The sequence below is a fragment of the Nuphar pumila genome, chromosome 14 (genome assembly GCF_984573655.1).
Source record: "Nuphar pumila chromosome 14, dmNupPumi1.hap1.1, whole genome shotgun sequence".
Classification (NCBI taxonomy): domain Eukaryota; kingdom Viridiplantae; phylum Streptophyta; class Magnoliopsida; order Nymphaeales; family Nymphaeaceae; genus Nuphar; species Nuphar pumila.
The window spans coordinates 79514466-79586554 of NC_143262.1; the positions used below are offsets into that span (position 1 = coordinate 79514466).

Here is a 72089-nt window from a genome sequence, read left to right on the forward strand (position 1 = left end):
AGGTACTAAATTTGTACTATACAATTATTCTAAATCAACATAGTATTGAAATACATGAAATTAATACCATGCAACCTATGTCACAGGCAAACTGGGTGTCGCACCTACATTGATGTGACGCGATGCGGGTGCACGTGCGGCACCCAATGTGGTCAACCTAACTCTAGGTGCGTTGACCGCACCTAGGGTCATTTATGTCCAACTTTTAAACTTTTTATATATATATATATATATATATATTTATACATTTTTGCTGCACCCCCGCACTCAAGTTTTTTGAAAGTGTCGCACCTCCATACTCATACTCGCACCCGCACCCGCACTCATGTGACAGTAAGATGCAACAATAATTTATATTCTACAAATTTAGTTTAGAGATCTTACCTTTGGGGTGCGATGAAAAATGTAGTAAAACTCGAAAACCAAAAAATCCTAAGAAACACGGGCTAGTCATCCTCTCACAGTGGAAAAGTGCTACCCTGCTGGGAACTATGATAGCTTCACAAATGAATGCAAATCCTTTTTGTCCAAATTTGCAGCACTTGAAATAGTGCAAACGATTATTCCATCCAGCTCCTGCATAACTCCATTAATAAATTCACACTCTAGGACGGCATGTTCAGTAGTTGAAATGTCAAAACCAGCTACATATCCAACTTTTTCATATCCATAGCTTTCCACAAGATCCAGGACTTCTGGATATTTAGCTCTCTGATGCTATCTTGTGATGAAACAAGAAATTTTGGGTGCCTTTCAAAAAAGAGAATTAAAGTAGAACTGATAGCCAACGGTACCGCATTATTTGCACTACCCATTGCCTCAGCAAGAGTAACTGCTTCTCTTGTAAGTAGAGCATTAAATTCAACAACAATACAAAGTTTTTTATGGTCATGAAGTGTTCTAATCAAATCCTCTACCTCAGATTGGCGTCTTTTTCCCTCAAAGCTGAAAGGTTTCAAAATGATACCCACAGCTGAACCGTTGAATGACCTCATTGAACTAAAAAGCTGTATTTCAGGGTATATATGAGAGCCATATCCTGCACTAGCCACCTTAATTAAGAAAAGGAACGAATTGTTCAAACAAGAATGAAAAGTCTAGAGCTCGTTCTGGATTTTAGAAAAACTACGACATTAACTGCCACCAAACCTTTTCCAATGTTTTTCTGATGTAATTCCACCATTTCTTTCTCCATATGGATAGTCCGAAGATGAGCTGAAGAATGGAGACTCCAAACAGAAATCAAGGAGAGTGTCCTTTCTGCTTCTGATACTGACCACTTTGACGACAATGGGATCTCCGTCCTTCCCTAATCCCTCGACGACAGCCACAGATTGTTCGCTAGCGAAGATTCTGCTCTTCCTTGAGCGGCACCATGATTCGGTCAGAATGGAAAAGAAAATATAGTGGAGGGTGGGGTTTTTCCAGCGAATTTTTCTCCAGAGGAGCAAGTCTCCTCCACGGGAGGCCGAGGGAGGAAGAAGGGCTGAGAAAGGAGGCGATGGAGAGGCGCGGGCGGGGCCATTCGGTAGGAGGAGGTGGAGCTGCATCGGGTCCAGCCGGTTAGGGCAGAGGTGTGGCCATCTACGGTGGCTCCTGAGACGTCGCTCGCTGGAAAGGTGACGACAACGAAGTGAGGGAGAGAAAGAGAGATCGACAAAAAGGGATGTCGACTGGGTTGGGAAAAGAAAAGGAGGAGCTGAGAATGGGTTCGAGAAGAGGGGTCGAGGGCGTGTTGGGTGCCCTAGTGGGCCCCACACCTTCTCAATAGTCATCAACTCCCGTGGGTCATACTTGAATGTATTTTGGGTCCAAACAAGCCCAAACCCTAATTAATTCCAAAAAGTTTTAAAACAAAAACTTTGGTTAAATAAAATTTATTATTTTATTATAATTATTTTCTAGAGTTCAACTTTGTCTTAGTTATTATTTTATTTTATTTTATGATTCAAAGATCCATAAAATTCTAGGTTTGGATTGATGCATTTGGGTCCAACCCGTATAGAGTTCGGGTCCATTATAAAATCTTCAATTTTTTCAAAATAGTTTCTTACATTTATTTGCATTAATTAATCATACTAATTTTAAATAGTTTAAGGTTTTGTTATTTTCTAAAATAGTAATTTATTGATTAGAGTGTTTCTCATAAATTATTTTATGACTAAAATACCTTTTTGATAGAAACTTTTCTGAAACTACCAAAATACATCTGAGTAGGTTCAAAACACTTTGATAACACCTTAATGAGTCATAATTCACAAAAATAAATAGTTTGGATGATAGATTAAATATTTTAAATAGTACTTTTGATTACAATGACCAAAATACTCTTTATTCGAATTTATTTTGAAAACTACCAAATTGTATCTAGTTAAGTTCAAAAGACATTGAAAACACCTAGATGAGGTTGTGACTCCTTAAAAAATTAAATTTTTTCATGATCATTTGAATATTTTAACAATATTTTATCTAAAAAAAATCTTGAAATAACCATTTTATCTTTGTTGGTCAGAAAGATATAATTAAGCGTATAAAATACCCAAAATTGACATTTAAAAAATAGAAACACATTTTTAACTTGAAGATAAGGCTAATTCTTTATTTATTTAATATCTCAAAAATTTACAGGTTTTACAGTAACTGCTCACGTTTACCCCGGGTCCGCTCTTTCTCAAATGTCATAATTCTTACATTCTAGTCATAAAAAAAACTACAATTCAAATCATTTGAGATAAGGTAACTTGGGGGGATAGGTGCAGATGTATTTCCAATCAAATTATAGAGGGTGTTTGGCAGACAAAAGTGATCTAAGGCTGATGGACATTGTAGCTAAGGTCACCATAGAAAATGACAGGCAGGACCTGGTAGCTAAGGTGAAAGGCGCATTGGAAAACAGGGGCAAAGAACGTGAGTTGAGGACGATCGATTTTGTATAGTTTTTGGAGATGTAATGTACATAAAGCTTTTTGTAATTCCAATTCTTTAGCTAGACAACTAGCAAAATTTAGCGTCAGTGGGGATGAAAAAATCTTGGAAAGACCATCCCACATTGATTCCCGTCAAGGGAGGAGATATAATTCTTTTGTAATGTTGCTTGATCTCAATCTAACTGGTAGGGGTTTGCCTAACCCCAGTTTTCCTTTCAAAAAATAAAAAGTGTTCATTATATTTGAATCTGAGATCCAAGGAAATCCTAGGATTAAAACTAGATCTAAAATCGTGTTTTCAGAGAGAGAGATTCATGAATATAAAGCTATTTTTTGCATTATTTGAAACCCATGGCTGCAAGAATCATGGGTTTGGTGCAAGCCCCATTCCAAATACAATCAGAACCAAGGTAAACAAACACACCCTGCCCAATCGGTAATAGAGAAGACATTGATTTTCCAAAGTAACATGTCCACAAATTAAATTGTAAAGATTTGATGGTCCTTGCCACAACTTCGGCCGTCATTTTACATTATATGTGGCCCCTCTTGTAACAATTGGTGGTCACCTTCAAGGTAGTTGTCTAGGATCTTGGACTCATCTACATATCTGGTACTCTGCCCGACTCAGGCCGCGCTTTGAGAGCTCAGCCTGAATATTGTCCGGTCGGGGTCGGGCACAGGGACCAGCCTGAGTGGGCCCTTACTATTGTAAAAAAATATTTTTAACATACAAGAGAGAGATTAAAAAAATATATCTTTAACCCGCCTCTCTCTCTCTCTCTCTCTCTCTCTCTCTCTCTCTCTCTCTATATATATATATATATATATATATATATATATATATATCGCTGGCTGGGGGGGGGGGGGGGAGATTACCCCCTTCGGCAAGCATCTCTCTCATGGGTTTATGGGGTCAAGGGTTTTTCGGGCCAACCCAGTTTATCGGGCCATGGAAGCCCAACCCGATTAGTGTCGGGCCGAACCCGGCCTGATGATAATCAGGGCAGGCTTTTGGCGGCCGTTAGAATCACTCAGGCCTTTACGAGCCCCTTGTCAGGTGATGGCCACCCCTAGTTATACAGGTATCCAAAGTAGGAACGAGATGGGTGTTTGCTATCCTAACCATTTTTGGTAGTACAGATCTTGACAAGGAAGAACCATCTAACAGAAGTCGTCAAAAGAAATTTTTGAGAAATCAATACAGTGAGAAGTTTCATGGATCAACAGAGTTACACTTCAAAGACCTTTGTTAGTGTTGTACAAATTTTAAAAACCACAAAACAGTTGGAAACATCAAACGGAAAATCAAACCAACCATACAAAGCATGCAGACTGTCAACCTTCAAATGTCTGTCTCAAAGACAAAGCAGCAGAACCAACAAACCTGAATTACCCAGAAGCAGTTAGTCATCACCAACCAACTTTACCTCCATGCCTCAACTCGTTCCAAACTTGAATTTATATGGCTTACAATGCTCGTTCCCCTTGATTTCTCGGATGGTAAGGTTGTCTGAACAGTGTCCACATTCTTTGCGTATTTTCTTGCATTTGAACCATTTTTGCTTCTGTGGACACTTCCCTTACTGCCAGTTCTTGAACTAGTTACAACAGTTTTTGTTCCATTAGTAAGAAGTGTGGGCTGAGAAGGCTCCTCCCTTGTGCATTCTTCAACAGAAGCCCTACAACAGACATCAGTTCTTGATTTGTCTTCTTGATCTTCGACACGGCCACCTACATCATCAATCAAAGAACCGTTGTTGGGCTCAGTGGTTTCAAATACATGCTCTTCCTGTTCTTGCTCTCCTTTAGTGCTTGTGCTTAAACAGCACTGTGATGAATTGTGGTGATCATTCTCATCAGAGGGCTCTGACTGGGAAGAGGATGGTGCTGCCTGAAGAATGGCCTCCTGCCTTTCTCTTAACGTCTTTAGAATCAATGTCTTAAGAAAATTCATAACTTGAACTGCGTACATCAATGCACTTAAGGGATCTGCCATCTGCAATTGAGGAACCGTTGATAGAATGTTTCAATAAGAAAAGATAGCTATAAAAATAAGATTCTTAGGAAACAGAAAGAGTAATGGCAACAGGTTAGAACCTGTGTCGTATTTGGTGCAAACACCATAGCAACGTTGCGGGCATTCATCTTGTTTTGCTGCTCCTCTTGAACAACGTCAGCCATCAAATTCACAGCCCAATCCAGCAATGCTGCTTCTGTTGATGGCAAAAGCCCAACAAGTTGGACACAATCCTCTTCCGTATTCGATTGCATCACCTGTTCAGGAGTAATAGAGTCCAGCAGCCCCTTTGGAAGCTCCCTAAACCAAGCCTGAGGAAGCCCCGGAAAGCATAACACAGAAATGGAATTATGAATAACATTATGCCAATTTCAATTTGAAAGATGAGAGAAAACCCTAGAAGAGCAAGAAAACAATGGACTACTACAGGTGGTCTACATGCATGCCATGTGATAAATAACCAGGAGAAAGTCACTGTTTAGGCACCAAGCAAGTTTCACCAGAATATGCTTTAGGAGATCAAGCATTAATCCCACGCTCACCCATCAACAAATAAATTAAGTATTTCTAACAAAAACTATGAAATAATAAAATAAAAGTCATCAATTTTCAAGCCCCACACACTAATATGAAGATAGTTACAAATTGACCGATAAACCAATTTTGGGTTAACAAGATACTAAATAAGTTTGATATCAACTGTACAAGTGGGACAAATATGGCTAAATTGTTTTTACAAAACGATTGGCATGTGTTCACTGCATTCCTTTGTAACTCATCAAAATGTATCTTTTTTCTGTCAAATGACACATATCCCTAAGGGCTTGTTTGGTTCATTCCCATGGAAGGGAGAGCCCTTTCATGGGAAATGGCACGATCTTCTAAAAAATCTTGCCAGCTCAGCTTTCCCTTGAGAAAAGTCCTTTCACATGGGGGGGGGGGGGGGGGGGGAGGGGGGAAGCAAAGGCATTTTCAAGGGAAATAAGTGAGATGCTGGGAACCACATGGGTCAATATGGACTTCCTCTGTGTACCTTTGGGTTTTGTTTCATCCATGGTGGGAAGGTAGTGTCAGCATGGCACTTTCCCAAGAAAATGGCCTGAAACAAACAGGCCCTAAGGGCGCGTCAGGATAACATGTTGACCAGGGAAAGGCAATAGAAATCTCCATTAATAAGGATTTTTAGAAAATAGAGACAACAAGAAAAAATGAGTTTGTGGGCCCAACACATCTTATGCTAAGAACAACCATTGCAACCCAGATAGGTGGCAATAAGTACTCTTCAAAAAGTCTCTTTATTTTATGGGATTGGACAGAATAACAATACCAAGTACATATTAGTAGTGTGTAACAAATGACATAACATGGAATCTATGAACTACTTTTATTAGCATATATGCTGTACATTTTTTTTTATAATAAAAGGAAAAAGTGGCACAGAACATTTTTCAGAATGAAAACCAACAAAAATGATTAAGTTCATGAAGGACAATGAGATTATAAGATGTTCATCTCAAGTAAAGGGTAGGCAAGCTTAAGGAATTTGAGCAAACCCAGCAAAACACGACCAAGACTCGCGAAACCTTGATATAAAACATGCCACATATAGGTAAGTCCATAAGAAGCATATACAGTCAATATGGTAAATAGTACCTTTATCAAACCTGCCAAACAGTGGACATCAATACCATCTGGCACGATGCCCTTGTTCAACTGGTCCCTGACATATTCCTCTTGGCTGTTCTCTGCATTGATTCTAAATATACCCTCAGCCTGCACATTAATTACGATAAGAAAAATCAGGTGAATATTAGGTTTTGAAAATAAAAGCAATACAATCATCAGAATAGAGGAGGGCATACTTGAAGTCCCCCTTGAGCATACAATTTTCTCTGCATCTGCAAAAGTATTGTCGGTATGCTATTGCCTCTAGTGTCATAGGAACATTGCATAGATTCTGTAGAGACCCCAAAAACACTTGTACTGCATAACATATACCCACAGTATGCAGTATGAATTAGAACCAAGAAACTCCAACACATGAATAAAAAAGACCAACAAGTGGAAACACTAGATGAAAGAAAAACATAGAAGCGAAGAGGTTTGCATATTTTCAAACCAATCAGCAAACAGTATAAAATGAAGTTTCTATATCAAACAGTTATATGATTTAAGTAAAGCTCAGGTCAGATCAGGGTCAGCCTGATCCAGATTCAGCTTCAGGTATCATGGCTCAGATATGGGACAATCCAAATCCAAATGGATTTTTTTTCCTATAATAAAAAATCCACTGCCTACCAAATTTGTAAACTGCAATAGGTTGACCCTAACCAACCCTAATGCATCTGAAGGTACAGTTGCTTTATTCCATAGCATTGCTAACAAGTGCAACTGACTATTGGTCACCTAGTGTTCCTCTCATCAAACAGGCCTGTACACATGCACACGCATCACTCATGACAAGGAATAATGGAACACAGGCCCATTAGATGAGAGCAGCACTAGGTGACCAATACAGGTAACCTAACCCGATGTTTTTCTATGCAACCTGTATCCACCTCACACCCAATTGGATTCGCCAAACCTCCTTTTATCTTGATGCCATTTTCCCCTCCCAAACCCAAGAATGGGGATTTATTCAGCCAGGTTTCAGACCGCAAATCTCACCCTTTGACAACCATAGCTTTAACAGCCAAAATGCAGCAGCTAAGCACAATGCAGCCATACAAAAAGAAATAAAGATCTAGTCCAACTTAATGATCAACCCTTACTGATACGAGGAAAAATACACATTGAAAAATACCCACTACTAGACATGACAAATCCAATAAATCTGTAGATGATATTACAAGAGTCGGATGTAGTTTATGTTATGGCACATAAAAAATTATGTACACCAGAAGATCCAATCAGCATGTCTCCCCTTGATAGACCAGCTAGGAATTTGCAGAAATACATGAATATAGCAATCTTATGACTAGGCTACCCAACCAGCTGAGAGTGAGCCTGAGCTTGGGGTCATTAAAGCTTGTTTAAGCTCGTCTAGAACATACATATATAATTATATTGAGCACACTTTTGTTGTACAAGCAAAACACTTGTAGTTTACCATATTTTCCTTCAAAAAGAGATATCATGGGTTCAAAACTTCAAATCCCACATTCATTGTTTAGAAACAAAAAAATTTACAAACATACATACATCAATATATATATATGAGAGAGAGAGAGAGAGATCAGCTCAAGCTCAATCAACCAAGTTTGAAAATAGGTGTTCAAGTTTGCAACCAAGCTCAAGCTCAAGCCGAACTTGAGCCTGGTACCTAAGGCACTGAGCTGAGATCAAGCAGCCCAGGCTCAGACTCAGCTAATCTCATGTGAATCCATAGACATGACAGAACAAGCAACACATTTATTAGTTGTAGTTTGCAAAAATAGAAATCCTTCTTGCAGATGTGATTTGTGCTCCTTGTAATATTATTAAAACTGGTGACAGTTAGTGCAAGGTAACAAACAGAATTTCAAAGGCAATAATCTAGTGAATTTGTTAATATCCATTATTAAATGGCATATCTTGCAGATATATGCAGCTATATTATTCTATCCAACCATAGGATATGAACCATAGAATATGAGCTTTAAGTGAACCATTATTGCTATGTCACACAGACACTCAATTTTACCCTCTGTACCCGTGTCGACAAGCTTGTACCCGTGTCGACACACGTTGACACCTGGACATGCCCTTTTACCCATCGTACACACAAGTTTGTATTCAATTTATAATTTATAATTATATTTTCAGTTTATAACTTTATATTTTCAGTATATAATATATTTTTTAAATATAGCATATATATTTAGATTATATTCAGTTTATTTTGAATTTATTTTGCATTTATGTGATATTTAATATATATATATATATATATAGATAGATAGATAGATAGATAGATAGATAGATAGATAGATAGATAGATAGATAGATAGATAGATAGATAGATAGATAGATACATAGCTGTGTCCCTGTACCCATATTTTTTGGAATTTTCGTGCCGTACCCGTACCCGTACCCGTACCAAGGTGACATCACATTATTGGCTTGAGTAAATTACACTGAAATAATTTCTGTTTAATGCATGAAATCTAAAATTGGTGCATAGGATGCACCAGTTTCTGGACTTAATAAAACAAAATTCCTTGTCATCCTACAATGCTCGTGCTTCATGGGTGTTGAGAACTGTCATATGTTTTACCATTTTGTGAGCTACCCCTTTCCTTATGTACATATCATTATGTATACGGATATTCTTGTATTTTTTCATGGTTTGTTATAGAGTCAACTATTTTTGTCTTGTAGTGCTTTGGAGGGGTTGCCCCCCATTTTATTGTTGTAACTTGTAACCATTCATTTTGTGAAGTAATGAAGTTTCCTTGTGCTTTCCTCTATGCTCTCTCACCCTATTTCCTCTCTTGTTTTGCTTCAATAATGGGCATTCCCAGTCTATCAATATTTCATACAAATTGTCAAGAATCATTGATAATTAGCAAGTTCTATGCACATACATTGTGTGTGCAATGCGCACAGATAAACAAGAAAATTTTACCATCTATTTTACCAACAAGTCCAAAGCATTATCACGTCTGAGGAAGTGAAAATAACATAGTTTGGGAGGCTAAGTGATAAAAAAGCAATATGAAAAACCATGATGAGTGAATGCTGCTAAGTTGCTCAATAGAAAAGAAAAATGAAGATAACTGAACCTTGATACTAAGCAGAGCCGGACCTGTAAAGAGGCCAATGAGGCTTGGGCCTCAGGGCCCCTGGCCCAAAAAAATTTTAGGGGCCCATTTTTAAGACGAATGAGTATTGTCTAGGTAGTTTATATAAATATTTTATATATTTTTATTTAATATAATATAAATATTTGAAATATTATATTTGTTTAACGTGAATGCAAATTTTATTGTTATTTTGATTCGGAGGCACTGCCCCAGAACTCACTATTAATAGGGGGCCCATTTTTTCCCTCCGCCTCAGGCCCCATGAAACACAGGTACGGCTCTGATACTAAGGATAAAGCTTAAAAACAGAGTTATAAAGAAACTTATGGAGAAAAAGGCAGCTCACCAAGTTTAGAAGGCTTATTCTATTATTGGGATTAGGGATACAAATGGTTCAGATCCGGGAACAGATAAATACATGGGGAATCAGATCAGAATAGGATCCAAAACAGCCAAAAATTGCAAAACCTCCTTCCTGGATCTGACCCATTTGCATCCCTAATCGGGATTGACACACTAGCTAAAAGGACTTGTAGCAGAAGAAGATGCAGTTCCTAACAGAATGCCTCTAATAACACGTCCTTGGAGAAGATTCCCTACTGGCAGTGGGGCAAGAACTGACAGTCATCTCAAGGCACATCACAACCTACAGGCAACCGGTCCAGGCTTGGGAAGGCAACTCTGGAAGTCAAAGGGTCCATAGTATCTGCAGCCTTTGTCTGTCACTGCATAGAAATCTTGCCTTTCCACAACCTACCAACCATAACCCCATAGATTATCCATGGAATGTACTACCAATATGACCAGTTTCCTCGCATTAGTGACTCTTTTTGAGTACCAATTTCCAACCACAAATGAGTTCATGGATCAGTTGCTCCAAGCAAAAGCATGAAGAGTTCTCAAAACTAAGAGAAACTGAAAGTATAGAGGTTTTTAAGTGGTCAACGCAAGCAAGAGAGAAGCACAACTGCCATTCTAGAGTAGATCATAGAAGTCTGAGAAGCATAGAGCACTAATCAAGTGAACTTCCAGAAATGTCCTCAAAAAGTGGGCTTCCAGGCCATTAGGGAAGCTTCCATCCACCATAATAATAACCGGGCTATATCTAACCTGCCAAACTAGGGGTTTTATTGCCTATCCAGCAGGTACTAGAAAAATTCAAAAGCTACCTGGAAGGTTAAAAGTTCAACTTAGCCAAACGCTCAGTGTCTCCATTCAGGGGAAAATCTGCTATCACCCTGAACTTAGGCAAATGCTATGTGTCTTCATTCAGGAAGGGTCTGTTGTTAATCTAATTCTCTAGGTGATGCCAACAAACTAGAGAATAAGGCATTACCCTAGCTCCTAGTGATCAATGTTTATCTTACAGCTGATATCGCAAACTAGCTCAGCAGAAAATTGCTGCCCAAAATGAAGAATTTTTAATTTCAATGAGATGATTGAAAGGGTTAAACATATTTTTTTAATAAAACAATTCAAAATTTCTTCATAAGAATAGAGACATAGACCAAAGGGAAATTGGTAAAAAAATATATAAGAAAAAAAAGCAAAAGAGAAACCTGAAGAGAAGCATTTCTTTCAAAAAAAAACAGAGTATGAAATTGTGGCAAAAATGTGATAGATGATGTTAACAAAGAGAAATTTTCTGCAGATTGGAGCTTCATGAACATCATCAATGACTGCCTTGGGTTGTTTAGCTTGCCAGATTTATCTCTATTCTTACATCATTTACTACCATATACCATGAAGAATAAGAATATATATATATATATATATATATATATATATATATATATATATATATATATGAGTAGAGAGTAGCTACCTGCATACACCAATCCGTGCCTACCGCTGCCTGTGGGGCTTTTGAAGGGTTCCTTTTCACGTTCTTCTCGAATCTGACTGTACAGATGTGTTCTATGTGTTTGATTATAGGAATGAACTCTTCGTCATTCGATTCTGACACGTAGGTAGGTTTTTATAAGGTTTGAAAATCGACAGTGCAAAATTTATATAAATATTATAAATATTCAAGGCTTCAAAAATCTTTTTTCTATAGGAAAACACAACCCAAGTGTCATTTCCTAGCAAAGAGACCATGCCGAATGCATCTGCGTGGTCAGATTGGGGAAAAACAACTTGGAAACCCCCTCTTTGGTCATGGTAGGCTGCCATAGGCAGCCACTCTCTCTCTCTCTCTCTTTATATATATATATATATATATATATATACACACACCACAAAACAAAGTAGGACAAGCACAAATCTTACACATACAACATCAACAAAGTCTTCCTCGTCTTATAGGTCATGAAGAACCTTTTAGAAAGCACAATGCATATTCAGCAATACAAAGAAACCAGAATTTACGTGGTTCGGCATTTGCCTACATCCACGGAAGAAAACAATATCATCTTTCTATTACAAGGCAGCACAAATAAATAACAAAACTCGTTCTTTCTGGATAGCTACCAATAAAGTAAAAGAGGTAACTTTCCAAGATAAAGAATCAAGAGTAACCATCGGCTAAGAATAGGGAAGTATATCCTATCCAAAACAAATGCCAACAATCTCCCCCCTCAAGTTGGTAGACAGATATCAATCTATCCCAACTTGCTTATAATATCAAGGTGTTTCTCTTTTCCCAAGGCTTTAGTAAAAACATCGGCAAGTTGATCTTGACTTTTGACATGGGGAGTTTTAATGACTTGAGTCTGGATTTTCTCTCGAATAAAGTGATAGTCGAGATCAATGTGCTTTGTTCTTTCATGAAATACTGGATTAGCTCCAATGTGAATGGCAAATTGATTATCGCATCTTAACTCCATAGGTTCATCAACTTTAATTCCCATATCTGATAACAGAGACTTGATCTAGATGAGTTCACAGGTTCTAAGAGCCATAGAGCGGTATTCCGCTTCAGCACTCGATCGAGCAACAACATTTTGTTTCTTACTACGCCAAGATACTAGATTGCCTCCAACGAACACACAATATCTTGATGTGGATCTCCTATCATTTGGGTCGCCAACCCAATCCACATCAGTATATCCAATAATATTTAAATTATGATTTCTTTTCATCAAGATTCCCTTTCTCGTTGTCCCTTTTAGATACCTGAGGATTTTGTAGGCTGCCTCAAGATGTGATTCTTTGGGTTCATGCATGAACTGACTTATCAGGTTGACTGCATATGTGAGATAAATGAGTTGACCTACAAGTCTTTGGAAGTCATCAACATCTGCCACTGGTTTTCCATCATATTTTCTTAGCTTGCTGCTAGAATCAATCGGAGTGTCTATTGGCTTGGCGCCAAGCATCCCTATATCTTTGAGAAGATCCAAGATATACTTCCTTTGGCAAACGAACACTCCTTTGCTTGAGTGGGCGACCTCTAAACCAAGAAAATATCTTAGCACTCCCAAGTCTTTTATTTCGAATTTGTGATGAAGTCTCTTTTTTACTTGCTTGATCAAGACTTAATCATTTCCTCTCATGATTATGTCATCCACATAAACAAGGATGATAGCAGTTTTGGATCCCTGAATTGAAACAAACATGGAGTGATCAGTAGTGCTTCTTTTAAAACCCATTTCAGTAAGCGTCATACTTAACTTAGCGAACCAAGCTCAAGGAGACTGCTTTAGTCCATAAAGAACCTTTTTTAATCTGCAGGCTACCTTTTCCCGGTCTTGAACCTGATAACCTGGGGGTAATTCCATATATATTTCTTCCTTGCTATGTCACAGGGATTCGGCTAGCGGGGTGCCGCACCCGCGTCGACGTGGGTGCGGGTGTGGCACCGGGTGCGGTCAACCCGACCCTGGGTGTGGTCAACGCACCCAAGTTCATTTTGGTCCAATTCTCGGACTTAAAAAAAAATTGCCAAGAAATTTCTTTTGCCCTATATGTCACAGGGTTTCTCCAACTAGGTGTCGCACCCACACCCGCACTCGATGCGGTCAACCTAACCCTGGGTGCAGTCAACGCACCCAGGGTCATTTATGTCCAACTTTTGGACTTTATATATATATATATATATATATATATATATATATATATATAAGTTTTTATATTTTTGCCGCACCCAGGTTTTTTGAAAGTGCCGCACCCCCGCACCCGCACCCATGTGACATAGCTTCCTTGAGATCTCCGTGAAGAAAAGCATTTTTCACATCGGATTGAAACATTTTTCAATTCTTATTCGCGGCAACTGATAGAAGAATTCTTATAGAATTCATTTTAACTACAGGCGCAAAGGTTTTATTATAGTCAATTCCCTCTATTTGAGTGTAGCCTTCCGCAACCAATCTTGCTTTATACCTTTCAATGGAGCCATTGCTATTATACTTGATCTTGTAAATCCAACGACATCCCATAAGCTTTTTTCTTTCAGTTTCAGGATGATGGACTATTTCCCAAGTACCATTTTTTTTTAGAGCCTGAATTTTCTCTGCCATAGTTTTTCTCCATTTAGGGTCAAGGTTAGGTTCTTGAAAAGTGTTGGGTTCACGGTGAGCATAGACACTAAGGGCATAGGATATGTAAGACGATGAGAGGCCTTTAAGGGAGAAATAATTCTGGATGGGGTGAGACGTGGAATGTGCAGATGAGGAAGAGGCCAAATAGGTGTAGAAATCATTCAGACGTACAGGTAATCTGGAAATGCGACTAGATCTTCTAGTGGGAGCAACATTAGGGGTACTATTGGAATTTGGTTCATCAGCAACATTGTTTTGGTTTGACTCGATTTGGGTGTTTGGAGTCGGATTAGGCGAGTTTTGAAGATCTGTAGCATAAAATCCATCACTGTTTTGAATGTTTGGAAGAGCCAGTTTGATTCCCATTCCAATCTCCCCCTGCGGATGAACCTCATCAAAGGAAGTAACCAGTTCTTGAAAGAAACATTCATGTTCAAAAAAATGAACATCTCTTGAGATATAAATTTTTTTCTGATGTGGATTAAAACATCGGTAGCCCTTTTTTACTGTAGAGTATCCCAAAAAACACATTTTACCGATCAGAGCTCAAGTTTATCGCTGCTTTTGGCTTGCATGTGAACAAACACCTTGCATCCAAAAACCCATAAGTGAGAAATAGATGTGTTTATTATAGACTATTTTCAGAGGTACACGTCCTTCAATAGAGGAACTGGGTAGATGGTTAGAAATATAGAAGGCGGTTCCAATAGCTTCAGACCAATATTCTTTGGGAATGTTTTTTTCAAACATAATTGCTTTGGCAACATTAAGCAACTGCCGATTTTTCCGTTCTGCGACTCTATTGTGTTGTGGAGTCCCAGTGCAAAATTTTTGAGGCAAAATCCCATGTTATTAAAAAAAAATCTCTCATAGTGGCGTTGACAAATTCACCCCCATTATCGGACTGCAAGACCTTGATTTTCTTATCAAACTGGGTGGAGACCAATTGATAAAATTCTGAAAACACTCTTGAAACTTCACCTTTATTTTTAAGAAAATAAATCCAAGTTGCACGTGAGTGATCATCAATGAATGTAACAAAATAGTTATACCCCAAATGTGATGGTACTGGGGCAGGCCTCCAGACATCAGAGCGTATCAACTGAAACATAAATTCATATCTACTATGAGAGTGGGAAAAAGGTAGACGAGTTGCTTTGGCATATTCGCAAGCATCACATGCATTTGAAACCGAGGGTAAATGTGGCAATAACTGGTTTTGAGCCTTTTGTGAGGGATGACCTAGTCTAGCATGCCACAACAAGTTTAATTCCTTGGGATTGTAAGCAACGAGCGCTTTAGCACTATCATAAAAAAAATATAGTCCATCGTGTTGGTGACCGTTACCAATCACAGTCTATGTCTTTTGATCCTGAAAAATCACATTGTCAGCAGAAAATATAGCTAAACAAGCTTGGCTCTTGGTGATGCGACTGACAGATAATAAGCTAGCGGGAAATCTTGGAACATAAAGAACTCTTGAAGCAGCATGTTTATCAAAAAAATGGGTTGTACAGATTCCTTCTACCAGGACTTGACTCCCATCGGCAATGGATACGGATTTCTCTGTAGTGTTTCGAATATCATGAAGTTGAGATACTTGTCTTGTCATGTGCTTGGATGCTCCAGTGTCCACAATCCATTTTTCAGGTAAATTTTTGGAAGAAAAGCAACAAGTAATACCTGTCGTATCTTCATGTGCTGGATCGGTTGATGCAGGAACCGCAAGATGCATTCTAAATTTGCAGCATAGGAGTCTTTTTGGTTAATGGCTTTAGATGGTCTGCCATGTAGACCCCAACATCTATCCTTTGTATGGCCAAACTTCTTATAGTAGCTGCAACGAAATCTAGGCCTTTTTGAATTATCCTTCTGATCAACGATGGCAGCGATGGTGGGATAGTGTAACGCCTTGAATGCCAATTTCTCAGTAGTAGATTTGATGGTTTGAGAGGAGGGATTCATGACATTTCGTCTGGTCTCCTCACGCTGAATAATAGAGCACACACTGTTGAAGGTAGGTAACGGTGTTGTCATGAGGATCTGACTTCTCAGGGATTCAAACTCGGGCTTAAGACCCGCTAACAGTTTGAAAATTTTGTCTTCCTCTATACGTGTTTTAATGATCTCAGGGTCGATAGTGATGGGACGGTATTGAGCCAGTTTGTCTCATAGGCCTCGAAGAGTCCCCAAATAAGTATGAAAGGGTTTTTCTTGCTGAGTGAGGAGAGAAATTTCTTGTTGAATTTGGTAAACACAGGCAAGATTATTTTGCTCTTCATACACATCGTGAATACTTTCCCACATCTCTTGGGCGGTTTCTAAAAAAAGAAAACCCTCAGCAATGCTTGAATCCATGGAATTAAGAAGCCACGACATTACCAAATGATTTGCAGACTCCCATTCGTCATAATGGATGTCATCCTATTGTGGACGAGGGATTTTTCCCGTAACAAGACCCAACTTCCCTTTGCCACTCAGAAACAAGCCGGCTGCCTTAGACCACCTTATATAATTGGTTCCATTTAATGGAACAGTGGTAATCTTAAGGGTGGGATTTGGTTCTTGAACCATTTTAGCATTTACAGAGTTTTGTGAGGATGTATCCATAATGACACACTAGATCAGAGAGATACCTTGAAGAGACGATGTAGGCAACCGAAGAGAAAGATGAAAAACGCCACAACGATCAATCAAAGCTATACGAGATCAGAGAAACAAGGAGCTCTGATACCATGTTAGAAAGCACAATGCATATTCAGCAATACAAAGAAACCAGAATTTACTTGGTTTGGTATTTGCCTACATCCACGGAGGAAAACGATCTCATCTTTCTCATATGTTAATCACATCTTTCTATTACAAGGCAGCACAAATAAATAACAAAACTCAATCTTTCTGGATAGCTACCAATAAAGTAAAAGAGGTAACTTTCCAAGATAAGCATGGTAAGAATCAAGAGTAACCGTCAGCTAAGAATAGGGAAGTATATCCTATCCAAAACAAACGCCAACAGAACCTTCTATGCAGATCAAATAAGATAACTATTTAATTGAAAAAAGTCTCACAAAGTAGGAAAAATCACATCTCACTTTCTCAAAGGTCGTCTTTAAAGGTCAAGAAGGATCATTCTGTCAAAGACAGAAGCATTACATATAACTGCTAAAAAGATGCTAGACAAGATCCACCCACTCATAATAACTAATGCCAGAATCATTTCTATGCTAAGCTATTAAAAATAGCTGCTCAAGAAAACAGATCATTAAGATTAGAAAAACAATGATTTCGCGAATTTGGCAATTGCACAACATAACTGACCGCAGAAACTATATCCAAATATAACATGAAAATTACACCAAATGCAAATTAGCTGTAAGCGTTGAAATGTACTAAATGATATCAGAGCAGCCCATGTACAATAAATCCTAGTTAACAAATCAATGTGAAACTGTAAATCTTCTAAGCAGTTGACTTGGCTTTGAAAAGCAATAGGGTACACCACATCGTGCTTCCCTCTTATGCAAAACAGAGTGCTAATCTATAAAAATAGTGAAAAAGCTTTGAAGCACATAAAACAAACTTTCTGGATACTAAAAGCATTAAATAATTTCAGAAGAGCCCTATTCAACAAAACATAGATAACAAGTCTATGTAAAACCAGAAGATCTAGTAAAGTTCTGCCATGCCTTTGAAAAGCAAAATGCTACATGATATGTTGCTGACCTCCTACACAATACAGAGCCCTCAATCCATATAAAGAGAACAGAAGCTTTTAAGTGAACAAAAACAAACCATCTTTGGGAAGCTATTAGTTGTTGCATCACCAGATTGATTAAAGATGTTATAAAAGACAGCATGTAGAAAATTAGAAGTTTCAATTAACTCGAATAAATTCAACCATTTCCAAGTTGGATCATGGATCAATATTTCAACTCAGTATACGTTCTATATAAAGATAGAGTTGTTAGACCAACTAGTTTGCATTTTATTTACCACACAACACTCAAAAGAACAGATTATGCTTTAACCTACACAAATGAATTCAAAGTGAAATAGGTTCTGGTTTCGTGCTAAAGGAATAAGATTAAAGGGTTATTATAAATTTGCATTAATAATGAGCATGTAAAGCCATTCATGATTGTGAAACTCATTATTCATGTTCCATTGACATTATTTACCACGTAGCAAGATTTTTAGGTTTATAATCACATTTTTTAAGAGTAACTATTATCGTATTGTAATATCTCATTAATTCATTATTGTGAAACCACAACAAAACTCGTGCTGTTTAATTCTGCGTGAAAAAATAAAGTTGAAAAAAGAGTTTAGTACGAGTTTCTATCAAATACTAAACAAGTCTCTGTACATGATTTGAGTTTCTCAAGTATCTGGGACGAGTTTGAAGCTTATATGAGATTAATTTCTTTAGTATATCATACTCATATATATGACTTAAAATATGTTTCACACTGATGCCGAGTACAGGTACTCCTGAAACGCAAAACACAAAGGAACATCGAGTACCGATGCAACTATGTGCAAAAACCTCTTTAAAAAGTTAACTGCCTATCTCATTAAATTTCATAAATAATATTCACTACCAAAAAACCAAAACAAATACAATAAAAAGACACAAGGGGTTTGGCGTAGTGGGATGGGATCTAGACTGTTTGACGGGCAGTCTAGGTTCAAATCCCATGGGCGTCATCCCCTAAGCCTAAGCCTAAGCCTAAGCTTGGCAATTCCCTGGGTCGAGGAGTAAGCTATTGAAGTTTTACGGCAGGCTGAGCCAGAGCAGTTAGGTCTCTGCACCTGGGAAGGTTTCTCCGAGGAAAAAAAAACAAATACAATAAGGATGTCGTCAACCATTTTAGCAACAAAGCGTACCAACCACAGGTATCCAGTAACTCAATAAAAAACGACCACCTCATTAATGTCACAGTGGCTTTGATTGATTTAGACTTTCACCGGCACTCTAATGAGACAATAAGCCTCGGGAACGAGGAGGCAAGCCCCCTCCATCTTCAGTATATCTTGCTCATCCGACATGGCATGAATCACCGGACCTGCACTCGTCGGATACGGACGACCACAGTCCGACCTTACCAGCACCGGAGGTTTATTAATCAAGAACCGAACCCCCGAAACCCACTTTCTTTTCAACCAAAGTAAAAAAAAAAAACTAAATTCTTAGTGCTTTTAATAGTTTTTCATTCGGGATTGAACTTAATTTTCCGCTGTTTTCTTTGATTCTGGGGTGTTAAGGTAAGGTAGGGGTTTCATTGACTCATCAAAATGCAATTCCATTATCACCAATCAGGCAATCACTTCTTTGAGGTAAAAATCCCCTTCCCAAGAAACCAACAAACCATAGAGAGAGAGGGAGATCCAACAGAATGAATTCTGAAAAAATACTAAAAAAAAGCAACACAAACACAAAGCAAGCCGATTCAAGAGACACACAGACCTGGCACTAGGAGCCCTCCTCGGCACCTCAGGCTCAAACTCATCAGGCAACCCCAAGAACCCATTGAACCTATCGAAGGTGACATGGGCAACGTGCCTCGCATCCGTGGGCCACCCGATCTCCATGGAGCTCAGCTCCTCCTCCCTATCCGTATTGCAGGGCATCATGGACTTCCTGAAAGCAGCCACCAACAGAGACAACAAGGAGAGAGTAACCCCCCCACCTTCCTCTACCTCCTCCTCCACCCTCCCCTCCAAATCCTCCCTACCAACCAACAGATTGGCCGGAGAACTCAAGTGTGCATGATGGGTCTGCAACCCCCCACCACCAACATTCTCTGAAGGGTGGAAAGGAGAGCTTGGGGAGGAAGAAAACCGAGGGCTCTGGAGAATCTCAGTCATGGTCGGCACCCAAGAGGAGAAAAGAAAAAAAATTATTAAAAATGGGGTGTTGGGGTCAGGTTTGGAGGGATAGGGGTGAAGAAAGAGCACGGTTGAGCTCTCTTAGTTGCGCGGTTTCCTCTCTCTCTCTCTCTCTCTCTCTCTCTTTCTCTTCCTTCCAATTTGAATCCACTCTTTCTCTCTTCTTTTCTCTCTCTTCTATTTTGATAATAATTTGGTGGGACGTGAGAACCATGAGGGGTCGTCTGTTGTGATTTGCTGCAGCTGGAGGAATTGATGGGTTTGATTTGAAGCAAAGATTTTTTAGGGAAGAATTTAAGGGACGCGTCACAAAATACTTTTTGTTTCGTGTTGTGTTCGCTTCATGTCATGATGAGAGGAGGACCCTCTCCGCTTCTTTATGGTGTTCTTTCCGGATGTGGGTCCTCCGTCTTTCTGGGGGTTGTGTGTCTGGGCTTTTTCGGATGTCAATGAATCTGATTTTATCAGATATCCAACAGAATTTGATTTGGTTTAGCTGCATTTGGTTAGTCAAAATCATATGAGATCATAATCGGATGCTGATATGTCCGGATCTGTTTACATATAAAAAAGCAGATATGGTAAGAGTTTTTCATCATCCAAGTAGGGATGGCAGTGGACCTATAAGAGAGAGATTTTGGCATTGGGCTCAAGAGATTGGAAAGTGAGTCTCTCTAGGTTTACTACGACACATCAAGTGGACCTATGAGAGAGAGAGAGAGAGAGATTTTGGCATTGGGCTCGAGAGCTTGGACAAGTGAAAGTGAGTCTCTCTAAGTTAATAAGACACACAGGCTGGACCTAGGCCTTGACAATGTCTGAAATCATGTTCCTCAGACCTAATACAAGACAAATACCATTTTATTGTTTCTTACGAGGCTGTCTAATGACAACTTAGCAGCTTAAGCATGTTGGTTCTAATTTCATAAATTCAAGCAGCCGAGCTAGACTAGAACAGTCCATCACTCAGTCAGACTCCGCTTGCAAAGCAAGAACAAGATGGAAATTGTGATCATTCACCAAGTACCTTAATGTTGCTTACATATGCTGGGTTCTGTGGCTGGGCCAAGCAAACTGGACTGGGGATGTAAACAGTTTGGATTCGGGTTGAATGTAGCTAATACCAGTTTAGATCGGATATTGACTGATTGGAGATGTATTCAGATGAGAAAAGACTAAAACTGAATCCGATTAACATGCATGTAATCGGATTCGACAACATCAGAGCCGTTGACATCCCTAAACTGGACTGACAAATAGCACCATAAGAAGATCAACCCTGGGTTTGGGTATCAATATGAGCCAAGCAGGCTGGCCAAACCAACAATAAGTATCACTTCTAATTCAATATGGCTATGCGAGTATGCTCTACCATACCCCCTTGGGATGAAACCAGCTGGACCCTAAGCCTAGAGTGTTAGGGGACCATCCCCTCCTCCATGGCCTACTAAAATAACAAGAAAACATAAACTATAATCAACATTTTACAAAGAAACGTGGAGAATGTATGGGCTTTTAAAGCTAATTTTATCATCTTAAAGCTAATCACGGACAACTATGCATAACAGCATCCTTAATCAAATTTATCCAAATTGACTTGGAAAAGTTCAACCCCATGGTTGTAGGATCAAAGCAAACAATGAACCAGGTTTTCGATCGTTGAATTCTTAAATTTATCGTCTCGGAACGATTTTTTATTATGCCATATGAATTAAGACAACTGTAGTTATGGTTAGCATGTTCCTAATTCCAACGAGTTTGGGCAGTCATTTGTAATTAAGCCTGTTTTGCAAAACACTCCAACTGGAATAATACTATTATCTAAAGTACAAGTATGTAAAGCCTAAGGCAATCTGTGGTTGTTAACACATAGTTTCTGATCGATCAACTTGGTCACTTTTTTGGCCTACAAGGGGTCTGCTCATCTGATATGGGCAACTTGTGAATGTCACCGAGTTGACAGGACGTCACAAGCTCGAAACCCATGGATGGCGACAGTTGCCGCAAGGTCGAAGCTGGGTGTAGTCTCAGGTGGCCAGGGGTGCCTCAAGGGTTTTACCAACTGGAGGCCAGCCAATGTGCAGTTGGTGATGGGGTTTTCTATTGAATTATCACTTTTTCATATAATGCAAAGACTCAAACACACAATATGGTCATATTTTTCTCTTTCTTTTTCAAGAATCACTTCTATCAACCAAGCTCTGAATACCATTAATAATGGGACCATTAATGAATTGTGTTCTCTTAGTGTCATTAATCATATGCTATCCATGTCTACAAATATCCAAGTCTACATCATCAATCTCCTGCAAAACTCCTGACAATTGCAATTTGCACCTTATTTCTGCCAAAGTTGAGTATTTCAGACCTGAACCATGTAATAATTATCAATAAATGTAAATTAATCAATAAAATTATAATTAAACTTTTCTTTTATGGATAATTCAAGGAAAAAAACCCCATCACCAACAGCTCATTGACCGGCCCCAGGTTGATAAAACCTTTGAGGTCCTCCTGCCGACCAGGGAGTACACCCAACTTCAACCTGGTGGTAAGGGATATGCCACCCGTGGGTTTCAAACTTGTGAGGTCCCGTCAACTTGGTGATATTCACAAGTCGCCCTACCAGATGAGCAGAACCCTTGTGGGCAATTGCAATTAATCTTAAGTGCCAGAAAAAAGGTAGGGTGTAAATTCAAATTTTGAACACCAATTTGGCCAAGCTGCTTTACTTATTAAAGTTTGAGGTAAAGCAGGATATTAGAAGTGGCATCTCACAAAAACTGAAACTTGAGAAGTTTGCGTTAGAACTAGGAAATACTTGGAAATCGTCCTGCTGTATTTAACTAAATTGCTGTAAGCACAGTCGCAGCAACCTCCCCACCAAAAGCTCACTTTCTACAGTGTAGACAACAGTGCAGTAGTGCACCTCAAAACTCCAAGAGTACATAATTGTTGGCTAGATATCCAAAACCAAATCCGATCCAGTGTCATCCCTATTTAGCATGTCAAAATAAGATTTTTCAAGAAATCACGTGAAAAGTAATTTTATAACATTCAACACACTTAGCATTTATCAATAACCTGTAATTTCTCTACCTTTGTATTTTCAAAGATCCTTTTACATAGAGTATCCTGATTACTTATTAGTGTTTTGGTTTGATTAATGAATGAATACAAAACATGTTTTGCTATTCTCTTGTTTCATTCCTTTTCTTTATTTTTTGGGATAACGAGGAGAAACCAATGTTATCAGTATCGGTGTGTATCAGCAGAATTTTGACATGCCTCACCCTGAATAGGTTATTTTTTAAATACAACAACAACAACTACGCCTTCATCCCAAAACAATTGGGGTCAGCGATATGAACCAACAAAAAAAATAATTCTGGGTCTTCAACATGAATCCTTCTCCTCCAATCATTTCTATCCAATGCCATGTCCTCGGTGAGGTTCAAAGCATTCATATTCTTTCCTATCGTCTCCATCCAAGTCTTCCTAGGCCTACCCCGACCTCTTTTAACTAATATATTTTTCCATTTCTCCATGATTCTCTCTCATCTTATTTTCAATGGGTGCAATGCCTAACTTCTTACGTATCTTTTTTAAATAAATGCCAAAAATACTAAAAAGTAATTTATTATTATTGTTTTAATAGTTTTAACATGTGTTACATTGTGATTGACACAATATTTTTTATTAATTTCTGAACGATACAGAACCATTCAGCTGAGTATCGGTATCCACCGATACAACTGAATTCGGTGGCCAAACAATTCAGGGCCCATACCGATACTGACAACATTGGCAGAAACCATAGTTATGGTTCAAATGTCCCATTACAAATCGAGAGGTGCCATATTGACTGTGACCTTGTTTTGGTGTCTGCAATGGAAAACTCCATGAGTGGTGCCCCCAGCTCATCATGGATAGTTTCCTGTTTTGATGGTTCCATGCTTTCAAAATTACGACACAATATCAGGTCAGAGACACCTTTGACGGTAATCCGTCACAGGTTCCTTGGATGCCGTGATGAACGGCAACTCAAACACCATGCTTTGGACAGTTTGCTTCTCAAATGGGCCCCACAAATTTTCGAGCCATTCATGTCCTAGATGAACAGTATCAAAGAACACAAAATGAACGGTTGAAAAACAAGAAAAAATGGTGGTGTTTGGGATGAGATGAACGGCATCCAAGGCACATCCTCAGATGTGACTCTGATCTGATAAGGTCTCAATTGCAACATCCAATCCAAATAGATAACCATATATATTTTTTTAAAAAGGCAAGCTCGGGTTTGAAAGACCCCTACCAGTTATACAACTATACCATTGGGGTTTGAACCAGCAACGCCCCAGCACAAGGTGACGTGCACTAGCCGCCCCTACCAGACAAGCGGATCCCCCGATACTTTGCCACATAAATGTCCAGACATTAAAGGAGCCAATTAAGACACGGGCAAGTACCTACGTACGGCTCAAAATAAATTAATGCACCACCCCAAGCAATTATTTGCACTCATGATTGTCTCTGAAAAAAGAGAAACATGCACTCACGACCATCAATCTGATCAAAGCACTAATAAATGTAGGATATAAGCACTAATTTCACATCATACGCCGTTCATATTAACACAACCTCGCAAAAAATAACAGACATTTTAGCGATTTACAGCCAAAATATATTATAAAAATCATCAAATATTCATTTAAATCAAAACATCATAAGTTTATCATGATATCTATATTTATAAAAGCTATGTATCAAGAGCTCAAAACCGAAAGCCTTGTTTCATCTTATTTTTTATTTTTATTCATTTTATAATGAGTTTTACCTTTTGATTTATTTTGCTTGCCAATATTTTGCTGATAAAAATGTGAAAGAACTGAAAAACGCACTTATCACAAGAATATGGTCATACAAATTTTGTCGTTTAAAACTTTTTTTTTCACTGGTGATGGGATACCATGTGGCTGAGATCCTAGCACCAGCACAGCTAGACCTTCGTCAGATGGCAACATTAGTCACAGGATGCAAACGTGTCAGATCCAAAACAGCTAAATACATGGGGGAGTCAGATCCAATCAGACCCAGAATGACAACAATGCAAAGCCACCATCCTAGATCCAACCCATTTGCCTTGGTGGTGAAAAACCTATTCAGGCTCATCATGTGTCACAAATCCATCCAGCATCAGGCAAGCCAGAAACACCTGCAGACTATGATGCACAAAACTCATGGTGCTACCCAGTTGAGTCCAACGGGAATATCCTGATTGAAGAAACAAAACAGAACTATATTTTCACCTATAAATCAGAAGGAACAGCCACCAGGCTCAAATTAAGGTTTCAGCCAGCAGGAGACCAGAAACACGGCTCAAATCCAGCAGAAGACAATGCTAATAAAATACCCCAAAGATTCAGGGCATTTCAAGGGATCCCCAGATGCTAGGTTTCAAATCACATGGCCTTTGGAAAATGAGATTTTTAATGTCATTAGTTCAGTACAACCATAGAAAAAATATTAAAAAAAATTTAACTGCTTCATTTAATTTAACTTCCTTCAGTGCAGCTTTCACTACACTAACATAGACTAAGTGGGCAAACATCATACACGTGCAGGCACGCATTGTAAAGGAGATGCTGGAAAGATTTAGTATTAAATTCAACATCATTAAGATAAGTAGTGCACCACTATCAGGCAGAATGTGGAAAAGAACAAAGGAAAAGCGGCATAGCTTCATTTAATTTAACTACTTTAGTGCAGCTTACACTACACTAACATAGACTAAGTGGGCAAACATCATACACGTGCAGGCACGCATAGTAAAGGAGATGCTGGAAAGATTTAGTATTAAATTCAACACCATTAAGATAAGTAGTGCACCACTATCAGGCAGAATGTAGAAAAGATCAAAGGAAAAGCTGCATAACAGTGATGGCAACATCAAGGCCAACCGTATGGCATGAGGCAGTTGAGAGGCAGGAAATTAAAATTCAAAGGTACAGGATTCTTCATTATAACATTAACTAGGGTTAAAGCAGGCTATGACAGGATAAACGATTCTTCATATCGACCGATGTTCAAGTGGAATCTATTAACCCCTGCTAACTGGCTCAAGAGCTTCAATCATCACCACGCTGTTCCCTCTGATTACCTGCATACATGACGTTATCATAGTTTTCAAGCTGCCCGAGCCCAGTTGGGAATCAGGTTGGACTTGCTTAACTCAGTGGCACCGATCAAGGCCCCTTGGGGGTTCCCATTCACTTTGTGAAGGAACATGCATGAACAAATTCAATCAGGTTCCTTGAGTAAGCCAAAGAGGGTCTTGACTGGACTTGGGCTAGACTTGATCAGGTCAAGACATCAAGTTCCAGGCCGATCTAAGTTTAAGTCCACAGCCCAAATCATACTTGAAGCCAAATTTTTAGAAAAGCAGCAGAAGACTCACCACCATCCCTATTTCAGTCTTTTCGTTGCCATTAACCTCCACTGTGTTGTCAATCACTAAATTCATGAACTGATCAAACCCGCGGAGCGTACCAACCACCACACGATTGGCATTCAGTTTTACTGGAACAGAGAAATCCAGTTTAGATTCCAATAGAACCACCATAAAAAAAGTTTGAGCATTTTTTGAGAAATTCTAGCAGCTGTCTCAGATAAACCATGAACATATATTGAAATCATAAAAGATGTTTTTCCTCAGAGATCTCCTTGGTGGAGAAATATATTAAAATTGACATTTTTAAGTGAATTTTTTGAGAAGTATGTAATGTGTATATTCTATCAATGAAATGAAAACCATGCTTACCAGAGATAATACATAAAAGATATAGAAAAAATTCAAGTAACTTTCAAGAACAAATTTTTTTTACTAACAAATCTGCACAACCAGCAACAGGATAAGTACATGGTGGCAACTCTAAAGACCACGCAGAAAAATGGAGCATTTTACCAAGTTTTAAATTTAAATCCAAGATGTGTAAAAGAGTGCTGCTCCAGCAGTGTAATCACCACCTACATGTTAGCATGTTAAGAAGACTTATGTCTAGAGGTGGACATTGGGTCCGGCCAGGACGGACCGATTTGTGATCCACAAGAGCCTGAGAAGCCTGATAATGGCTAGGGCCGCCAAAATCCCGATCCAATTATTATCGGGTCAGGCTAGGCCGGACATTATTTGGGCTCGGGTTTGGGTAGCCTGCCCATGACCAGCCAAAATTGCTGGATCGGAGCTGCGTTGGACAAGAGAGAAACAGCTCCAACTCACGTGAATAATGAAAGATATCCTCCCTATTTATAGTTTGTAGAGAGGGCTCACTTCTATTCTCTGATCGATGTGGGACTAATCCACCTTGCAAAAGAACCTTATTATATACATTTTTAACAGTGAGAATAAACACTGGGCACAGCATTATATAAAAGAGAGAGAGAGAAAATTAAATGACAATTGTTATAAAAAGAAATAGGATTGCCTTTCCCATAAAGCATGAATTAAAGAATCCTCATGATGAGAGGAATAGTCCCATATTGATGAAGTGAAGAGGATGATGAGCTCCCCATTGAATATAAAAGTAAGAACCATTTTTCTTTCTCCCTCATACATGGTGGATTTTTAATAATGAGTCGGGTTTTGGATTTCAGTGTTTATGACTCATTGTGTGGCGCAAAAAAATTTAAACATTTTTAGCTTTTTCTTTTTTCTTTTATAATTTTTGTTGGACACATAAGGGCCCGGCTCGGGCCTAGTCCACTGCCCGAGTCTGACCCGATAACTAATTGAGTCGGGCTTGGCCCCGACTTTTATCGGGCGGTGTTTCCAAATGGCAAACACGGTCAGGTACCCGAAAGCCTGAGGGTTACCTGGCCCAGTGTCCACCCCTAAACTCAATGCATGTACATTCTGAATGAGTAAAATGATCAATTCATTTTTCCTTGTAGCCATCATATTATCAACATTTAAAATAGAATGATCATCCCATTCAACATGGATATGAAAGATAATGTTGAATAATTGCAAAAACTGGCCTAGATGGTTGCTGAATTAAATCTGTCGAACCAAATCCGTGGATCTTGTTTGAGATGATAGACCACGTTTGGAAGGAATAAGAATCAATTAATTAACTGGGTGGATGCTTCATCTACAATTGTACACCGTTCCATGGAGGTCATCACTCAAAAGTGCATTGCTGCATTAACATGATGACCATATGCTAGGTGTTGCCATAATAAGATTAGCTAAACCTGGTTATTCTAGTCACATGGGCAAATAACTGATTACAATTTGGCACATAGTTCTCGCTTCAAAAAGAAAATAGGAAAAAAGAAATCAACATATTTGTGAGCATATCCTTCAGTAGCCAACTAAATCACACATCTCATTTTTTTTTCTTGCGCCATATTGCCTTATATACTAATCATATCAGAAAACTTCACAAAAATCACTATATCCTCGTATCTGCAACAGTTTAAGTGTGATGCCAATCAGGTTCCTATTGACATACAGAATTATGTGAGATGGTTTTATCTTTCTAGCGACAACCAGTTGCATTCTTCTTCAGTGGAACAGGAAGAACATCCCACATGTGGGTGCAGTCAGCTATTGATCTTTCATCAAATATCTACTGATCCCCTTTCTTGCAGTTACTTCCTTATGAGTCTGCATTCTAAAGACAGAACACAGTTTAGCAATAAAGGCTGGCTTTTAAGTTTAAAAGGATTGGATGAGACAAACTGGGTTGTACGTGCAGAATATTTTCAGTGGCATAAAAATTGGCATAGAATCTTTGGATAGGGATACTTGGGGCAGGGAACTCTTAAGATGTTATTTACTGCTTGGTCAGAAGCAGGATAAGTGGTACCTGAGGTATCCAAAGTAAAAGTTCTGTGATACGTGTAAAGAGATGAAGATGCAAAGAATATGGAGATTAATTGAAAATCGGCAATAAATATAATAAGAAAAGAAGAATCTTGCTGATAGTTAAATTGCAGTAAGATACAGAGCCAACTTCTCCATCTGCATATGATTTCATCAACGGTGAAGATGGATAATTATGGGGAAAACAGATGGTAGTTGCTAATGGTGTAGCTCTAGGATTCATGTGATGTGTAACTTCTGAGTTAAGAAGCAAAGTAGGAGAATTGAAGTGTGGTAAACCCGGTATACTGAAAAAGAAAGTATTCAGTGAACCATGTACTCACTGCTAAGCTGGTGTCCAACTAACTTGTCATTGAGAGAGTAGCACTGCTAAGTATATCTAAAGACTTGAGACGCCAAAACAGAAATAGTATCATCAACTTGATAACAACGTATCTAGGTCTTTTAGCATTACTGGTTGAAGTATTAGAAACACTTATAATTTGAGCTTATATTCTACAGGCACTTTTCCTATCTTTCAGCTTAATTAAGTTTCCATAGCAACTAAGAGAGGCACATATCAACCTTCTTCATCTAGGTCAATCGAACATATGTCAGCCTTTAGTTTCACAGTACTTTTGCTATCAAGCAGCAGTTGCTGGTGACTAAACTCCACGGTCCAGAGTCCAGACATTAATGAGGTTTAACCTTAATTTATATTTAGTGATCTTCATTTCCTATTTGATCATCATCAAGCTTTATTCCAAGGAGTCTTGTTTCTACGTTTCTTCTTGTCAAGATCCAGTCACTTCACAATCTTTCATATCCCCTTACAGCTTCCCTTCAAATTTCTTTGGTCTTCTTCTTTTCTTAATTCCTTGTACTTTGCATCATGTCTTTCAAAGCATGGGTATACAAAGAAGAAAGGGAGAGGAGCACAAAGAAGGGAAAAGAAGTAGAATACTTCATTAGATAGAAAACTGAAAAGAAGATACACTATATGGGGTCGACCTCCTTGAGGTCACAAAAAGACAAATTCTGTTGACCCAACAACCACCTGAAAAATTACAACAGTACCCCTAATAAATAATGTTATGTACATAAAAGAGGGGTAGCACAAGAGACTGGTAATACATATGATACACAAACATATTACACTATTCAACACTCCCCCTCAAACTTAAGATGATGCTAAGGGAATTATTCAAAGTTTGGAAAGAAATGACTGAAAGTGTAATGGAGCAAGACTTTTAGTAAAAGTCATTGCAATCCAAGGTTGTAAGTATTGTTATCCGTATCGATCAGGCTCAAAGTTAGATACCTATCGTAGCCTATCGTAAAAGATCATGATTTTTTAATAAAAGTTTTTCAAAAAAAATCAATAAAAATAGAAAAAAAAGTAGAAATTCTAAAAAAAACATAACACATGAAACAATGATGAATTGCACAAAATACAACCATAAAATCACATATGAAGCATTTATGCTTCTATGAACCATAGTTGGCAAACCCAGCGAGTCAACTCGGGAATCGCCTGAGTCGATCTTGATCGGACATGTATTTTATTATTTTAATGCATAATTCTTATATAAAGCCACTTATAAATAATCTAATATTGTTCAACGAAAAAAGTTAATAATAATATATAATTATATATTTTTGTAACTTATCTATTGACATATTAGCTTGAAGTTTAGTTATTTTCATGTCTTAGACATGTGCTTACACTATAAAATATAGAGTCTTGACTCATCCGAGTCACTCAGTCAACCCGCTGACTCGGTGGCCCAGCAGGGATCTGATTCGATCCCAAGTCACAAGTTTGCCAACTATGTATGAACCGCATAAGACATCATCAAACATCAATTAATACAAATAATATTGCATGCATATCTCACAAGAACAATGCAAAATATTAAATATCTTGCAATTAAGAATATGCAACAAGGCTCATACTTTCATATTACATAAACAAAAAAAAAACAACCAAGTTTACGAGCACTTAAGTGCTAAATAACCAAGTTCTTTAAAAATATAACCTCAATCACCATCATCATTATCTTCTTCTTTTTCTAATCTTCCTCCTTTTTCGACATCTATATCATCTCCAATATATGTGGGATCTTCATCATCTACCTCTTGTGCTCCTTCTACATTGATCCAATGAATGTTTTCTTCATTCAAAATGCTTGTTTCTCCAACTCATGCATCCAATTTATCAAAATATTCCAAATTGATGGGATCAAATTGCTTTTCCCACACATTTTTCATTCGCTGCAGAACTTCCTACTTCTTATGTTATGTTAGGGATGTAGGATCAAAATTAAGGAGTTCATCTTCGTCCTCCCAGGGAGGTGCATACCCCATTTCTGTGTCACTCATTTTTTTGTCTTTTTTCTCTCAAACAAACGAGTAATTGTTAGCACTGTCATTTTACGGCATCTAGCAAATCCCTTGACATGCAGGCGGCAACATTATAATGTGTTCCGGCTAAATGATGCTTCAACCAAGAGATACCACCCCAAACCCAAAAATATGATGACAATAGTTGCCCTCGATTTTAAATCAGTTTTCATATGTCACATGGGTACGAATACGAATACGGGTGCGGAGGATACCACTCAGCAATTCCAAAAAATGTGGGTACGGGGACAGGGCGATATATATATATATATATATATATATATATATATATATATATATATATATATATATATATATATATATATATATATATATAATATTAAAATTACATAAATATAAAATAAATTCTAAAAATCAAAATTTATTATTCCAACATGACAACGTAAATTAATTTAACATTTAACAACTAACTTTTAAACAATTATCATTTAACAACCAACTAAACTAGTAACAAAATAGGTTAATAACTTTTATTCAAAGAATCAAAATTCAATAACAAGTAAAGCTAGAACTACAACTAACAAATTAACATTTAAGAAATAATTTATAACAAGCTAATAATAATTTTAAATAAATAGATAATAAACATTAGTACATATGTCACAGGGACTCTCCAACTAGGTGTTGCACCTGTATCGCACCCGCACCCTCACCCGATACGGTCAACCTGACCCTGGGTGCAGTCAATGCACCCAAGCTCATTTATGTCCAACTTTTGAACTTTATATATATATTTTTTTATATTTTTGCCGCACCCCCGCCCCCGCCCCCGCATCCATGTGACATAGATTAGTACCTAACAATTAACACTTAGCAAATTGAACTATAGAAAAGAATTCATAAACATAGTATCTAATAATCTATATTCAGTATGAAAATATCTAGATTATTAGATATATTCAGTAGAAAATATCTAATAATCTATATTCTGTCTGAAAATAGATAATCTATATTCGATCTGAATACGGCTAAATAATCTATATCCAATCTGAAAACTTTCAAATATATATGCTATCGTGAATATAAACTGATAATATAAATTGAATACAAACTGAAAATATGTACAAAATACAAAATGAAAATATAAACTGAATATATGTAAATAAAAACTAAATACAAAATGTAAAATATAAACTGAAAAATACCTTAAAACAAAACAAAACTGAAAACACCCTATATGAGTTGCCGAGAGATGCTCCTACCTCTTTGTCATCCGCCGAAATTCGTTGGACTGCACGAGGTAAGCTCCTTCAGTTGCCGGAGGTTACACAAGAGATAGAGAGAGAAAGGGGGAAATGAGATGGGGAAGATGAGTGCACGAGAGGAGACAAAGAGAGGGAAGACGTGAGAGAGAGAGAGGGAAATCGAGAGGGAGACAGAGATGGAAAACTCTAAGAGAGGGAGATAGAGATGAGAGAGGCGAGTCGAGAGCGAGACAGAGAGAAGGACAGAGATGAGAGAGAGGTGAGTTGAAAGTAGAGGGAGAGAGGTACCTGAGCTGATCAGAGCGAGGCTGCGAGGGGGAGCAAGGCTGCGAGGGGTTAGGAGCAAAGAGAAAGAGGGAGGGTTTTCATCGGCCCAAGTTAAAAAAGACTAGAATTGGGTCTTCGTTGGACCCGACCCAGCATAGTGCAGGGCCCAATCAACAACGTACCCACACTGCGCCCGATGGTGGTACCCATGTCAACACGGGTATAGCACATTTTAAGCTTGTCTATGTTACTTAAGTTTTCACTCACTACTTGAGTGCCACATTGCCATGCCCGATCATTTGGTGCCATCATCCCCAAAAAAAATTCAATGAGAAGCAAAGAATGCAGATTTGTTACCTTAACTCACTCCCTTAAGTGAAAAAAAAATGGAAATGCAATCTTACGTGAGAAATCTACAAAATCACTCTACCTTGCACACAAATTGGTACCCAAATCGCTCTCATGCCTCTTCGATGGGTGGGTTCTCCTCTAAAGGCCTCCACACAAATGAGACAATCAACCCTCAAGAGGTCTTTAAAACCCAAAATGAAAAAAGTTAACTTTCAGCCTTTTTAAAGTGTGTCACACCTATATCGTACGATACAGGGTTGTATCGTACGATAAATTCAATACGAATATGATACACACTCGTATTGCAATACGAGTGTGTATCGTATCGCGTTAGGCCATAGTTACGATACAGTACAATACTTAAAACATTGTTGCAATCTATTCCAAAGATATTACGCCATCTTCATAAGCCTTCTTGGCAAAGTGTTCTTTGCTCACCCAACAACCATCTTATTCAAATGACTTTTGCAGTGACCGGAGTTATTGTTCTATATTCAACTTCTGGAGCAGATAAAGCAAACCCTTTGTTGTTTTTACTTTTCCAATAAACCAAGGAGGTTCCAAGGAAGATACATAAACCTGTTGTGGAGAGTCAGTCACGAGTAGACCCTAAAAAATCTGCATCATAAAAAGGCTTTAAGAGCTCTGGAGGATGATGAAAATAACATCCCATAATGCATAGTATATCTCACAGCCTATGTAACCACAAGAGAGCAAAAGGGTCATCGTACCCGTGTCGACACGAGCACGGGTACGCCACGAGTGGGGTCTCGCATACGTCGCGGTTTCGAGTCTCATGAAACCCTCAATCTCTCTCTGCTCTCCCCGAAACCCACCTTCCCACCCTTGACAACAAGAGGAGAGAAGAAGAAGAAGAATGAGGAGAAAGACGGCTTTGCGTTGAATCGACACGAAAAAAACCTTCTGCTCCTTCGGCACCACCCCGATCAGGAAACCCTAGATCGATGACAATGAGAGAGCGAGAGAGAGGTACCTACCTCCTCTGTCTTCTTCTTCGTCTTTTTCTTCCTCCTTGTTCTCCTTCTTTGTAACCCCAAAGATAGAGTAGAGTTAGAGAGATAGAGGCGATGGGAGGTGTTCTCCCGTATTTCATCTTTTAAAATTTTGGAGCACAACCCCCGCCCCCACCCCTCTTTCATAAAGCCTTTTTTATATGAAACGGGTAAAACTGCTAACCTGCTATGATCCAAATCCTGACCACATTGTGAGTCCATATGGTATATATTAGAATCCACATTAAAATAAAAAAAATGTGCTCAACTATACCCCTAATCTGTGTTAGAATCAGTACCTAAATGTGTTTGAATCAGGGTTACTGGAAGCGCCATAGTACATGGGGACCCGAAGCGTGTTTCGAAAGCACAAAACGTGACCCTTCCGAAATGTGTTGGGAAGCACCAAAAAAATTGGGAAGTGCACTACCCAATTTAAGAAAAGAGCGCTTCCCCTTATTTTTTATTTTTTTGTGCTTTTTTATTTTTCTTTCTTCTTTCTCTTTTTCGCTTCCCCCTCATTTCTGGTTTGCTTCCTAGGTCGCTTCCGAGACGTTTTCTAGGTCGCTTCCGAGATGATTCCTAGGTCGCTTCCGAGACGATTCCCAGTTCGCTTCTGAGTCGCCCTGCGCTTCCCGCTTCCTAAAATTTTAGAAATGCCCCGCTTCCTGCCTTCCCGCTTCCCCTTCCCGAATCACTTCCCGCTTCCTCGACTGGCAACTCGATTTGAATCCAAGTTGAAACCAGGTTTAACACCCATACCTTATAATTTTCTGCTTGAAAATCCTATAGGCCATTTAAGTGGATCCGGTACTGCACAACCTCAATGGTATAGTTGCAGGTTCAAAACCAAATGGTATAGTTATAAACTGGTAGGGATCTACCTAACCCCAGCTTGCCTTTAAAAAAAAGTGCATCAAACATACAAACCCACAAACCATTATATGGATCTTGCTCACACTATATATATATATATATATATATATATATATATATATATATATATATATATATATATATATATTGTCGTGTTCCCGCACCCTCATTTTTTGAAATTGCCGTGTTGTACCCTCCGTACCTGTACCCCTACCCATGTGACATAGCTCACAATGAATTATCCTAAGAACAATAGCAAGATGAACAGATGAGGGTGAGCTCATAAACTGACTGACAACGTGTACATCATACATGATATTTGCCCTGAGAATAGTCAAGTAGATTAGTCTCCCAACCAACTGCATGTACACAACCGAATCTTCTAAAACTTCTCCATGAGTTGACCTCAAATTTTCATTAGCTTCCCGGAGAAGTCATTTTCTTGGCATCCTCTACAAGTCTGGCTTTCACAACAAGCTCAGTTGCATACTTATGTTGTGACAAATACAGCCCCTTCCTAGAATCCTAGAGTATGTGATCTCCAGGCCAAGGAAATACTTCGAGATACCAAGGTCTTTCATCCCGAAAACATTGGTTAACCTCTTCTTGGTGTCATTTACCTTCACATCATCTCCAATGACAAACATATCGGCATATAAAAGTAATATGTACTTGCTTGAGAGGATGATGACAAACAAAGCAAGGTCATGATAATTTTGCTCAAAATCAAGAGATTTGATAGCAGTGCTAAAATTTTCAAGCAATCCACATGGAACTTGTTTAAGCCCATATAAGGCTCGCCTTAGCCTGCACACTTTGTCTTGAGGATTCGAATACCCTCGTGGTAATTACATATAGACTTCCTCATCCAAATCTCCATTTAAGAATGCCTCATTCACATCCAATTGTCTTCCATTGCCTAACTGCAAGCAGAAGTGTTATGGTTGTTGATCATGCATATAATTCAGGGTTTATTAACATTTAAATATGCATGATTTTATAAAATAATGTTTCAAAAACCCAATTTTATGTTAGTTTTCGAGTAAATGTGCTAAAATGATTTAAAAATAGAAAATGCATGAAAAATAGTTTTATTTTACATTTTTATACATATTTTAGTTTTTGTTATATTCATAGTAGTTTAGTGTTAGTTTTCAATTAAAAATAAAATAAAAAATAAAAAATAGAGAAAATAGCTTTTAAAATCATTTTAAATGTTTGCTTTTTTTTTAAAGAAAAAAATTATATATAAATATAAATAGTTAGAATAGTCTTTTAGTTTCTTTACAAATAAGTTTTGATTTTAATTTTTGAACACTTTCTAATGAACTAGTTTACATAGTTTTTGCATTTTTTTTAAAAAACTGAAAAAAAAAATAATAAACAAAACCGGCTTGAACCGGTTTGCATTTTTGTAAAAACTGAAAAAATCAGTTTCAAACCGGTTCCAGCCGGTTTGGGGTTTTTAAAACCCACGAAATGAAAAAATTTCAATTGTCTCCCCTTTTACGCCAAAACCTCCCTTTCCCCCTCTGGTTCTTCTCTTTTCCCATTTCTCCATTGCCGGATTCCCCTTTACCCCTTCTTCTTCCTCTATTTCTTCTTCCTCCTTATCTTCTTCCTCAATCCGGTGGTGGAGATGCTCAGTCCGGCGGCGGCGTGAGTGGTGGAGGCCACTTCTTCCCCTAATCCTTCAGTTACGGTAAGAAATTCTACTTCTTCTTCTTCTTTCATCTTCAGATCTTCTTCTTCTTCTTCCTCTTCTTCTTCTGATTTCTACTTCTTCTTCTTCTTCCTATTCTAATTCTGATCTTCTTCTTCTTTTACAGATTTGCATTTTGTTTAAAAATGAAAATATTCTTTTTCTGGTTCGATTAATGAAGTTAGGAATGTTCTGTATAATGAAAAAATGAAAAAAAAATGAAAAAAAGAAAAGAAAAGAAACTCGATTAGTGTTGTTTCTGATTTTTTTTCTTCTGATGATCTATTTTGTGTTTGATGCTTTTGTAGATGAAAATTGATTTTAAATTTGAGTTACAATTTTTTAATTCCATAGTTCTTGTGTGTAAAAGTTTGTAGTCGGAATCCAATACATTTTTTTCAAATATCTGATCGATTATCTGAATCGATTATTTTCAATCTTGTCTTTGGATACAGAGTTTTATTTTTTATCATTAGATGTGTGATTTGTGAATCTGAAATAAGAGATCTGGATTTGCTGTGTATAACTGGTCGGAATTCCTTATGCTTAGCCGGAAAATTTTTTCCTTCACCGTAAAAATCTGTTTCACGGTGGAATAGGATTACCTGACTTTTGGCCATTGAAACATGGCCTGTATGAGAACTGATCGATATTTTGGTTGATTGTCTGAGTTTTATATACTGATGTCTATGGTGAATAGTGATCGACTGATTTCAGTTTTATTGATTTCGGGTTTTATTGATGTCTATGGTTGATACTGGTTTGTTTGAATAGCTGGATACTGATTTTCGAATCAGTTTTATTGATTGATCAACTAATCTCAGGAGTTCTGGATCAGGTTTGAGAGAAAGATTTTAATGAGTGATGATTCACTATTGGATTTCTAGGCATTATGCAATTTTCGATTTCATTTTTTTATAAAAAAAATATAAATTCTTCCTGTTTTGCCTCATTCAATATTCTTTACAAATTAGTTTTTCCTTTGCCATTCTGTGTATTTTTTCAGTTTGTTAGTTTTACATGTTTTTCTTATTGTTTTCAATACTTGAAATTTTGATTCTTCATTAGTCTCATTCTTTGATGTTTACATTCCTTGATTTTTAATGCTTTCAATTTTTGGTTATTGTGTTTTTCAATAGTTTAAGTGTATAGTTTGTTAATAAAATGTTAGTGATTAATTGTCTTCACTGTTCGTTAATTGAAATAATTAGATTTCATAAAGTTTAGTTTTAGTGAATTGAAATTTAGTTAATTGTATTAGTTAATGTAGTTTTAATTGTCATTGAATTCTTTTGATGATATCCTTCAGTATTTTTAACATTTAGCTAGTTAATATAGGTTTCTATTTTTATCTCTGGTACTGCTCGTGTTCATTTGAATTGTGCAGGATAGCACAAGACTGGAGCGGAAGCGATTACGTGACACGAAGTGCGAAGAATAAAGCTTCTTTTTACTTTTCAGTTTAGAATTAGGAATTTAACTGGGTTTGTAAATATTGCACTTTACGCCCTCTGCGAAGGGTATTCATTTGTTGTAATAGTTAGTTGTTTTACTTTTCTTAAACATTTTATATTTCAATAATTCGGCAATAAAGATTAGTTTAGATTTGTGTACTTGAATACGATATATTCCCGTTCCCTGAGTTCGACCCGGTCTCATCCACTAGTGAGAACCGGTTTTTATTATTTGATGTCTGGTTTTCACATGTTTTTCATATAAAAATCTTTTCTAAATTACAGCGATTTAAAAGAAGACATCAAATTTTTGGCGCCGTTGCCGAGGAACGGCGTAATATTAGTATTCACTTTATTGCCTAGTGTTTGTGTGCATTTAGGTTTAGAACCACGTATGTTCATATCTTAGAGACGAGCTTATTTTTCTGCACAGCCCACCTATTAGGATCCCCTTAGAGGTGACGGTGTACGATTGGTACCGTACACATAGATTTCATATTTTTAATGCATAATCTCTGTTATGTGTAACTGCGTGGTGTGTGTTTAGTTTTTGTTGTTTTTAGTTTACTCGCTTTGTGGTTTGCGTGGTTTGGCCGCTTAGTGCGTTAGTTAGGTAGAAAACCCAAAGTTAGGACGTGTGCTACACCGGTCTACTCAAAGGTGTACGCAATGGCTGACGATCATCAATTGATCCGTCCTTTGAGGGAGCACTTCATGCCAAATACGTATACTCCCGCCTCCTGCATCACGAGACCTGATGTAGGAGCGAGCCATTTTGAGATTAGGAATTAAGCTTCTTTTTACTTTTCAGTTTAGAATTAGGAATTTAACTGGGTTTGTAAATATTGCACTTTACGCCCTCTGCGAAGGGTATTCATTTGTTGTAATAGTTAGTTGTTTTACTTTTCTTAAACATTTTATATTTCAATAATTCGGCAATAAAGATTAGTTTAGATTTGTGTACTTGAATACGATATATTCCCGTTCCCTGAGTTCGACCCGGTCTCATCCACTAGTGAGAACCGGTTTTTATTATTTGATGTCTGGTTTTCACATGTTTTTCATATAAAAATCTTTTCTAAATTACAACGATTTAAAAGAAGACATCAAATTTTTGGCGCCGTTGCCGAGGAACGGCGTAATATTAGTATTCACTTTATTGCCTAGTGTTTGTGTGCATTTAGGTTTAGAACCACGTATGTTCATATCTTAGAGACGAGCTTATTTTTCTGCACAGCCCACCTATTAGGATCCCCTTAGAGGTGACGGTGTACGATTGGTACCGTACACATAGATTTCATATTTTTAATGCATAATCTCTGTTATGTGTAACTGCGTGGTGTGTGTTTAGTTTTTGTTGTTTTTAGTTTACTCGCTTTGTGGTTTGCGTGGTTTGGCCGCTTAGTGCGTTAGTTAGGTAGAAAACCCAAAGTTAGGACGTGTGCTACACCGGTCTACTCAAAGGTGTACGCAATGGCTGACGATCATCAATTGATCCGTCCTTTGAGGGAGCACTTCATGCCAAATACGTATACTCCCGCCTCCTGCATCACGAGACCTGATGTAGGAGCGAGCCATTTTGAGATTAGGAATTAAGCTTCTTTTTACTTTTCAGTTTAGAATTAGGAATTTAACTGGGTTTGTAAATATTGCACTTTACGCCCTCTGCGAAGGGTATTCATTTGTTGTAATAGTTAGTTGTTTTACTTTTCTTAAACATTTTATATTTCAATAATTCGACAATAAAGATTAGTTTAGATTTGTGTACTTGAATACGATATATTCCCGTTCCCTGAGTTCGACCCGGTCTCATCCACTAGTGAGAACCGGTTTTTATTATTTGATGTCTGGTTTTCACATGTTTTTCATATAAAAATCTTTTCTAAATTACAACGATTTAAAAGAAGACATCAAATTTTTGGCGCCGTTGCCGAGGAACGGCGTAATATTAGTATTCACTTTATTGCCTAGTGTTTGTGTGCATTTAGGTTTAGAACCACGTATGTTCATATCTTAGAGACGAGCTTATTTTTCTGCACAGCCCACCTATTAGGATCCCCTTAGAGGTGACGGTGTACGATTGGTACCGTACACATAGATTTCATATTTTTAATGCATAATCTCTGTTATGTGTAACTGCGTGGTGTGTGTTTAGTTTTTGTTGTTTTTAGTTTACTCGCTTTGTGGTTTGCGTGGTTTGGCCGCTTAGTGCGTTAGTTAGGTAGAAAACCCAAAGTTAGGACGTGTGCTACACCGGTCTACTCAAAGGTGTACGCAATGGCTGACGATCATCAATTGATCCGTCCTTTGAGGGAGCACTTCATGCCAAATACGTATACTCCCGCCTCCTGCATCACGAGACCTGATGTAGGAGCGAGCCATTTTGAGATTAGGAATTAAGCTTCTTTTTACTTTTCAGTTTAGAATTAGGAATTTAACTGGGTTTGTAAATATTGCACTTTACGCCCTCTGCGAAGGGTATTCATTTGTTGTAATAGTTAGTTGTTTTACTTTTCTTAAACATTTTATATTTCAATAATTCGGCAATAAAGATTAGTTTAGATTTGTGTACTTGAATACGATATATTCCCGTTCCCTGAGTTCGACCCGGTCTCATCCACTAGTGAGAACCGGTTTTTATTATTTGATGTCTGGTTTTCACATGTTTTTCATATAAAAATCTTTTCTAAATTACAGCGATTTAAAAGAAGACATCAAATTTTTGGCGCCGTTGCCGAGGAACGGCGTAATATTAGTATTCACTTTATTGCCTAGTGTTTGTGTGCATTTAGGTTTAGAACCACGTATGTTCATATCTTAGAGACGAGCTTATTTTTCTGCACAGCCCACCTATTAGGATCCCCTTAGAGGTGACGGTGTACGATTGGTACCGTACACATAGATTTCATATTTTTAATGCATAATCTCTGTTATGTGTAACTGCGTGGTGTGTGTTTAGTTTTTGTTGTTTTTAGTTTACTCGCTTTGTGGTTTGCGTGGTTTGGCCGCTTAGTGCGTTAGTTAGGTAGAAAACCCAAAGTTAGGACGTGTGCTACACCGGTCTACTCAAAGGTGTACGCAATGGCTGACGATCATCAATTGATCCGTCCTTTGAGGGAGCACTTCATGCCAAATACGTATACTCCCGCCTCCTGCATCACGAGACCTGATGTAGGAGCGAGCCATTTTGAGATTAAGGCCAGTGTGATTCAAATGTTACCTTCGTTTTATGGCCTTAGTAATGAGGACTCATATCGTCATCTCGACGAATTCCTTGAGATTTGCTCGACTGTGCGAATCAATAACTTTGGAGATGATGCTATGCGGTTGACTTTGTTTCCGTTCTCTCTCAAAGATAAAGCCAAGCACTGGCTAAAATCTCTTGAGACGGTTCGTATTACTACTTGCGAAGGAATGCAAAAAGAATTTTTAAAAAAATATTTCCCAATTGGTAAAACGAACCAGTTTCGAAAAGCTATAACCAGTTTTTCTCAAATTGAGGGAGAACAATTTCACGAGTCTTGGGAGAGATTGAAAGATCTTCTCCGCAAGTGTCCCCATCACCAGGTGCCTCGTTGGCAGTTGGTGCAGTATTTTTATGACGAGCTTACTGAGAAGCATCGTCAAATGGTTGATTCGTCTTGTGGGGGCACTTTTATGCTCAAGAGTGAGGACGAGGCGTGGTCTCTATTCGAGACCTTGAGTGAAAACACGATGCATCATACATTGTCTTCACGGCTCGATAGGACTACATCTCTGTCTAGTGGTCCTAGGAAAATAGGGATTTCTGAAGTTGGGTCTGAGTTAGAATTACGTACCAAGGTTGACCAGTTGACTAGGAAGTTAGATCAATTCCTAGCCAATTCTTCGAGAAGTCCAGTAGAAAGAGTGTGCGAGCTATGTGCTAGCCCTGCACATTGTGTTTCAGATTGTCCGACAGCGCCATTATATCCTGAATTCGTCCAGGAGCAGGTGAATGCTGCCCAAGGTTTCGCTAAACCCATGCCCGATTCATTTACACCATCATATACCCCAGGTTGGCGAAACCAATCCATTTCCCTATCCCATCAGCCCTCCCAGACACAGTATAGACCTAGTAACCCTTCACAAGGTTACTCGCATACTATATTTCCACAGGTTCATCCCCAGTATTGTCTACCTTCTCCTCAGGAGCCCATTCCAAGTTCATCATTTCAAGAGAAGATGTTAGAAGCCTTTTCTGATATCAAGGCCACTCTTTGTTCCCATACACAGTCAATAGCTAAGCTAGAGACTCAAATGGGACAGTTAGCTCAGACATTGAGTAGGCAAAGCCAGGGGAACCTTCATAGTCAGTCTGTTGCCTCAAAGGGAGAGGATTCCATGTCATTTGATTTGCAACCCACCGATTCACATCATGAGCAAGTCAAATCTGTTACATCCCTTCAGTATGGGAAGGCGTGTCAACCCACTCAGGAATCGACTCATGAGCCTCATATCATTTCTACTGACGAGTCGATCTCCATGATACCTCAAAAGAAGGGGCCTTACCCACATCATGCATTATCATCATATAAAGCTCCATTTTCTCAGCCTGTAGGATCACCGATTGTTTTTAGTAAGCAAGAGGTGCAGATGCAGAAGGTGCTTGACCAAGTCAAGCCAGATCATATTCACCACTTGTCTGAAGTTGCATTCATTGATACTCGGTCGGTCCTAGACTCTCGATTCTTGACCAGTCTCTTAGATGAGAATAATCTCTGTTCTTCATGTCAAGAGAGTCATGATACTACATTTGGAGGTAGAAGGGATGGAAACACAGTGCGTAGTGTCACAGATGACACTCTTTTCTTCATAGAGCCCGGTTGACTCTCACTTCATGTCCATTGATCTCATGGACGATGAAGGATTTTTTCAGGGATCCGTCTGGCTGGGGACGTAAAACTTAGCGCTTTATGGGAGGCAACCCAAATTCTGTACAGTTTTACATTTGTTGTTAGGATTTGTAGATTTCATTTGGTTTTATTTTTCATCTTTTCTATGAGTTTTATGTTTTGTCATGTATACATTGCATTTATTACATTCATAGAACGTGTATTTTTAATTCATATCAGGCCATTCTACTCTTTTCCCTCATTTATTTCCTCTCATGTGCATTCATTTAGTTTCATATAAGCATGGGGGAGTGCCACTGGGACAGTGTCATTCAAGCATGAGGGAGGGTGTAGTTTGCACACCTGGATATTTCTGTTTACGTTCTTGCACATGTTTACATATCTCTCATGAAAAGTAGATTTTTAAAGAGTTTGAACTTATATGAATGTTATTTCAAATCTGATGTTTTTAGAGGATTTTTAAGCCCCACGAAAAAAATTTCTGACATAGATCTAAAAATTATGGTTGTTTATGCGGATTTCAAAGAAATGATGATAGATACATGTTAGAATTTATTTTGAATCATAAATATGAATATGCACAGTTCTATTTTTGAAAAACTAAGCAAATGAACAAAAGCGTAAAAATGAGTTCAAAAGAAAAAAATAGCATGTGTTAGGTTGTTTGGATAATTCCACAATCCTTAGTAAATGGAACTTAGATGTAAGTTGAAACTTTTAATTCCATTTCGAAAAGGAGAGTGGAAAACTTTGTGATCCTAAGTAACTGAGAACAGATACAAGTTGAAATGTTTGACTCTCATATTGACATTGCACAAGTCATAAAAGCAGACCACACGCAAGCTATAAGAGAAGAATGAATACGCAAAAAGAAAAAGCGTGAAAAAATGAAAAAATTGTGAAAAGGGCTGAAAAAGAAAGAAAAGTTCAATGCTTAGAAGTGTGATTGAGAAAACCTGTGTAGAAAACATATGAGTGAGGATAAGTAAATAATAATATGTTTTTATTGGATTTTCTAAGAATAAAACGTAAATAATTGTGATATTTAGAAAAGTGAAAGAAATTCTTTTCTGTGGTGGTATATAAAAGACTCTAATTATGTTTTGATTTTGAAATAACAGGAAATATTTGTGGAAATAAAGTCTTTAATTACCTACTGCTTGTGAGGATGTGTAATATTATGCATACATGACAGAGATGTTTGTGGGTAGCATCACTGCAAACCCTCATGAGACCTTACTCGTCCACTGGGGTAACTCAGGGGTTGAAAGGGCTTGTTGCATGAGCTAAATGCAACCGCGATTCCTACGAAAGTGAGTTAGGTGATAGTTTGATTTCTTGCATTTTTCTAGTTTGCTCGAGGACTAGCAAAACATAAGCATGGGGGTATTTGATCATGCATATAATTCAGGGTTTATTAACATTTAAATATGCATGATTTTATAAAATAATGTTTCAAAAACCCAATTTTATGTTAGTTTTCGAGTAAATGTGCTAAAATGATTTCAAAATAGAAAATGCAAGAAAAATAGTTTTATTTTACATTTTTATACATATTTTAGTTTTTGTTATATTCATAGTAGTTTAGTGTTAGTTTTCAATTAAAAATAAAATAAAAAATAAAAAATAGAGAAAATAGTTTTTAAAATCATTTTAAATGTTTGTTTTTTTTTAAAGAAAAAAATTATATATAAATATAAATAGTTAGAGTAGTCTTTTAGTTTCTTTACAAATAAGTTTTGATTTTAATTTTTGAACACTTTCTAATGAACTAGTTTACATAGTTTTTGCATTTTTTTAAAAAAACTGAAAAAAAAAAAAATAAACAAAACCGGCTTGAACCGGTTTGCATTTTTGTAAAAACTGAAAAAATCAGTTTCAAACCGGTTCCAGCCGGTTTGGGGTTTTTAAAACCCACGAAATGAAAAAATTTCAATTGTCTCCCCTTTTACGCCAAAACCTCCCTTTCCCCCTCTGGTTCTTCTCTTTTCCCATTTCTCCATTGCCGGATTCCCCTTTACCCCTTCTTCTTCCTCTATTTCTTCTTCCTCCTTATCTTCTTCCTCAATCCGGTGGTGGAGATGCTCAGTCCGGCGGCGGCGTGAGTGGTGGAGGCCACTTCTTCCCCTAATCCTTCAGTTACGGTAAGAAATTCTACTTCTTCTTCTTCTTTCATCTTCAGATCTTCTTCTTCTTCTTCCTCTTCTTCTTCTGATTTCTACTTCTTCTTCTTCTTCTTATTCTAATTCTGATCTTCTTCTTCTTTTACAGATTTGCATTTTGTTTAAAAATGAAAATATTCTTTTTCTGGTTCGATTAATGAAGTTAGGAATGTTCTGTATAATGAAAAAATGAAAAAAAAAATGAAAAAAAGAAAAGAAAAGAAACTCGATTAGTGCTGTTTCTGATTTTTTTTCTTCTGATGATCTATTTTGTGTTTGATGCTTTTGTAGATGAAAATTGATTTTAAATTTGAGTTACAATTTTTTAATTCCATAGTTCTTGTGTGTAAAAAGTTTGTAGTCGGAATCCAATACATTTTTTTCAAATATCTGATCGATTATCTGAATCGATTATTTTCAATCTTGTCTTTGGATACAGAGTTTTATTTTTTATCATTAGATGTGTGATTTGTGAATCTGAAATAAGAGATCTGGATTTGCTCTGTATAACTGGTCAGAATTCCTTATGCTTAGCCGGAAAATTTTTTCCTTCACCGTAAAAATCTGTTTCACGGTGGAATAGGATTACCTGACTTTTGGCCATTGAAACATGGCCTGTATGAGAACTGATCGATATTTTGGTTGATTGTCTGAGTTTTATATACTGATGTCTATGGTGAATAGTGATCGACTGATTTCAGTTTTATTGATTTCGGGTTTTATTGATGTCTATGGTTGATACTGGTTTGTTTGAATAGCTGGATACTGATTTTCGGATCAGTTTTATTGATTGATCAACTAATCTCAGGAGTTCTGGATCAGGTTTGAGAGAAAGATTTTAATGAGTGATGATTCACTATTGGATTTCTAGGCATTATGCAATTTCCGATTTCATTTTTTTATAAAAAAAATATAAATTCTTCCTGTTTTGCCTCATTCAATATTCTTTACAAATTAGTTTTTCCTTTGCCATTCTGTGTATTTTTTCAGTTTGTTAGTTTTACATGTTTTTCTTATTGTTTTCAATACTTGAAATTCTGATTCTTCATTAGTCTCATTCTTTGATGTTTACATTCCTTGATTTTTAATGCTTTCAATTTTTGGTTATTGTGTTTTTCAATAGTTTAAGTGTATAGTTTGTTAATAAAATGTTAGTGATTAATTGTCTTCACTGTTCGTTAATTGAAATAATTAGATTTCATAAAGTTTAGTTTTAGTGAATTGAAATTTAGTTAATTGTATTAGTTAATGTAGTTTTAATTGTCATTGAATTCTTTTGATGATATCCTTCAGTATTTTTAACATTTAGCTAGTTAATATAGGTTTCTATTTTTATCTCTGGTACTGCTCGTGTTCATTTGAATTGTGCAGGATAGCACAAGACTGGAGCGGAAGCGATTACGTGACACGAAGTACGAAGAATAAAGCTTCTTTTTACTTTTCAGTTTAGAATTAGGAATTTAACTGGGTTTGTAAATATTGCACTTTACGCCCTCTGCGAAGGGTATTCATTTGTTGTAATAGTTAGTTGTTTTACTTTTCTTAAACATTTTACATTTCAATAATTCGGCAATAAAGATTAGTTTAGATTTGTGTACTTGAATACGATATATTCCCGTTCCCTGAGTTCGACCCGGTCTCATCCACTAGTGAGAACCGGTTTTTATTATTTGATGTCTGGTTTTCACATGTTTTTCATATAAAAATCTTTTCTAAATTACAACGATTTAAAAGAAGACATCAGTTGTCATATGAGCCACAGGTGTAAATGTTTCAGCAAAGTTAATTCCAAATTATTGGCTATAACCTTTCACCACCAATCTTGTCTTGTAGCTCACTTGCAACCAAAGGGCTCACATATCCGAAGAATACATTCTCTCGAGTGCATTCAACTCTTTTGCCATAGCATGCTACCATTCTCCCTTAAGAGCAGCCTAACCAAAGGGCTCACATATCCGAAGAATACATTCTCTTGAGTGCATTCAACTCTTTTGCCATAGCATGCTACCATTCTCCCTTAAGAGCAGCCTATGCACAAGAACTGGGCTTAACATAGGAATGAATTAAGGCTAATAATATACGAGGATTGGAAGAGAAAGACTCATAAGATACAAAATGGGAAGGAGGAATAGATACTCTAGTACTCCAACGGGGGAGAAGGTGAAGGAGATAGCAAGGAGGAAGACTTCACACTTGTGTGTTTAGGTTCAGCTGAAGAAGGTCATCAGGATTGGCATCTAAATTCCTATTCCTCTAGTGCAAATTGATTCAAAAATGGAATCTCAACAATATCTTTATTTCTTCTAGAATAGGTTTATCCAAACTTATTCTCTCTGATATTCACATCCTCTCCCTGAACCTCAACATTCTTATCGGTTTCACTTTGATCAGCAAAGTGTACCAGAAATGAGAGATCTCTTATCTCCTTCCTCATCATTAGGCTGGCCAAAGTAGGATGTATCCACATGAAAAACAACATTCCTAGAGACCCAAACTTTTCTCTCAATAGGATTACAACACTTGTATCCATTTTGCCCATTTGAGAAACTCAAGAAACAACATTTCACAGCTCTAGGAGAAAGCTTATCTCTATATCTATTAAGCAACAACACAAAACATGTGCATCCAAATACTTTCATCTTGTAATTTGGTGCAACATCAATAGAACTCACAAATTTTGCAATAGATGCTCACCAAAACACTTCCAACAGGATCTAATATCAAAAATGACCCAAATGCATCTATTTCAAGAGATTAAAAACCATTGATAGAGGCAATATCAGTAGACATCACAAATCTGGCCACAAGAAACTTGATTTCAGAAAATACCTTTGAAAATTACCCAAAAATCCAATACTGCTCTGATGATGCCGATTCTTAATTCTAGACTTCTCCAAAATCAAGAGCTACTGAAAAAATACCTCAGACCCACAAAACCTTGATGGTTTATGGTACCTGCTTACGCCAGCACCTCAAACAGTGTGCAGTCCCCTGATAACAAGAATGAAGCTTCTTCTCAGCAGCCAATCCCTCACATCAATCTCTTCCCTTGCTCACAACCAAGCTTTGATACCATTTCAAAGCATGGGTATACAAAGAAGAAAGGGAGAGGAGCAAAAAGAAGGGAAAAGAAGAATACTTCATTAGAGAGAAAATTGAAAAGAAGGTACACTATATGGGGGTCAACCCCCTTGAGGCCACAAAAGGCAAATTTTGTTGACCCAATAACCACCTGACAAATTACAACAATACCCCTAATAAATAATGTTATGTACACAAAAGAAGGGTAGCGCAAGAGACTAGTAATATATATGATACACAAACATATTACACTATTAAAAAATGTCAACCTTTCTTGTCGACGCTATAATGGATCTCCTTGCACCCTTAGTTGTCAAAAGCACTAGTCGGAGCCAGGCGAAAGACCCTTAAAAGGACTAGTCGGCTTAGGCGGGAACAAAAAGAATCCCCCCCCCACCCCACCTTGGGGTTTAAATAGCCTAATGGGGGGCTGGATGTCGACTAGTAGGTCGACATCCAACCTGGATCCAAACATTTTTTTTTCAAAAAACACGAGTCTTTACAGTAACTATGGATGATGTGTGTAATTCAGTGTAACATGTTGCAAAATTCATGAAACTGCATAATATTGAACATACACCAGAACTTGGGGCACACCATTTGATTACTCTATATACATAGTATAACATACATACATATATATATATAGATAGAGAGAATGAGGATTATCATGCCCCTGTATCGTTAGGTCACTACTAGGAGTTAGGATCATCCAAAAATGATAGTTTTTAGATATTTTATACTTGATCTTAACAGTTAGATGTGTTTATGATTGTTGTTGAATGGAGAACATGTAATTGATTAAGCATCTTTATGCTCAAATGTGTATTTTAAAGAGTTAAAAAAATCAACGATTGATATCATACTAAAATTTCATGATAAAACAATCACTTTTTTTACATCGAACCAATTTGAAACAAAGCTTGTTTCTCAATAAATAAATATTGATAAACACATCTAACAGTTCAAATTGAGCATAAAACACCTAAAACATTGATATTTGGAGGGTCTTAACAGTGAAGTAAAGAAAAAAGGATATGATGAACCTTGTTCTCAATATATATGAGTTAATCTAACAATAAACTAGTTGTGTTTAACATTAGATGGATTCAACCTTATTAAAATGTCTAAAAAACATTAAAAGAATGGTATTTTTGAAAATGCATGCTTACTTTTATGAGCATATAGGTCTTTTCAACTTGGAGAGAACTGAAAAGTCAAACACCTTTCCAAAAAAGTAACTTTATAAATCTATCAAAGTTACTTTTTTTACTTTAAAAAGTGATAATGTATTTTTTTTTAAATGCCTTCTTTTAAGAGTAGTTTAGTCGTTTTAATAAGGTTGAGTCCATTTAAGGTTAAACACAAGTAGTTTAATGTTAGATTACCCACGATTACTGGAAGCTTCTTAGATAGGTGGGAAGCTCGCTTCTCGGAAACTCATTTCGGTAGTGTGATACTCCTCGCTTCCAAAACTTGATGAGAACCCTGATTCCCCACACTTCTCCTATGTTTTCCACACACTTCATCTATCCTTCTTACATGTTCTATTTACTCTTCATGTTTTTATGTATTTTCTCTCACTCTTCTCACTCACTTTCATGTGCTTTCTCTAAATTGGTATTCATATATGTCACAGGGACTCGGCCAACCGGGTGTCGCACCTGCGTCGACGCAATGCGACGCGGGTGCACGTGTGGGTGCGGCACCCGATGCGGTCAACCAGACCCTGGTTGCAGTCAATGCACCCAGGGTCATTTGTGTCCAATTTTTGGACAAAAAAATGCCCGATGAAAAGGGCTTAGGGGAGGAGGATTAGGGCAAATTCTTTTTGCCCTAATTTTCCTCATGCTCGAGTTTTTCTCCCGACACCGTCGTCGCCGAAAACGACGCTGATGCCGACGCCTTCTGACCTCTCCTCACTCCTCAGGTAATCTCTCTCTCTCTCTCTCTCTCTCTCTCTCTCTCTCTCTCTCTCTCTCTCTCTCTCTCTCTCACACACACACACACACACACACTCACTCTCACTGCCTCTCCTCTCTGTCTCTCTCACTCGCTCTTTGTCTCTCACTCTCATTGTCTCTTATCTTTGTCTCTCTCACTCGACATCTGTCTCTCACTCGCTCTCTGTCTCTCATTGTCTCTTCTCTCTATCTCTCTCACTCGACCTCTCTCTCTCACTCTCACTCTCACTCGCTCTCCCTCTCTTCCGTGATTATGCGTGCAGTGATTTTCTGCATGAAACACAAACATAGAAAATCATTATGCGTGAGCAATTTTTTGGCTTGCAAAATAGGTTTAGAGTTTAAATATTGTTTGCATGTAATTTTACTGTAAGCGAGTTAGCTTGAATTTGGCTCAATAGGTCAAGAGTTCAAATGCTATTACTTTCAGTTTTGAAACAAAAATAGTGGTCTCTCTTCATTTTTGGAAAAGAAAAACAGGTCGTATTTATCTCATTTAGCTCAAGCTCATATATATATATATATATATATATATATATATATATATATATATATAATTTTTTATATTTTTGCCCTCCCGCACCCATGAGACATAGGTATTCATTATTTTTAGATTTTCTTAAAAATTTAATTCTTATAATAAAAAATCATGAAATTTGATATTAGTCACTTTTATGTTAGTTTTTATTTGTATTTCATTTTGATTCTCATTCAATTCGTATTTTTTTTATTCATTGCTTCTCGCTACCTATACATTTTAAATCGCTTCTCGCTTCCTAGTCTAGCAACCTTGAGATTAACCCTATATATATAAATAGATAGATAGATAACTAAAAAAAGAGATTTTGTATATGTGTATGTGTGTTCGTGTGTGTCAAAAACACATGCATACATGTAAACAACAAAACTAAAAAAGAAAGAAAATGATAAAAAAGGAGAAAAAGGAAGAAAGAAAAGAGGGGTGAGACGAAGAAGAAGAAGAAAATAAATAAGAAGGAAAAAACAGAAAAAGAAAAGGGGAAAAGGAAGAAGAAGAAGGACAAGAAAAGCCAGAGGGGTGAAAGGAGGAGGAAGAAGAAAAAAAGAATAAAAAAGGAAAAAAATAAGAAGGCAAAAAAGAAAAGCAAAAGAAAAAGAAGAAAATGATAGAACAAAACAGAAAAAATTTGGGATGAAAGAAAAAAAAAAAAGGAAAGAGACAAAAAAAATTTAAAAATGACAATCATATCCTTGCGGCCTATGCAGCCTATGTCAAAAAACAGAGCCCTACCATCTATACCCATAAGCCTAGGTGGTGCTCTGCGCCTAGCCCGACTAGACGACCTAGGTGAAGCCTAGGCACAGTTTTTGCTACTAAGCTTAAACCATGTCCAAATTATTTTGGTCACACTTTAATTTCTTTTATAGGCAGTGTTCTTAGATGTCTTCTAATATTAATTTATGATCTTGTTATTCTTGGTCACTACATATTGAAAATCTTCACTGCCTCTTAGGATTAAAAATTGGGGCACATTTTTTAGGACATACGTAGGGGTGGACACTGCGCCGGGTAGCCCACAGCATTCAGGTACCCGACCCGATTTGGGTCGGGGTCGGGCTGCCATTTGGCAACCCCACCCGTTAAAAGTCAGGCCAAGCCTTCGGGTCTAGCTCGAACAATGGACCAAGCCTGAGTCAGGCCCTTATGGGTCCAAAAAAAATTATAAAAGAAAAAAGAAAAAGCTAAAAATGTTTAGATTTTTTTGGGCCACACGATGGGTCATGAACAATGAAATCCATAACTCAACCCATTATTAAAAACCCACCATGTATGAGGGAGAAAGAAGAATGGTTATTACTTTTATACTCGATAGGAAGCTCATCACCCTCTTCACTTCATTGATATGGGACTAAATCTCTCGTGAGCTATGTCACAGGGATTCGGCCAACCAGGTGCCGCACCCGCGTCAATGCGACGCGATGCGGGTGAGGTCAACCCGACCCTGGGTGTGGTCAATGCAGCTAGGGTCCTTTATGTCCAACTTTTGGACTTGAAAAAAAAAAAAAAGAGGCTCGTTGAAATGGGCATGACAGCCAGAAAACTTAGGAACTGGTTTGTCAACGTGGCGACTTTTGAGACACAACTCTTCAACTTTCTTTACGGCAACCACATGTCGTAGCCAACTACCAAGGAGTCTCTTCTTTGAATCGTTTCTTTGGGTCAAGCGCAGGCTAAACCTGCGAAGGTGCCTGGTTCAACAAGAATCGATTGACAGCGGTGAAGAGATCGATTCCTTCTAGATGCAAGTGTGACTCATCGAGCTTCTTCTGTCTCTTGAGTTGCTTCGTGGTCGAAGGGAAATGATCCTCATCGAATTCTACGGAGGGGATTGCAGTTGGGAGATACCTCCATCTATTGGACAGGATGTTGGTCCTCACTGCAATTTTGATGGGGAGTGAATAAGGCAATGCATTGATACTGCACCTGGTGGCTTTCTTCATCATTCTCACCTTTTACTGAAGATCGGACACCTCTCGTAGTTGATGAGAGCTTAACTTTTCATGAAAATCTGGATGGTCTCAGAGAACAACCATACTGTACCCTGAAAATTGAAGAGAGAACAATCATTCTGTTAAAATAGAGGGTTCAGGAAGGCAAAAGGGTAATGATGCTCATGTTGGCCCATACAGATTGCAGTCCACCATACCTGCCTGCAAATATTAAATCAGATTTTGATTTCCTTCCGAGATATGTGTTGGGTTGGAGGTTACGTACTAGAAAAATTAATACAAAACATCTAAAGTCAATGAGTTGCCAGATTTTGGGGCAGGATGTAATGATCATGGACAATACAGCCTTTCTTCAGGGATGACCAACTTGGTTACCATTCAAAAGTAGCTCAGTTACGTAACTAGGAGAGAATAACTAAAAGAGTCGAATGGAAAACCAAGCATATATGTCCTGGCCAGGGGGAAAATGGGGTCTCGCCCCGTTTGGACCGGTGTTCGTACCTTATTTGGTTCTTTTACATGTAATCAGATATCCATCAAATCATGGTATTTGTCTGATTCAATAGCAAAAAATTAAAACCATATATGCATCCAGCAATGCTCGATTAAACTATTAAACTCGGCTCAGACCAGTAGAGCTTGATGAAGCTTTGAAACTCGATTAAGCTTGGTTAATGCAGTCTTATAATGATGAATTTTAGCATTTATATAATTTTTGTTTTTTAAAATGTACTCACGATAATTGTTTTTTATTTCATTAGTGTTACTGTTGTTAACTGTTATAACTTCTAAATTGTATATATATATATAAAATTTTTTATATTTTCGCCCTCCTATACCCCCACACCCAAGTTTTTTTAAAATGCCGCATCCCCGCACCCGCACCCATGTGACATAGCTCATGAGGATTCTTTAAATCATGCTTTATGGGGAAGACAATTCTTTTTCTTTTTATAGAAATTCATTTAATGCTCTCTATCTCTTATATAAATGATATGTATCTAGTGTTTATTCACACTATAAAAAAGGAATATAATAAGGTTCTTTTGCAAGGTGGATTAGTCCCACATCCATCATAGAAGAGAAGTAAGCCCTCTCTACAAACTATAAATAGGGAGGATATCTTTCATTAATCACATGAGTTGGAGTTGTTTCTCTCGGGTCTGACTCAACCCCGATCCAACAATTTCGGCAGGTCACAGGCGGGCTCCCCAAACTCGAGCAAGAATAATGTTAGGTCTAGCCCGACCCAATAATAATCAGATCGGGCTTTCAGCAGCCCAAACCATTATTGGGCTTCTCGAGCTCTTGCAAGTATTATTCCATACTTTAGATAGACAAGAATGTGTAGCAACACTAGAGAGGTAGTGGATACATTTATGGCAGAGGCATCATAATATCAAAACAAGCAGCTGCAATCTAGCTCATTAATGATTATGAAGAGATGAATCAAGGAACTAATAGACAATCCAGAAATGGAAAACCACCAATCAACGTAAGATCATCATCAAGCTGTCCAAATATTGAAAGCAAAAAAGAGATAACTGCGATAAATGATATCAACTAATGGTAGACATTAAAATCAATATACATTGAAAAACACTATAATATTTCACAAATTCAACAACTAAGTGTCTTCAACCTTTACATACACAAGATTTTCCACCAGCAAATTGATGTGAATAATTGGAGGATGCAACAACCCAAGCCTAAAAACAAGAAAGGCGTGTGGCTAAAGCATAAGCCGAGGCCAAGAAAAAGAAATGTACAAAAAGCAACAAAACCTCTTCACTATGCTACAAGTGAAAAACAACAGAACAATGTTAACATATGGTAGCAAAGCATAAGCCGGGACCAAGAGAAAGGAATGTGCAATAAGTAGAAAAAACATCTTCACTATGCTACAAGCTAAAACAACCGAACAATGTTAACCTATGGTAGCAAGTTTCCTTCAAGTCCTTCAGAAGAAAAAAGGAAAATAAATGAAAAACTGATCCCTGTTAGGTTCAAAGCATAATCACTGATATGGTTTTCATGATAATATTATCAAGATTTTTTTTCAGGAGAATAAAAATAATTGTTTTTCTCAACAAAAAAATCAGAAAGATGTTGATATTTTTTCAAATCAGAAAATTAAAATTTAAACTGGAACCAATTTTCTAAAAAATAGTTTCAAAATATCACAGCATAACTATGATAAATACATTTTACTAAGTACCCATGGACACTAACATACTATACAGGTGGTGGTTCGTGACCTGCAGCAGGACAGGTTCATGAGTGTGTGTGAGTGTGTGTCTGCAATGCACTAAGAAAATATGCAGATCTATAGGATTAGTACAAAAAAGTCTGTTAGTGATCCATGACAAGGGAAATTGGACTGTAAGGGTTACCATTGGTAGAGGAATCCAGCATCCACCATAGGTCCATAACTCATATGAAAAATGAGCTTCAATAAACATTTGCAAAGGTTGTTCCAAGAGAATAAGGTCAGATGAAATGAAACTAGAAGTGAAATATGATTTAGAATGGCCTTAGAACATATCAACCCCAGCAAAATTTATAATCTCAATGAAGAAGTCTCAAGAAAACTCTGAAGGTTTGTTATGATGGCAAACTAATGTATTATTCCATAATCATCCATAATAATGGCACTATTACACTTAAACGTAGGTGTATGTTGAAAAGATCAAAAGTGTAACCAAAGATAGACCTACTAACAAAACAAAAGTACATGGTCCCACATGCAGATACTAATACACGTCAATTAAATTGCTAATCATGTAAATCTAGTGATTACACTGTGATTAAGAATCTAACAGATCACTGTAAGGAATCTGTGAACTGGATGCACCTAAAATGCATATGCTATCAATATACTACCACATTTTCACCAAGTTCCCTAAGTGCTTCTAGATCCACCAACTTATCCAGAAAACTTAGATGAGCTGGGAAATACTACATTTTGAAACATAGCACAATTTCCTAATTTATTCCACTTCTCTGGATAAGTGGGTGCATGAGAAATTCAAATCTTGTGGGCATCACTCTCACACCCGCATATGGATATTAAGAAAAAGAAAAAAAACAAAAGAGGGGAAAAGCAGTTTCATCAATGCTAACAACAATAAAGACAATTTAACAAATAGTTAGACATAAACCATTTAAATTGCTAATTGATACATCTACCTGCGAGAATGCGTTTTAAAGGATATTTTAGGGGCTATTGGATGCAGCCACATATCCAGAAAAGTGGGATATAAGTCAACTATATCACTGAAGCACTGTGCACTTGCCATGCTTATCTCACAACGTGGGTACACCCAAACGGCCGTTTCAGCGCACCCACTTGTCTACAAAACTGGGATAATTTGGGAAATTATATCATAGAACATAAATTAGATCTTTAACCACACACTCCTTTTTGAATGGTAATCAAAATTTCATTACCCATCCAACCAAATCAAGGTTTCAGTGAACGTACTGCAATCTATCTACAGCGTAAGCAAATAAACGGCAAAAAAAAAACAAAAAAAGAGAAAAAAAAAGAAAAAAAAGAAACTAGGGTTCATTACTTACTGTGAAGCTTCTTGTCCATGTACCTGCGGAATTTAAAAAAAAACACGAAGGAAAGCACAAAGACAAGAAATTAATACGTCTTCAATGAGAGAAAAAAAGAGGGGGGTGCAAACACAAAACATATAAACTAAAATCGTAGAGAGAGTGAGAGAGACTTACTTTTTGAGATCTGGGGGCTGCCCTGATTTGCTCATGGTGGAAGACAATCAACAGAAACCCAAAAATTGAAGCAACAAATTAGGGGGAGAGAGAGAGAGAGAGACCCAACCTCCGACGCCCCTAAAACCCTAATAAAACCCTTTTTGTTCCGTTCGACTTCCATTTAAATTTGTCAGGTCGATCCGGGATGGAAAACGGGTCGGATATGGGTCGTGCTTGATCTCAATTCTCAAGCCACACGAACTCGTCAAGGCTGAAACTGAGCTCGAGCTCGAGCTCGTGACGAGCTAAACCGAGCCCCAGCTTGTAATGAGCCAAGCTAGGTGAGTCAGGCTCAAGCTGGATCCTATATAGGATTTGAGCACCCGATTTCCTTTTTCCAAGCCACATCCCCAAAGGCATGTTTGCCATGCCTGTGATTTTGAAACTTTTACAGACCTTTTCTTGTGATTCTGAATCATATTTTAGAATTTTCGTAGGGGCATTTTAAACATGCAAAAAATGCAATCGGTGAATGCGATTTCATCTGTGAATTTTGAAGCTTTAAAACTTGTAAAAGTTGTTTAGTGGATCCTGTAAAATGCTGGGAGAGATTGCTAATCTCACCCAAAGTTTTACAGGATCTGCCACCATATACAAGTCTAACCTTAAGAATAACTTTCACAAGCATTAGATGCTCAGCTGTTTGTGACAAAGAAGTGATATGACATGACACATTCTCACATGATATATTTTTCATATTAGGAAATTTTTTTTACAACTTAAAAGCAAAACATAAGAAAGTTAATGCTTGAGAATGTGAATCACATAAATCACTTTATGAAGGATAAAGCTTTTACAACTGAATAACCTGCGAGCAGAGTTGAATTGCACACCCTGTGTTCATATTCAGGTCGTCTGACCTTCATGAGTAGCTTGTGGCTTGTCCTACTAAGCTCAATTGACAAGCCCAACCCGACCCGCCAACCCGACCCGCCATTATCAACATGAGTAGCTTCATATTCAGGTCGTCTGACCTTCATGAGTAGCTTTTGGCAAGTTGAACCTAGGGATGGCAATTTCTGACGCGACCCGCCAACCCGACCCGCCAACCCGCCTCTTAGGCGGGTTCGGGTTGGGCTTAAGCCAACCCGTTTAATAAACGGGTCGACCCGTGTAACCCGTTTATTAAACACGTCGGGTTCGGGTTGGGGGTATGCCAACCCGGCTGACCCGTTTAATAAACGGGTTAGGCGGGTGGGTCAACCCGCCAACCCGTCTGCCCGACCCGCCAACCCGACCTGTCAACCTGCCTACCTGCCAACCCGATCCGTCAACCCGCCAACCTGACCCGCCAACCTGAAAACCTGTTTACCCGACCCAACCCATTTATTAAATGGGTTGGCGGGTTGTGTCGGGTTACCCGTTTATTAAACGGGTCGGGTTCGTGTTTGCCACAGCTGACCCGTTTAATAAACGGGTCGGGTTCGGGTTGAGGTATGCTGACACGCCAACCCGCCAACCCGACCCGATTGCCACCCCTAGTTGAACCGAGTCACAAGCTTCTAGTATCATTGCCCCCAATCATGCCTTCTTCAAGGTAGAAGTTTAATGTACTTCTAGGTAGCATGGGGTCCTCAAGAGTGTTACTAATGAGAGTTCAGCCAATGTCCTATCATTGATGAGTGGGTTTTTCGTTTTTCCCTTGGCATATCCAAAATGAAAAACTTTGGACACCAGGCTTGTGATCCTTCCTAATCAATTCCGATCCTTGAAAAATCGTGTAATATGTAAAAAATGCTTTTCTCAAGAAAGTATTAAAAGATTAAAAATATAAAATTTATTATTACTAAAATCATTTGTTTTAAAGGGGTGTTTGTTTCAGACCCTTTCCTATGAAAGATGCTCTATTCCTTAGGTAATAGGATCTTTTACTTAAAAAAGTGAAACAAACATGTTTATGAGAAATATATTGTGAGACCTACAATAATAAATGCAAAACACAGTTTTTTTCTCAAAATGGGTTCGTACCTTCCCTTGGGGAAGAACTTTCCCTCCAAAGTGGCAATTTAAAACAAGTCTTCTATTGAGTGGGAGTGTCACAAACGCCTCCTTAAGGTTCCAAAAAGAGTGAACCCTAGTGCGAACTATACTCTAATCTAAGGGTCAAATGTGCGTGCATTTCATACCACATGCTATGTGTTTGATTCCTTGGGAAGGTGGCCCCTGTACACAAGCCTAAGTACCAGCCTTGGGGATGGGGTTCTAGCCACAAAGTTGTATGCACCGTAAAAGTTAGCACGTTAACTCAGTGCAACTAGATCAAGGACTGGTTTCTTTGGGACCAACAAAAAAATTTTGTTTTAGGAGCGAATCAGGTCCAATTTACCCTGTTCCAAGGAGCCCTAGACCTTGCTCATGTTTGGGATATTTCATACAATATATAAAAGCGGAAGCAGAAGTATTCCATGGCATTTTTTTGGTTTTTGTGATCTTTTTTAAAATGAGTGTCATACCATGTTCTTTTTGTATGTAATTATAAAACTTGTCAAAAAAATGTATTTTTTTTTACAAAAAACAGGTGTTATTGACATGCCACTTGTGTAAGTTTTTGAAACAATAGAAGTGCTATTTTAAGTAGATATATATAACGCAAAATGATTATATTGTACAACAAATATAACACATTTTATAAAATACCCAATAATTTTTGCTATTTTTTCATGTCCAAAATCGCAAATATTTTATTGTAAAAAGACTTTTTTACTTTTCGCACATGCGATTTTCTAAATATATCTAAAATTTCTCTTAAATATATGACTATTTTTTGCAGAACAGACTTTATTCTCATATATGTATCTTTCTAATCTGACATTAAAAACTTATGGTTTTATAATCTATAAAAAGATGAGACATAAGCCTGTAACTTTTTTGTTTTAAGTCAAAATTGAAAACCTCTCTAGGGTTCTTGTTTCTGCATTCTAATACCAGAATAGAAACATGCAGACTTGAACAAGCGTGACTACACTTTTTTTGTATATTCTATGCTATTCTTTAGCCACGTGCACTAAAAATTAAGAAAAATAGAAAAAAAGATAGAGATAGATCAGGATGTTAGCTTTCTAACTCCAACAAGGTCACCTTGATCTAATGAGCAGTTGGGGAGAAATGCCATATGGAGTATAGAGTATTCGATTATTCGAGTCTATAGAGCATGCATCTATTCCAATTTTGAAGCTAAAAAATGAAAACCTTAAAGGGGTTTTCGACTTTAACTCAAAACAGAAAAGTTATAGTCCTATATCTTAGCTTTTCAACGATCATAAAAATGTATATTTTTTACGTCATAATAGAGAGATGCAGACCTAACAACATAAATTGTTCTGTGGAAAATATATATGCAATTTTTGTATATATTTTATGTAACTTTCTCTTAAATATATGCAGAGTTCTTATATATGCAATGTTCTAATAAATATATATGATTTTCTTCTACATACGTAAATTTTCTCTTAAACATGTGATTTTGTTCTAAATATATATGATTTTCTCTTAAATATAAGAGATGTTTCTCCTTTATATGTGATTTTTTTCTAAATATGTGATTTTTTGCTTAAATATATATGGTTTTCATGAACAAAAAATCTCATATATAGGAGAATCTTTGCATATATTTAGAAGAAAATCTCATATATTTAGGAAAAAATCATATATATAGGGAAAAAATGCATATATTTAAAACAAAATCACATAAAATATATGCACAAATCACATGTTTAGGAGAAAAATCTCATATATAGGAAGAACTTTGTATATATTTAAGAAAAAATTGCCGAAAATATATGTAAAAGTGATATGTTTATGAGAAAAAGCACATATACAAGAGAAACTCTATATCTATTTTAGAGAAAATCAAAGAAAACATATACAAAATTCGCATGTTTAGGAGAAAAATCACATATATAGAAGGAACACTACATATATTTAAGAAAAAATCACAGAAAATATATGTAAAAATCACATGTTTAGGAGGAAAATTACGTATATAGGAGGAACTCTACATCTATTCAAAAGAAAATCACAGAAAATATAGGCAAAATTTATATATTTAAGGGGAAAATCACATATATAGGAGGAAAATCATATATAGGAGAAACTTTGTATATAATTAAGAGGAAATCACAAAAAACATATACAAAAATCACACATTTAGGAGAAAAAATGCATATATAGGAGTAAAATTGCATATATAGGAGGAACTCTGCATATATTTAAGAGAAAATCATATAAAATATATGCAAAAATTATATATATATTTTCTACAGAACAACCTCTATTCTCAAGTCCGTATCTCTTTGTTCTGACGGTGAAAACCTACATTTTTACAATCATTGGAAATTTGAGACAAATGCCTATAACTTGTCTTATTTGAGTCACAGCCAAAAACCCAACAAGGATTCCTATTTTTTAGCTGTAAAACTGTTGGAAAGCTAACGTCCGAACAGTCTACATTCTAGAGGACATTTTCTCTCAATTGCTCATTAGATAGAGGTGATCTTGGTAGCGTTGGAAAGCTAACGTCCTAATCTATCTCTTTTCTTTTTTCTATTTTTCTCAAATTTTTATGCATGTGGACAAAAAATAGCGTAGAAAAGACAAAAAAGGTATAGCTACACCTGTTTCGGTATGTAAAGTATGCTTTTATTCCGGAATTAGAATACAGAAACAGAAACCCTAGAGAGGTTTTCAATTTTGATTCAACACAAAAAAGTTATTGGCCTATATCTTAGTTTTTCAATAACTATAAAACTATAAGTTTTTAACGTCAGATCGAAGAAATAGAAATCTGAAAATAAAGATTGTTATGCAAAAAATAGTCATATATTTAAGAGAAAATTCACATATATTTAAGAAATCGCATGTTAAAAGGGTAAAAAAGTCTTTTTAAAACTAGATAGTTGTGATTTTAGACATGGGGAGAATAGCAAAAATTATGGAGAATTTTGAAAAATGCATCATATTTGCCATACATTAGAGTCTTTTTCTGTATATATAATATAGAGGTTACCTTCTTCTCACTCTCTCTCTAATTTATAAAATTGATCTTTTGCAAAACGATAATGGTTCCTTGCCATAACTACTTAAGTTAGACCACTACATGCCATAACGAATGTTATCAAAATCATATCGGCTATTGAATCATTTGGCCAACGATTCATGTGAATCGGCTGATGTCGATTCTAAGTGTATGAATAAGCTAAAAAACAATTAAAAAATCTTATGTGTCAATCAGAAAGTGACGTGTTAAAACCATTAAAATAATATTAAAAATAATTTTAAGCATTTTTACATTTATTAAAAAGAATTGATTCATGTTAGTATCATATTAATTTTTTGCCGATACAATTCTAATCGGTCGATTCAGGCCAATTCACACTGAAACTAACAACATTGGCCATAACCACAAATGAATAGATTTTTTATTTTAGCAAATAGCTTATATATATATATCAACTCTTCTCTCACCTGTGTGTTGTATTCATGAAACCACATGCATACCACAAACCATATTCCAAACTAAAATGTTTGGTTGTCATAACGACCAAAATGTTTTTTTTATACTAACTTTCAAATTCTTATAAAACAAAATTTTTACTATGGTATCATAGTTTTAGGAAAGCATTCAATGTTAGAAAATCGTATGGGCCTACATACGTTAAACCACATATTGTAAGATTGTCTTAGGTTTAAGCCAGGTTTATGTGATATAATCCGGTTGGGCCGTGTGATATCTCATATTGTATGGTATACAATGTGGAGAGACTTGTTCTATCTATAATTCTATAATGGGCTGGATTGGAGATAGACTCCTAAACACATTAGGTTATAGTCTCTAAACCATTATATAATGGTCCTCTATTCAGACTCCCCATAATTAGAAAGAGAATTCAGTCCCTCTCTCATTAGGTTTAAGAGAAAGGAAAATGACAAAATATTCAAGTTTTGGAAGATCATACCCATCAACAATCTATCAGGGCGCTTATGGATTCAGGTACATTTCTGCATCAAGTTTAATTTTTGTTTCAATTTCGATGGTTTAACGAGAATATGTATTTGATCCTCTTTTAGTTTTTGGTGGATTATTAAATCCAACAATTGGTATCAAAGCTTATATTCTTGTTGAATCATTGAAAAAATACGACTTTGCATTTTTTGTATTCTTTCTTGGTTTTTTTGGTGATGATCCATCGTAATCGTCGGATCGTCGTTGTGCATCATAGGGTTTTCCCCCTTTCTGCTTGCCGAATAGGAGGGTCGTTGGGCCTTTCATCTCTATGCGGATCGGACGGAAGGGCCATCTAGGCCCTTCTTTGATTCTCTGATCGGCCGTCTGACTGCTTCGATCGCCGGACAGGAAGAGTCGTTGGGCTCTTCTCTTTTGTTGTTTGCTAGACGAGATGTTTTTTTGGCTGGACGAGAGGTTGCAGCAGGCCTATTGTAGACCAATGATGGTATGGGGCATCTGGTTCACCCCAACCATTGCCGATGACTATCATGGGCTCGACGACATCTCTCAGTCCTTCCCTGTTCTTCGTCCAGCTGGATGGAGGACGACATTTTTTTTCTATTTTGGTCACCGATGAAAAGGGGGTCACCTTCTCTGTTCGTCGATCGAGGATTCACCTTGTCAGACAGTCAGACAACCAGCACTCACCATCGTTCAGTCCAAAGGCTGCTGAGCCCCGCAGTCTCTCTGACCCATTATCGTTCTTTCGCTGACGTCTTGGGTCAAACTCGACCATTGCCGAAAAGATTCAGCTGACTGAGGTATGGAGTAGTCTTCCGACCATCTTCGTCATCCTTTTAAGGATCGTCACATGCTTAGGTCCTTTTCAGTTTGAGGCCGACAAGGATTGGCATTCTGCTTAGCCATCCACAGATAAGATTCATTGACTGGGCTCAGGCTTCAGGCGATGAACTGATTATTGGTACCAGTTCAACTATCTGGTTTTGGCCGATTTAGTCCCGCTTAGCAAATCGGCTCGATCATTCAGTAGGCCAGTTTGGCCCTTTCAGCAGACTGACTCGGTCATTCTGTAGTCTATTGGTATGTGTTATGACTTTTATACATTTCGGTTATGTTTTAAGAATGCCAACATTCGGTTATGAGCCCACTTACAACCAACAAATCTACGAAGAACAAAAAATCTACTATCTATCTAGACCATGTGGTGTATTTGCAAGAGCCCAATAATTTTATAGACATTGATGATGATCCATTCACCTTTGAAGAAGCCATTGAAAGTAAAAGATCGGCACATTTAATCAATGTCATGAAAGAAGCGCTTGACTCTATGACAAAAAACTAAGTGTGGGATCTGGTAATCTTCCCTATTACCCATTTAATAGGAGAGAGAGAGAGGGGTCCTGTCCTCTCCACTTCTTATAACTGAACAAGGTGGGTTTAATCCTACCTGGTGGGTGTTACAATTTCACCCCCTTGAAAAGAAGATTTGTCTCAAATCTTAACTGAAAATAAATGAAAAAATTATAAGTGAATGTCTGCCTCACACTCACACGTAGCTTCATTCTTGTTTAAGGGCCTGGACTCCTCAAGTAAAGAGAGAGTAACCCCTCTCTCTCCCACGTATGGGTAGTGGGGAGAGAAGGGGAAGCTCCTCTTAAAGAGAGAGATGATGGGAGAGGGGTAATGCACCTAACCCATAGCTTATAAAAGCCATGGGCCTTCTCTCTCTCAATCTCATTTTTGTCAGAAAAAGAGAGAGAGGAATTGAGAGAGAGAAAGGGATTGAGAGAAAGAAGGAAGAGGAGGAGAAGAGAAGAAAAAGAGGCGACGAAGAGCGCGTCACCGTCGGAGGAGGTAAGTTGATTTCCTTTTTCATTAGAAAAAAATCGGCAACCACACGATTGCTGACAACGATGGTGGGACACCGTCAATGAGGAGAGAGGGGCAAGGTCAGGGAGTCGATCCTGTCCCTACCACCCTCATTGAGGAGGCACAGAGGGGTGTTCCCTCTGTCCTCACAACTGGCAACCAGTAGGTTGTCAGTGGCTGAAAAACAAAACCAACAACCATAAGGTTTGTCGGTTGAGTACAAAAAGAAAAGAAAAGGGCAGGGACAGGGATTGATCCTTTCCTTGTTGCCCTCACCGCCGACAAGGTCTATTGTTGTAAAAAATACACACAACGAATGTGAGGGGGCCAGACTACCGTCGACAACTGTTGTTGCAGGCGGTGCTGCCGCGTTCATAGTGGGAGGCAGGGAGTTTGCCCTACTTCAGTCGCATGTCAAAGGCTGCTATAATAGAGAGAGAGGGGAGATAGAGAGTTTCACCCTCTGTCTCAACCCCAAAACAAAAAAAATGATGATGGGGGACCAAGTCGGTCTTAGACACAAACCGAACAGAGTCAGTGGGCCAAACCGCTTGATCTCGGTGTGACCCAGACTGAGCCAGGGTGGTATTAATCCAAACCGAGTCTGAGTGGGTCGGCCAACCGACTTGGTCTGGTTATGGTCCAAACTGAGTTAGGCAAGAAAAAAATACTAGATCGACTCAATATGGATGTACTCCAGACCAAGTTGGGTCTATTTTTAGTAGTTTTTTGGCAGATTGAGTCGGGTCTGCTATTGACAGACCGAGTTAGGCCGACTTTTGGACAAACCAACTCTATCCAGACTGAGTCAAGTCTACTATTGATAGAACCAACTTAGTCTAGACCGAGTCAACCAAGTTTTAAAAAATATATATATATATATATATTGAAAAAGGTGAAAATCAAAATGAAAAATGTCTTCGTTTTCCAATACAAGTCAGATCCGAGTTTGAATCTGAATTAAACCGAAACTCGAATAAGATCTTGTCTACATATAGTGGATCCAAAACAAATTGGATCCAGTTGAGTTTAGTTCAAACCCAAGTTATTTTCATCATTGACACTACACTTGTACCAAACCTGTTATGAATAAGGTTTGGATAGGTTTTACCGGATCCAGGATTCAGTCAGGTTTATGTTTGAAAACTTAAATGATTCGCATTAGAATAAGATTAGATCTGGATCTGAAAATCATCATATCCAGTTGAATTAAATCTGGACCTGAGTAAATGTGAATCAGGTGTCCTGTAAAGACAAGATAGGACTCAACACAAAATGAATATGGGATAAAGTTTCATGAGCCTAGGGATGGTCAAAAAATAAAAAAAACCATTTTGCCCTTGATATGCTCGATTAATAGATTAAGCATAACTTTTTATCTTGATGTGGGATTCAAGTATTTTTTAGATTCTTAGATTCTTCTTTTCAGTAAGATCCATTAATAAGGGACATGATAACAAACTCTGAGAAAATGAAGTCATAGTTTGGTATAAAATTCCAGGGATATTTTCATATTTTTTCACAAAAATGAGACTCTAAATGATGATACATGATTTTTGTCTATTTTAGATCAGAATTTGCGTGAGGACTAAGGTTATTCTGTAGAATTAAAATTTAAGCGTTCTAGGTAAGTAAATATTTGTAAATTCCTCCTTAGTTAAATAAAATACATGTTGGTTAGTTTAGGCATCTTGAAATGTGATTCTATGTGTTATAAGTATGGTGATGTTATCCTGTTTTGAATATAATAATTGAGTAGCATGCTTTGGAATCCATAATTTTGATGTTTAGTTGATGCTTAAAAATATCGACAATATTATATGTTCTTTGACATATGCCATGATATCAATTATGAATTTATCTTGTATGGAAAACATTATGATATCAATGCATGTAAAATATTGCTAAATGATGATGTCTGACTTTGAAAAATGAGAGTGGAGTTCCAAGGTTTCAAGATAGGAATTGTTTTGAGAATATCACGCTTGTGCCTTGGGAGCAATATTGTAAGTGTCATAACGTAATGAGTTAACTCTATGGTGGGTTGTTATCTTTAGAAATATGACATGTGTTTGTTAATACATGTTAAAAGTAGTTATTGAGTATATATTGATTATTGTATAATGCACTAACATCAAAAAATGAAAGCTAAAAGAATAATGTGCATAGGATAATAATGTAGGATATGATAAGGAACTCTACTAGGAGAGACATGGTCTAGAACATTGTTTAGGTTGTGTGTACCTCAAAATTTGCTCAAGAATTCTTAGGTGACCCTTAGAGGTTGAAAACATTGCCCACTAGATACATGTTGGATGTAACATGAGCCACAAACCTTATGGGCATGTATAACTACTTAGACACCTTGGGGGCATGTACAACTCATCGTGCACTTTGAGGGCAAGTATAACCTCTCGGGCTCTTCGGCTAGATACCGATGAGTAGGCTGTAGCGATTGTGGGTTCATGGTCTGGGATTGTTTATATGTTTGGCCAACAACGTAAACTATGAGTTGTCTACTTGGGTTGCTACGCCCAAAGAGACTATTTTTGAAATAGCTGATTAGAGTAGAATGTGAATGTCTACTTTGAGAATGACGATGAAGAAACAATAAAATGAGAGTAAAGTTCATAAATAATATGTGTGTTTAGTTAGCAAACTAAACTAAGATTTGGAGCTTAGAGCTCATTACAGTTGTAACGATCATTTCTTATTTGTAAATATAAACTTACTAAGTTGTAGACTCACCCTCTTTCTTTGTTACAATTGTAGCGAAAGATTTCATCTTGGATTCAAACTCGACTACTATCATACTTATAAGTACTTGGAGTAATTTTCATCTTTTCATTTTTCTTTCATTTTGAATATGTAATTTGGATACTTTTATTTGAGATGATAATGATTGTTGTTGATGGATATATAGACCTTATAATCATTATGGAATTTTTGTATGGCATGATTTTTTAGGTTATTTTGATATTTTTGTTTTAAAAACTAATGTCTATAAACTTGGGAAAACTGATTCACCTAGTGAACCGATTTTAACAACATTGGTTTGTACCTAAGTAAGGTCTAAGCTGGTTTGCCTTGTGTATTAGGCCTTGGTGATTATGATAAAATAATCCTACATAATATAAAAGTAGAAGCAAGGGTAGCCATAACTATTTTTTTTTGTCATTTGTTCTAAAAAATAATACAACAGTACAAACGTTCGTTTTAAAACATTTAACATGTTTCTTGCCCTTTCTGTTGTATGAAAAACGTTCCTCACACGCTGACCTCTTGCGTTTCAAGTTACAAAGCAACCCCATTCCTTTAACGTGTTGGTCAAACCAAATTATTCCTTCAACGTAATAGTACAAATATTAACCGGCCATTTGTTTTGTTTTTTTTATGAAAGGCAAGATGGGGTTAGGCAGACCCCTACTAGTTATACAACTATATCATTGGGTTTTGAACCTGAAACATCTAATCTCAACATAAGGTGACGTGCACTAGCTGCTCCTAGGGGTGGCAATCGGGTCGGCTTGGCGGGTCAGCATACCTCAACCCGAACCCGACCCGTTTATTAAACGGGTCGGCTGTGGCAAACACGAACCCGACCCGTTTAATAAACGGGTAACCCGACACGACCCGCCAACCCATTTAATAAATGGTTTGGGTCGGGTAAACAGGTTTTCAGGTTGGCGGGTCGGGTTGGCGGGTTGATGGATCAGGTTGGCGGGTCGGGTTGACGGGTCGGGCAGATGGGTTGGCAGGTTGACCCACCCGCCTAACCCGTTTATTAAACGGGTCAGCCGGGTTGGCGGGTTGGCATACCCCCAACCCGAACCCGACCTGTTTAATAAACGGGTTACGCGGGTCAACCCATTTATTAAACGGGTTGGCTTAAGCCCAACCCGAACCTGCCTAAGAGGCCGGTTGGCGGGTCGTGTCAGAAATTGCCACCCCTAGCTGCTCCTACCAGTCAAGGAGAGCCCCCGATTGGTAGAGACTGACCATATGAACAGAAGTTAGAACAGAGGACTTTACATACTGATACAAATAATGAATGCATGAGGATGGTTGTCAGGCAGCTTTTGGATGGGCCCATTGTGCTTGATATGTAATGCAGTTCAAATGTAAAACCTTGGCTTAAAGTTTTTTTTTTATCACAAATCGAAGTGGGTAAACTCAGAGTGAGGTCACCGATATTTAAGCCCTTATGAAGACCACTAGTGAAAGGCAGGCCTGGAACGAAGGGGTCAGGACCACTACCACTCGGGCAACCAGAGGGGTGTAAAACTTAGCATGGCCACTCCATTAGTTGAGCACAACTAAACCTTTGGTTACAAAAACTCAGACTGAAAATGGACCCTAGCCTTTTCATTAAGGTGGTGAAGCCCACTTGGTCCTTATCAGACCTTCTATCCTAATCACAGTGACGATAGTGATAAGGATTGCTATGCTATTTTAAAATTCAAGTTTCAATAAGTACAGGTGGGCCCGTTTAACTGTTTTTTTTTTTTTTTTTTTAAATTTCCTACTTGGTGCTTATCTGCCCTGCTTCTTCTTTTATATTGGCTAGGATCACTCGAGTCGTATGAGAAGCTCTTAGACAATACACAAAGAAAAAACAACACGCCAAGATCCTACCTTCCCCCCCTCACCATCCTCTCATTCCTGACCTTTAATCCCTTGCCTTTCCCGTCACATTACTGCCAGAGAAATATCTCATCATCATCTTCATAATCTCTCTCTTGCCAATCATATACAAATAGAGAGAGAGAGAGAGAGAGAGAGAGAGAGAGAGAGATCCATTTCGAAGCCCTCTCCCAGCATAGAAAGAGATGAAGACAAGGCAAGGAGATTTTCCTTGGAAGATGAGCACAAGAGCTCTGCCAGCTTTCATGCTTTTGGCTCTCAGTTTTTGCATCTCTGCAGATGGGCTGTGCTTGACGGGCAACTGCAAATTAGGGGAGAAATGCATCAAGGACAGCAACTGCGCCCAAGGGCTCCATTGTGAGACCTGCTTAGCAGAAAGAGCCATCTTACCAAGATGCACTCGGATCACCACCCTAAACCCCACATCAAAGGTATGCTTCCCACATTGAAAACTTGCCTCGCATCTTTCTTTTTTCGTTCACGTGTAATTATTACACACAAAGACCAACGTCGGGTCGTGAGTCCTGCTGAGCTATGGTCGCCATGCCATAAAACCAAACAGGGATCCCATATCATTTGAAATAGGATGGTTTCATCATACATTCAATCCTGGCCATCCAGCAGAACCATCTAACCGTTGAATTGATGGCAAAGATTGAATGTATGATGGAATCCATCCTATTTCAAATGATGAGATCTGTGTTCCATGAAATTCCGTATCAGCACTCATCTCCTCGAGAAACTTTATTTTTTTTGGATAATCCAAGAGAAGCCCTTCCCCATTGCCAACTGCACATTGGCTAGCAGCCTCTTGGTTGGCAAAACCCTTGAGTCTCCCCCCTGCCCATCAGAGAATACACCCAGCTCCCAGCATGCCGTTGCAGCAAGGGACACCACCCATCTTTATATGTTATAATTTTGGTTGGTGCATCATTATAACTAACTGTCTCATTTCCATTCCCTTGGGGAAATTATGAAGGTGAATGGCCTTCCTTTCAATCGGTACTCATGGTTGACGACACATAACTCGTTTGCCATTTTGGGAGAGAAGTCATGGACTGGAACCATTAGGCTCGCCCCTTCCAACCAGCAGGATTCCATCACTTCTCAGCTCAATGTGAGTTCTATGAACTTTCTTTTTCTCTTTCTTCTTTTCTTCCTTTCTTTTGCATTTCTGTGTTCGTATAAATCATGATAAAGACTAGACTAGAGATATTTTAAAAAACAGGGTTTGCTTTTAAATTCCGAAAGTTGGAAATGGCAGAGTTGCAGGCCTTTTGCTGAGTGCCAAATTGCCAATACAGGTCTGTCAAAGCAAGCTCAGATGCCATTCATTCATGCGATGGAAGGCATCCAAAATACCACATGTTGAACTATTTTTTCAGCCGTCCATCTTGCAAAATTTAGATGCCATTCCTCTGGGGCATCAACGGTTCTGAAAAACAGAAAAAAACACGTGAGACTCAGAAGGATCCATCACCCATCCATGGGAGTTCGGATCGGGTGCAAATATATGATTGCACAAAATTTTGTGCTACATCAGGTCTTGGGTCTCACATCTGACAGCCCCTGTCCCCAAGATGGAGGGTGATGGGATGCTTAATGCACAAATAATTGTGCAATTATCACTATCCATCTACGAAGACAGATTTAATCAAATCAACTTTTAAAAATAAAATGACTAACCGAATTGTTTTACAAAACCCTAGAAAAGCCGGAAGCAGATCAGGTCATGCTGAACATGAGATTTTTTGCTCATGCCAACATCGTGGCCGTCCGTTTTGTATTTTCAAAAAAGTTTTAACGGAACAGTTATATGCCACGTGGCATTCATCCAAAATGCAAACGGATGGCCACGATGTTGGCACCAAAAAGCGCATGTTCAGCATGACCTGATCTGCTTCCCGTAAAGCCTCTCACCCTTTTGGAAAAAAAGTGACAAACCAGTTGTTTTAATAAAAGTAGCGGAATAAGGTTGTCAGGGTTTCTGTCTTTCTGTCCTCTACCAAACCCAGTTTGCTTCAATGCTTTTATGCGTCAGAAATACAGCAGATCAAAAACATAAAAAACTTTCTGACAACCTGTATGTATATTCATTCAGTCAAAATTTTCCAAGCTGGAAAATAAATATGAAAACAAGATTGAACCTAAACTCTAATTTTTCCTAATGTTCAGCTGTTATATATATATATATATATATATATATATATATATATATATATATATATATATATAAGAAAGATCATCCAACCAAAAGAAAGTCCATGCTTTTCTGGTTTAATTAATGTTTGAGTGTTTCATCCACAAGACCTTATATGTTTGTTCTTTATAATTTATTTAGTAAGAAATATTATTTACGCAATGACTTTACAAAATTAATAGCTCACATTGCATTTAATACTTTACAATACAAAGTATTGTGGGCTGTTGATTTTAGCACTTAAAAAATGCATTTAAATAACATAAATTCATAATATAAAATACGTTGCTTACTAAATGAATGATAAAAATCTCCGACCAACCAAAAGAATGACCAAAATCTATAATAGATTGATGATCGATGAAATTTCTTCTCTAATGATCAAGTTTTTCATCGATGAAACTTTCTATATTATATTTTTATTATTCATTTAGCAAGCAACATGTGTTAGATTATGAATGTTTGATATTTAGATGTATTTTTTTAAAGCACTAAAAATCAACAACCTACAATACTTTGTATTGTAAAATATTAAATGCATCGTGAGTAGGGGTGGCAATCGGGTCGGGTTGGTGGGTCAATATACCTCAATACGAACCTAACCCATTTATTAAACGGGTCGACTATGGCAAACATGAACCCGACCCATTTATTAAACGGGTAACTGACACGACATGGTTAACCCGTTTAATAAATGGGTCGGGTCGGGTAAACGGGTTGGCGGGCGGGTTGGTGGGTCGGGTTTAGGTAAATGGGTTGGCGGGTCGGGGTCGGGTAAACGGGTTGGCGAGCGGGTCGAGT

General features: G+C 37.6%; 3 protein-coding genes across 3 annotated transcripts in view; 1 reads left to right on the forward strand and 2 right to left on the reverse strand.

The window, feature by feature from the left end:
* Positions 1–4094: 4094 nt before the first annotated feature.
* LOC149817059 (rho GTPase-activating protein 4-like) lies at positions 4095–20451 on the reverse strand. The gene is made up of 5 exons (XM_089987365.1): positions 19680–20451; positions 6810–6930; positions 6601–6720; positions 5028–5258; positions 4095–4926 (listed from the first exon to the last, which is right to left on the reverse strand). The coding sequence occupies exons 1-5, from the start codon at positions 20078–20080 to the stop codon at positions 4354–4356; spliced, it is 1446 nt and encodes a 481-aa protein (XP_089843491.1). The 5' UTR covers positions 20081–20451; the 3' UTR covers positions 4095–4353.
* A 5488-nt stretch (positions 20452–25939) lies between these two features.
* On the reverse strand, positions 25940–56708 carry LOC149817060 (putative small nuclear ribonucleoprotein G). The gene is made up of 4 exons (XM_089987519.1): positions 56569–56708; positions 56410–56432; positions 26559–26680; positions 25940–26261 (listed from the first exon to the last, which is right to left on the reverse strand). Exons 1-4 carry the CDS (start codon positions 56601–56603, stop codon positions 26202–26204), a joined length of 240 nt encoding a protein of 79 aa, XP_089843645.1. The 5' UTR covers positions 56604–56708; the 3' UTR covers positions 25940–26201.
* A 12598-nt stretch (positions 56709–69306) lies between these two features.
* Positions 69307–72089, forward strand: part of LOC149817061 (PI-PLC X domain-containing protein At5g67130-like) — a 15239-nt gene continuing 12456 nt past the window's right edge. The window contains exons 1-2 of the mRNA XM_089987017.1: positions 69307–69519; positions 70068–70205. Of these exons, the coding sequence (XP_089843143.1) occupies positions 69307–69519; positions 70068–70205 (351 nt within the window). The remainder of the gene's footprint in view (positions 69520–70067; positions 70206–72089) is intronic.

What these genes read in the sequence shown, in the direction of transcription:
- LOC149817059 (XM_089987365.1), bottom strand. Translation starts at nt 20,080, where the DNA reads ATGACTGAGATTCTCCAGAGCCCTCGGTTTTCTTCCTCCCCAAGCTCT. An exon ending in AGGAGGGCTCCTAGTGCCAG is followed by an intron (nt 6,931 to 19,679) that starts GTCTGTGTGTCT and finishes TATGTTATGCAG; the next exon opens with TACAAGTGTTTTTGGGGTCT. An exon ending in GTTTGGCAGGTTTGATAAAG is followed by an intron (nt 5,259 to 6,600) that starts GTACTATTTACC and finishes GGGCTTCCTCAG; the next exon opens with GCTTGGTTTAGGGAGCTTCC.
- LOC149817060 (XM_089987519.1), bottom strand. Translation starts at nt 56,603, where the DNA reads ATGAGCAAATCAGGGCAGCCCCCAGATCTCAAAAA. An exon ending in CATGGACAAGAAGCTTCACA is followed by an intron (nt 26,681 to 56,409) that starts GTAAGTAATGAA and finishes TCTCTGTTCCAG; the next exon opens with TAAAACTGAATGCCAATCGT. An exon ending in AGACTGAAATAGGGATGGTG is followed by an intron (nt 26,262 to 26,558) that starts GTGAGTCTTCTG and finishes TCATGTATGCAG; the next exon opens with GTAATCAGAGGGAACAGCGT.